At 46.1% G+C, this 70,699-nt stretch overlaps 6 protein-coding genes across 7 annotated transcripts; 4 read left to right on the forward strand and 2 right to left on the reverse strand.

Moving 5' to 3' along the window:
• The first annotated feature begins 3,245 nt into the window (after window positions 1-3,245).
• LOC101764211 (hornerin) lies at window positions 3,246-8,589 on the forward strand. Its single transcript, XM_004951218.4, has 3 exons — window positions 3,246-3,400; window positions 4,852-4,920; window positions 6,074-8,589. The coding sequence occupies exon 3, from the start codon at window positions 6,343-6,345 to the stop codon at window positions 8,251-8,253; it is 1,911 nt and encodes a 636-aa protein (XP_004951275.1). The 5' UTR covers window positions 3,246-3,400; window positions 4,852-4,920; window positions 6,074-6,342; the 3' UTR covers window positions 8,254-8,589.
• An 847-nt stretch (window positions 8,590-9,436) lies between these two features.
• Window positions 9,437-10,053, reverse strand: LOC101764619. The gene has a single exon (XM_004951219.2). It carries the CDS (start codon window positions 9,977-9,979, stop codon window positions 9,686-9,688), a length of 294 nt encoding a protein of 97 aa, XP_004951276.1. The 5' UTR covers window positions 9,980-10,053; the 3' UTR covers window positions 9,437-9,685.
• A 5,864-nt stretch (window positions 10,054-15,917) lies between these two features.
• On the forward strand, window positions 15,918-20,395 carry LOC101765038 (espin). 2 transcript variants are annotated; one of them, XM_004951220.2, is made up of 4 exons: window positions 15,918-16,103; window positions 16,671-17,409; window positions 18,354-19,604; window positions 19,939-20,395. In XM_004951220.2, exons 2-3 carry the CDS (start codon window positions 16,699-16,701, stop codon window positions 19,509-19,511), a joined length of 1,869 nt encoding a protein of 622 aa, XP_004951277.1. In that variant the 5' UTR covers window positions 15,918-16,103; window positions 16,671-16,698; the 3' UTR covers window positions 19,512-19,604; window positions 19,939-20,395. The 2 variants fall into 2 exon arrangements, with proteins under 2 accessions (XP_004951277.1, XP_022682789.1); XM_022827054.1 differs by lacking the exon at window positions 15,918-16,103 and adding an exon at window positions 16,110-16,567.
• Window positions 20,396-34,241: 13,846 nt separating this feature from the next.
• Window positions 34,242-39,643, forward strand: LOC101765434. The gene is made up of 5 exons (XM_004951221.3): window positions 34,242-35,078; window positions 36,462-38,520; window positions 38,644-38,704; window positions 38,792-39,015; window positions 39,340-39,643. Exons 1-5 carry the CDS (start codon window positions 34,898-34,900, stop codon window positions 39,392-39,394), a joined length of 2,580 nt encoding a protein of 859 aa, XP_004951278.1. The 5' UTR covers window positions 34,242-34,897; the 3' UTR covers window positions 39,395-39,643.
• A 503-nt stretch (window positions 39,644-40,146) lies between these two features.
• On the forward strand, window positions 40,147-42,575 carry LOC101765841 (high mobility group B protein 6). The gene is made up of 7 exons (XM_004951222.2): window positions 40,147-40,647; window positions 40,743-40,889; window positions 40,987-41,382; window positions 41,456-41,587; window positions 41,680-41,784; window positions 41,904-41,992; window positions 42,075-42,575. The coding sequence occupies exons 1-7, from the start codon at window positions 40,246-40,248 to the stop codon at window positions 42,268-42,270; spliced, it is 1,467 nt and encodes a 488-aa protein (XP_004951279.1). The 5' UTR covers window positions 40,147-40,245; the 3' UTR covers window positions 42,271-42,575.
• Window positions 42,576-46,126: 3,551 nt separating this feature from the next.
• Window positions 46,127-47,521, reverse strand: LOC101766257. Its single transcript, XM_004951223.4, has 2 exons — window positions 47,396-47,521; window positions 46,127-47,310 (listed from the first exon to the last, which is right to left on the reverse strand). Exon 2 carries the CDS (start codon window positions 47,241-47,243, stop codon window positions 46,785-46,787), a length of 459 nt encoding a protein of 152 aa, XP_004951280.1. The 5' UTR covers window positions 47,244-47,310; window positions 47,396-47,521; the 3' UTR covers window positions 46,127-46,784.
• Window positions 47,522-70,699: the final 23,178 nt, after the last annotated feature.

A 70,699-nucleotide genomic window follows, 5' to 3' on the forward strand; every position in this document is an offset into this window, starting at 1 on the left:
TGGTCCAAGAAGAAAACATCCTCTGTGCTTGCTCCGACGACTCAGGCGGCCTCACCGAAAAGCTCCAAAACCATCGCACATCACATTCACAGAACTAAACAATGCTAATGCGATGTGACATGGATCGGGAGATCCGCAACTAAGATCTATTTGGTTGCTGGACTAAAGTGGTTGTTTGGTTCCATGACCTAAAATGGACTAAAGTCCATAAATGTTGTTGAACAAAAATCCTCTTACCCCTAAGGAGGTACCCGTGAACAAACAACCACACCTACTCCCCGCGCTCTCCATCCTTCCTACCTTCTTCTCTCCCCGAAGCACCAGAGCACGGGCTCGCCCGCCCCGAGCTCGCCGGCGCCGCCCACCTCCTCGCGTGCTAGATCAATTTCGGCCGCCCAGATCCACTCGAGGCTCTAGTTGCGGGGCGGGATGGGGCTCCAGGAGGTGGCGGGGGAGCCTGCTCGCGGCGGGCACGGGCGGCGGGCGGGACAACAGCGGGGTCAGGTGGGAGGGCGGCAGTGGCGACGGAGGGAGCTAGGTAGGAGGGTGGCGGCGGACACGGGTGGTGGGCGTGACGGCGGCGGCGGGGGCTGGGCGAGAGGGAGGCCGACGGCGGGTGGAAGGGCGGGGGGGGGAGGAGAGCCGAGTGTGGGAGAGAGGGCAATAAAGGAGCAGCAAGGGAGTTCCCGACACCTTTTAGTCCATTTTAGGTGGGTTTTGTGGACTAGAGAACTAAAGTGTTTTTAGTCCACTTTTAGTCCATGTGTTTGGAACTCTAGTTCATCTAAAATGCTGATTTTAATCCAGATTTTAATTCAAGGCGGGAACCAAACACCACTAAGCTGAAGTGCTGATTTTAATCCAGATTTTAATTCAAGGTGGGAACAAACACGCCTAAGCTGGATTGGAGCTTAACCTGGAGCCAAAAATTAAACGGGGGGTCGTCCCCGCCGCTAATTTACAACGATAACCTGCGCATCGTAGCCTTGTCATCATCATCATCATCTCTCATGGGAAAAGCTCGGTGCGTGAGCGAACGGTTCGACCGAACCTGGATAGAAAAGACGCAGCGAGAGTGGGCGTCGAAACCTGCAAGGACAGCATCATTTGTCCTTTGATGGCAAAAATAGTACACGTGGCCATGACATGGGTTTAAATAATTTGGATTTTTTTTTTGTAAAGTACAAGGACAAATTGTGGGCAAAAACGATGATGATAGGTGCGATGCTGATCTCATCACTTTCCGTTAATTGGGTGATTTCTTTACTTGGTTTTGCCGAGTCGAGACCAAGGGAAACTTCGCTTCTCCGCGATTATTTTAGGATTCCTAGCACACACCATAATGTTCATCTTCGGAATTTCACTGTCGATGTTTAAAAATAAGCAAAAATTCGTGAGGCGCCTCCTCCGGAAAAAAGAGAGAGAGAGAGAGAGACCTAGCGATCCTACCGGAAGCGTGATGCGACGCATAGCGTGCCGCAGGAGGCCACGGAGCAAGAGATCAGCGTGGGGTGGAGGCGGACACGTCATCCGGGCCCCACCCCTCCCCTGGCGGGACGAAACAAAACCGGGAAAGCGACCCGGGCGCGGCCGCCGCGACCATCCATCGCTCGCCTCGGCGGGCGGGGCCTACCTTCCACACTCCCAGGGGCGCGCGGGTGCGGGTCGCGTCACCCGTGACAGAGCCGCGCGTCCCCGTCGTCTCGTCCGCGTGGGGTGGACGCCCCCTGACGCGCGGGGCACGGCGGTTGGGGACCCACGCATCGGTGGATGGGTGCGAGGAGGTGGCGGTGCGGGAGAGAGGCGGGCGAGGACGTGAGGTGCGCCGCCGAGCGCAGGTAGCAGCATGCGCACGGCACAGGCGGCCAGGGATTTGTTTCCTTTAAAATAGGTGGAACGGGCACGGTTTCTTCCGGGCGGCTTCGTTTGTTTTATGATTCGATTTTGCAGCAAGACCCCTACCTGATGAGCGATTTACAGATTGACCATAACATATTTTCTTGTCTTTTATTTTCCAAAAAGCAAGGGTTATAGTTCACGTTTCATTGTATTTTAAATTTCAGCCTCATTTCTTGTTTATATCAGCATTGCCCAATCAAAAGATGTCGTATGGACACTTCCCAACGCTAAGTTATTGCATTCATAGTTAACAAAGTAGCGTACATTAACTTCCGTTGAGATCGTGGTAGCCAGTCCATGGAAATTGTCTACGTTCTTTTTATTACTTGTGTCTTTTTTGGCACCCAGAAAAATTATTGTTACTTTTATTACTATCAACACTACATGGTTTATGGATAAGAGGATCCGTACATGTGTCGTGGCTCTGCAGAACCTAAAGAAGAGCGAGACACTGAAGGGAAGGGAAGTGGCTAGTTCCATATGAGCGTGCGCTGGGAATTTCGGGCCGATGAGCCAAGTTGCCGGGCTAAAAGCCCATGGGGTAGGGATGCTATATAAATCCCTATTGTACTCCTGAATGGACATCGATGAGGATAACAGAAATCTGTTCATGTCCCTTCCCCCTGTTCGTCTGTTTCCCGTCCATGTTCTTCTTCTTCCTCCTCGGATTGTCCCCTGCATTGCGGTCGAGATCCTAGGGAGACGGTAACAACATGCCCTTAAAAAAAAGAGGATCCGTACATGCATTGTTTTTCTCAAAGGTCGACCTCAAATGGAAGCACAATCTGTTGCTACGACACCCTTCTCTTGATGTGTTGACACTATCGTGATTTCCTTTTGGTTGCACGGAGCAAGATTGTAAGGTGCGAAAAATGGTCCAAATAACTTGGTAGAAGTGTGACTTGAAGGACATAATCAATTGTGGATTTTGCTATGATGCATGCATGTTGAATTTGCCCAAGAGAGGACTCGGAAAAAAGAGGATATACACAGAGTTTGACTTTAGCATGATTCATAGCAACAGTTCTTTTTTACAATTAGATTACCTTCCCTTTTATTTTCTTATCCTTCGATGTTTGATGTCTAGAAACAGATTATTCACAAGAGAGTGCCATCGAAATTCAAAACTACAACGAGACCATGTGCAATCGAAATTCAAAACTCCAACGAGGCCATGTGCAATCGAAATTAAAAACTACCACGAGGTGTTTTCTGCTAAACCCCGAAGTAACTTGGCATCACGCGCCCCAACCAAGGGTGACGAAACGAAAAGTGACTTTTCCTTTGCAGCCCCCGCACGAATCCCGTAATTGCCCCTCCCCTCCCCTCCCCCGACCGCCAGGACCTCAGCATCTCTCGCCGCTCTGCTCCATTTCTCCCCGTCCCCTGCTGCATCGCATCGCATCACTGCCTCTCGCTTTCCTCTCTCTCGCCCTCCCTCCCTCCTGCGTCCCCGAGGCGCGCGGGCGACGGCGACGACGCGAACCCCGCCGCCGCCTAGGTATCTCCTTCCCGTCCCTCCCCTCCCCTCTCCCTCCCTCGGGGCGCGCGCCGCCTCTCGGCCGGCGTCGTCGTATTTTACCAACGATTTCGTTTTCGTTTTCGTTTTCGTTCCTCCCTGCGAAATTTGCGTCGAAATCTCTCGTTGTTGTCCCGGCGATTTCTTCCGTGCTTGCTTTACGATATTTAATCGCAATCCCTTGTCGCGGGGTGTCCGATGCTCGGTATTTAAGTCCCTGGTGGGCAGCAAGTTAATCCTTCCCAGCTCCGGCGCAGTGTTCCGGAGAGGTGCGTGGTGGAAGGTGGGTATGGCGTTCTAGCCTTGTTGTCTTCGTAGTGAGCGCGCCCTTCGTTTGTCGTTCGGTGATTGCAGTTGCTGAATTCGTATGCCTCCGGAGAACTTTGCGAGATGCGTTCAGTTTGTAGCCGCCCAACCCGTGTCTGATGAGGTGCGCTCTTGAAATTGGACGGGTTTTAGTGGAGATGCGTGGAGCTCCGCGTCGCCTCGACGCTATTCTTATATCTGGGGACCGTTCTAGGTTAGATCGTCGGTGGTGTCTGGGCCTACTTGAGACCATGAGAGGAGAGCTGGGGAGCCTGAATCGAGCTGGAGCTTGTGTCCGATTTTGTGGCTTCATATAAGCACTGAAGAGATATGATCATTTGATCAATCTGTTATCTTAGTGAAATCATATTCTGTCATTACCTTGAAGTGGAGTCTGCCTCTGAATTGTGATATCATCTATTGTTTAAAAATTTGTATGGAGAAGGTATAGAATAGATATCTTTTACAATGTTTGTCTTGATAAAAATGATATTAATGAGTAACAGCTGTGAATAATATCTTGCAAGAAGAAGGTATGGTTGGTTTCATTTTGGGCCCTAGTTGGATCACTCATAGTCTAGGTATACGGTATCGCTTATACATTTTCTACAATCTCAATCGTAAATAAAATTTCATGGATTGGTCTAGTTCTTTTTCTTGTTTTTTTTCTTTGGCTTTTCCAAGGGCTGTTTTTTCAGTTTTTTTTACTAGTTTAATGGCGTAAAAGGCTGATTCCTTTGGGTGTTCCTTTCCCGTGAACCTTCTGACTCCTTCCTCGTAGTTTACAATTTTTAGAATATTCTTTCATTTGCTTTTGCTCCTGAAAGGTGTAACGATGGTATCATTTTGACACTATTTAAGATTTATCTTGATACTTTTATCTGGTTAATTGGAACCAAGTTCCATTTTGCTAGTTGGGATTGAGAGAAATCTAGAATATTCTTGCCCTACATTTGTATGGTCCCTGTCTAGCAAAAAAATAACACAGTCATATAGACCTGTTGCAGATGTATGCTGGTTCTTTCTTTTTGTGGTGATCAAGACATTCTAATATTCTTGTTCCTGATATAAAGTTGCACACTGTGGCATGTATGATGAGATTTTGGATTCTGCATTCGTTTTTGCAGGCATAGTTGCTGAGCATTTGGGTAGTCAGCTACAACTATATCTGGCCTACTGCTGTTTGATTCTTGTTGGTAAGGCTCATAAGCTTCAAATTCTGCCACCGAATATTTTTATAGCAGAAACTTGGTCCAGTCCTGAGTATATGCTGTGCAATTGGTGTACAGTACCTGAAGGTTCTGTTTCATTCTGTAATCCTTTGAAAGTAAACTAGCATTGACTCAGCTCCTAGCAATATGGCGTCATATGGAACAATTTAGGATACAGTTAGAATTTGGTTATTTAACTTTGTGGCTTTCTTTATCGTTATATTGCATCTTGAGTTTTTTATTTTCAATTGTTAAACTGTTTCAGACACACTGGGTTGACACTTACTAAATGCTCTCAACTACTTAGGACATTTGGGATTTTAGTTACTAAATAGCACTGCAAATTTACCTTAGTTAAATCGTAGATACTGTTTTGAAAGAGTCTGGACAAAAGCAAGGGAACAGAGATTGGGAGACTTTTAATTTGTAATCCATCCTCACTAGATGATAAAGACATCAAATCCCTACCTCATGTAGAGGTACTAGGTGGAAAACCCCAAAAGATATTGCAATGCTAGATTGGAACACGGCAGATTGAAATAACTAGAAATGGGACTAATCATCCCAAACCCTTCTTCTATGTCAGTAGACACTGCTTCTGGTGCTGTGTAATTGCTGCTGCCTAACACTGTTGGACACTCCTGCAGTTGAGAAATACTTAGGTGAAGAGTTTTTTTTTAAGCCTTGGAGGAGATATTAATTTACATATCAGGGCACTTCTGGATGATTTTTAAAAAAATGGTCCTGCTATGATGCCTCAATGCCTTATTGTAGACAGAGAGCTACACAACTCGAACTAAGTTAACATGTTACTACCAAGAATGAGCTAGCCTGTTTCACTTTCTGTATGTTTCTGTTCCGCTATTTGTTATTAAGCCACTGTTGTGCCATTCACTTATGCGTTATGTTAGATGTTACCACACACTGGTGTCTTTCTCCTTTCTGCGCATGATTAAAATTCCTCAATCTTGTTAATGTTGGCTATGTAGTATGACTTCCATCCTGGCTATAAAGAGGCAATAAAAAAACTATGATTGTGTAGTGTATTTTTTACAGTATTTAAATATTATTTTTCTGTCTTCATAATTATTTAACTCATGAGCACTTATCTCACCTGTGTTCTTTTCACTGATTGCAGAACTTTGGTCACTTAGTCGGATAAAAGTGTTTGTTGGATATTCACGGGTCTAAATTGTCATCGCCTTGTGATTAAGTAGCATCATTTCACATACAACACTGGGAAATGGATCGTAGAGATACTTCAGGGTTTGTTAGTGGAGGATGCTAAGATGTTGAAGCTTGCTAATTACCCTAGATTTTCTAACATCGTAGCTTTTTTGACAATTATTTAACCCGGAAGTGAGGGCAGCTGGTACTTCCTCATAAGTTTGGTCGACTCTAGGAGCAATGGAACCCAGACATGGGCATTCAGCATTCACCATAAGTTTCCCAAATCCAAATGGCTTTGTGAATCAGTGTGCTGCTGTCATTCCAGCAGCCAGTCATCCTGCAGCTGGTTCTAGCCAACCTGATGTGCTAGCTCCTAGAGGCTACAAGAGAAAGTCGACTGAATTGGCTCTAGGTCTGGGTGACTCATCAAGCTCAGATAGCAGCAGGCAGAGCATGGGTACTGGTTGCACTGTTTCTTCTGCCAGGGGAAGTGATGATGGCTCGTGTATGGACTATGATATATTTAAGTTATCTCTTGGCAATGAAGGTACTTCCAAGCTGCATAAACAGGCTTGTGATTCCAGGAGGCCTTTTGAGAAGCCTGGGTTGGATCTTAAGTTATCATTGGCGCCATCTCAATCTGGTGTCACTGATGTAGACCTAATTAGAACCACTGCACTTCAGGAGACTTTTGTGCAGCCACATATTATGGCTTTAGTGCCAACAGTTGATGAAGGATCTACATCTGCTCGACGTCCACATGGAGGCATGGTGCTTTCTTTCCTTAACCAGGCTGACCGATTCTCAGGGGTTTCTTTGAGCCAAGCATTTCCAGTGAGCTCTAATCAGGTTCAAGCTCCAGCTCCTCCAACACCAACAGTGCTCCAACTGCCGAAAAGTCCAGCAGCCTGCTCTTCCGGGTTTGTCCATTCACAGCAGCGCAGCAGTAGCACAAAAGTTTGTTCATACTCAGGATGTGTAAAAGGGGCCAGAGGTTCCTCAGGGCGATGCATCGCTCACGGTGGGGGTAGAAGGTGCCAAAAGGATGGCTGCAACAAAGGAGCGGAGGGCAAGACCATCTTCTGTAAAGCCCATGGAGGGGGGAGGCGCTGTGACTACCTTGGATGCACCAAGAGTGCTGAAGGCCGTACTGATTACTGCATAGCCCATGGCGGTGGTCGGCGTTGCAGTCAAGAAGGATGCAAAAGAGCAGCACGAGGGAAATCTGGCCGCTGTATCAAGCATGGTGGCGGTAAGAGGTGCCAAAAGCTAAACTGTACAAAGAGCGCAGAAGGGCGGTCAGGCATGTGCATTGCTCACGGAGGTGGGCGCCGATGTCAGCATACTGATTGTGGCAAGGGAGCTCAGGGCAGCACTAATTTCTGCAAAGCTCACGGTGGTGGCAAGAGATGCACACACCCTGATTGTTCCAAGGGAGCGGAAGGAAGTACACCATTCTGCAAGAACCATGGAGGTGGCAAACGCTGTTCAGCTGAAGGTTGCACCAAGAGCGTGCATGGTGGGACCCAATTCTGTGTTGCGCATGGAGGTGGGAAGCGCTGCATTGTAGAAGGATGCAGGAAGAGTGCAAGAGGCCGCACCGACCGCTGTGTTGGTCACGGTGGGGGCAAGCGATGCCAGTCCACCGGCTGTGGGAAGAGTGCGCAGGGAAGCACTGACTTCTGTAAAGCGCACGGTGGAGGCAGACGCTGCTTGTGGGGGCAACCAGGTTCAGACCTGGGATCTGGTGGCGCTCCTTGTGACCGCCTTGCAAGAGGCAAAAGGTGCCTGTGTGACCAGCACAACGCCCTGGTGGACGACAACAGCGTCCACGGGGGTGCCTCATTTGGTGTTTTCAGTATGGTAAGCGACGCCCTTTCTCACGGAGCTAGTCCTCCAAGCGCTGGAACAAGCATGCACAGCTTCTTCATGCACCCCGTGGAGGCTCCTCGGCGGGCACCAGCCTCAGCCCATGAGGGCCGGGTGCATGGTGGTAACTTCATGCCCATGCTTGATGGCGGCGTGAGCCTAGGAAAGAAGCCCACCAACAATGTTGATGCTGGTTCTAGTACCTCCGCAGCTCGCAGCTGGAAATCATCAGGTGACATTGAAAAGCCTAGCAGCTCAGCACGGCGCAGCTGGCTGTAATGCCAGAGTTCCTTCTCCGCCAGCCCTCCATCTTGGTTTGCTCCATTTCGTCTTGAAAGTATCTCCCATGTCCTCTGGTGTGAAATATATGAATGGTGTATTGTCTGGTTTGCTCAGCACGACTATTGTGTGAAATTGTCTGTATGGTGATTGGTCAGGAGTCAGGGCTTCCTTGTTTGTCGTATGTGCGTTGTAACAGTGGTATGGTCGTGTGTGCTCTATAATAGTCGTGTTGTCCATTTCAAAAAAAAATAATAGTCGTGTTGTATGATATAAATAAAGGATGAAGGTTGAATAAATATAAGCTAATTGTGAATTACAGGTAGTCTTTTTTGAGGGGTGCTGCGCTTTCTATTATTCCTTTTATTTATGAATGGGAATACACTGGCATTCTTGTGGGTGGTGGCCCCTGTGGATTCATGTTCGGCAAGTAGTGTATGAACTGGAGTATTTATGAGAACTCTTATTCTCTGTCTGAACCAAGAAACTTGCGACATGTGACAAGAAGATGAACCAAGAAACCTATGATATATGGCAGTTTATTTTTATTTTTGCATCTTCTTTGTGCATTACGGTTTTGCATGCTTGTTCTTGTAAGACATGTTTGGAATTTCGTGCATATCCTGTGTTTTGTTGGAGGCAGCATGTTTCTGAAACCTGGAGTTGAGGCTACAGGAAGATGATCCAAGAATTGAAACAAATTTCAGAATCAAGCCTCTGCTCGCACGCATAGATCTGTCTGAGTCCATCAATCCAGATGGGCATACCGGCTCAATGCAATTGCAGAAACCTGAGTGAATCACTCTATCTGAAAACAGGGATTGGAAGGGTGATCAGCGCGTGTTTCAGTTGGCTTGCTCTGCTCCGACCAAAAAATGAATAATCGACCTGGCAATCATGCGCTGCTGCTCAACATATCTGGATCCTTGTGGTAGGAAACCAAACATGCAAGCACGCTTCTTCATTTGATTCGTGAACGCGACCGCACTGACATGCCATCTGCAGCCGCCACGGCTGCACTCAACAGCTTGAATGCAGAATGCTTGATTGCTGCAAGAACATTCTGGATGTTCTCTTGGAAAAAGGAGAGGCTCCTGTTGCAGCTTCATACGGAGTATTTCGTAGCAACCAACAGAACGTCATTTGTGAACACGTAATCTCAATGCCACTATGCCAGAACAGGGGAACGAACGAACAATCTCTCTTTCCACACATATGTCGCTGTACACGCGAAGTGCATTACCCCATCTGGGAGATCAGACAAGCAGGAAACAGACACTCCCTGGGGATCAGCCAGGGAGGGCGAAAATTATTTCACGATGATGATGATTCCGCAGGAGATTCGATTGGATCACGGGACGAATCGTGGAGAATGAATCTCCATCCGTGCTTCAGTGATGTGAGGGACGGCGTACGCCAACGGCAGCGATCATCAGTACTGGTCGGGCCAGAGGAAGGCGCCCATGGCGAAGCGGCGCTTGCTGTCGAGGTCGCCGTCGGCGGGGAGGCCGTACTCGCGGAGCAGGCAGTCGACGTGCCACTCCGGCATCGCCTCGTAGTCCGCCTTCTTGTACCGCGGGTAGTGCAGCGGCATCCGGAACCCACCGCCGCCGCCGCCGCCCTGCTGCTGATCGTGGTGGCCGCCGCCGGCGGCCGTCGCTGCGGTGAGCTTGCCGGCTTGGGGCTGCTGCCGCAGGGTCACCACGCTAGGTCCCAGGGAGCCCATGCTTCGCAGCAGAGCTCCTGGCCTGCAGGGTTGGCTCGGCTGCTACGATTGCTAGGGGTTGTTTCCTCCGAATTGGCAGGTGGTTTGTTGCAACGGGTCGTGCGTCAGTGCCGGGGTATTTATAGAGGGTAGGGTTCCGGTGGAAAAGGCGGATCCTACGGTAGGTCTGCCACGATATTTTGTTCTCTCCCTTCCCTTCAAAAAATTATGGCTGCCGCCGATCTCTATTTTTTTTAATTTTATAGATATTGTTACGTATCTAAGTGCATAACAAAAACTATGCACTTAAAATGTCAAAACGACCTGTAAAGGAGTAATTAACAAATAACAAGTAATATTTCATGTTGCATATATAGTCAGACAATCTAAATATTTTGGTTGCGAAACACGAAGTAAAACTCGGATGACTTAGCTTTTGTGTGTAATAATCTTTATATTGTCATGAATCGAACCTTTTTACATTTGATCGGTAATCACGTAGGATAACACCGTAAGGCTCTGGAGCATATCTTTGAGGTAGATTGTGTACATGTCGTGCACGATAAAGCAAGTTAACCCCAATAATAGGCCTATTACTTGAAGAACACAAACGGTTTGTGTGAAATCAATGCGCGGCACCTCAGATGAGCATATAAACAACATACATGGGGTCCTCACTCTTCCTCAAGAGGGGCCCTGCAAGATTGATTGCTGAATTGTGGTACTTGCGTTGAGGACGCTTTCTATGCGGCATCTCCTGCTGCTCTCCCTGCCTGCCCGGATTCAGCCTGCTGCTCCGTTCCAATCATTCATCAAGCCCCCATGATTATTAACTGCCTGAAAATCATGCGAACGCAATCGATCAGCGGCGCTAAACAAGCTCACGATCACCAAGAGGCAGCGTGCAAATCACTCGATCGATGCAGAAATTAGAACGCATGTTTGTGTCTCCGACCGGTGGCCTCGGTTGCTTGATTGGTGGTCGCTGGCGTGCAGCCTGATTTTCGTAGCCGGTCACTGGCACTTTGCTTCGGCAAACAAGGAAGATTCATTTGACTATAGATGATTGCGAGCCTTCTAGGCGCTGAAAGAATTCTTGTTCTCTATTCAGGAGCCCACACACAAGACCTGCATCCTCGGTTTAAAGCTGACGAGCCCACACAAGAAAATGTCACCAACTAACATTTGTGCAAACTGGAGGCCCAAAGCTGAATGGGCTCCTACTGAAATTTGTTGGCCAGGGATTTCTGGTCTCAAGATTCATTTTCTGTTTGCGCCCCAGAATCGAACAGCAATTCACGGTCACTTGACCTGAAGGTTCCAGGTGCATTGGACAATCCTTGTTTACAATTTCTTCACTCCTATATAGCCATATAGGATTGTGCAGTCACCATGCAGCAACATTTCAGAGCAATCAAAGCCTAGTAGAGGTAGAGCCCGACGGAAGAGGGCCAGCACTTATCCTACCAAATCATATTTGGGCATGCATGTGACAAAGGGAAAAATGAATGAAATGCCCAACATTTACAAATCTTTGTTTCCATTCATCCAATCTTGGTTTTTTTGTTTGGTTGCTTAGCTTTATTAATATATAACCAGTAGGGGAAATACCCCTCCTGTTTTTGAAAAAGAACATTGGCATTGACCACTCGAAGGTGGTTGATTATGCAGTGAATAATATTGCACAGTTTAAACTGAGAACGATCACCATGACAGCTATGAAGACTGATGACAGCTTATTGATTTTGCCTCAACTATGAAGACTGATGCCTGCACATCAACGCTCCTTAACGCTTCAAACGCTTAAGGTGCCCACTCTTGGAACATCATCCCTAGAGTACGCTCTCAGTTCTGCAGATAGATACACATCAGGAAAGTAACATCAATTGTTTAAGTAATCGATTTGGTGAAACCAAAAATATGTTTCAAATAAACTACAACGAGCAATCAATTACTGCTAATGATTATTAACCAAAAAGTAAACATAATCAACTTATTGTTCACAGATGATCCAGCCCATGTATCTGAAATGGGCTTAAAACTCCAGACGAACCTCACTCTTTTTTTCAGTATAGATATCATCAACTATTTTTCTATGTGTTGCTAAGTGATATTGACACATCATAAGCATCATTCATAGCAGGAATGTACAGGGTTTCAGGTAGACAACAGGTTGATATTTGAACTGTAGAAGCTCATCATGATATAAACCATATCAGATTAATAGGTGTAATTGCACATCAAATTAACAGTTGTAATTGAATCCATACGTATCGGATTGACAGGTGTAATTGCATATGAGGTTGACAGTTATAATTGCATATCAAGTTGACAGGTGTAATTGCATATCAGGTTGACAGGTATATTTGTATCAAAACAGATCACGTCAGAGGCTCCAATAGTTTTCCAAGAACATTTTTGGGTTGGAGTAAAACAGATATTTATAAAAAATGGATGTTGCATTTTCTTCATAACTCACTGTTGTTAAGAACGGCCGCACAAATCAGCAAAGCTATAATAGGATAAAGATTGTCATGGCATCTAAAACTAGTACCTGGAGTGCAAAAGTTAATGTAGGGAACCGCGTAGCCAATACTGCCACCCTCAGCTATATTATATATCGATGCGCTACTACTACAGGTTCTTCTTCCCTTCGCATGGAAGACCAATAAAGATGTCCGCTCCAAGGACGACCTTACATTATGCCATTGAGGCCATCATAGTAGCTCATCATCAGTGTTTTGATGCAATGAGCCCACTGGCTTGATGCAGCAGAAGCCCACCGTACCGTTTCTCATGGGGACGGACGCCTTTTACACAGGTTGCCGGCCGCTGTGCTCTCCACACCGGTGCTTCTGAGGGTTCCCTATCCGTCACACTGCATCAAAACACATGAAAATGTTCATCATACAACATCCAATTTTCTCCCTACCTCAAGCCTCTCGCTAGCCCAGAATCACCCAGCATGAGGTAAGACTTGACCCTACTGCTATCTTGGTCCATCACATTCAGTTTGCAACGCAGAATGTGCACGCGCGTCACTCGTCAGACGCAGCTCTGACTGAGATTATCCTCCTTGGTGTTCACACGCGCGCAGCTGGGAGCGTGACGAAACCCCAATGTTGGATGTGCATCCTCTCGCGTCTCTGCCTCAAACTTTCCACCGCCAGCATGTGAACCAGAACGCCTCAAGATACAAAATCTTTTGCTGTATCTATATGTAAAGTAACTCAAGCTTCAACCTGCACGCGTGTTCTAGGATTGTGAACCGAAGAAACTGAGGCCAAGGACAAAAGTCAGAGGGTAGATAGTTTGAGGCAACAAAGTACAGTAGGTAAGCCCAAATCCGTGCATGCTCCCTTGTTTCCTTTCTGATTGTGCACCCTCTAAACTGTTGCTTCCGCTGCAAAACTTGCCTGCGTTCCTGGTTCTTGCCATGATTTAGTTATCTTTTGTTCAAGGTTCCCTCATCTTTTTTTTTTCAAGGGAATGAAAAGTTGAAACACTGAATGACCTGGACACCTGGTCCTGGTTCCAAAATGCCGCATACTTTTGTCTGATTATCTCTCAAAGCTGCTGTACCAAAACAGAGCAATGGAAGACAGAGGAATAATATGAAAATGGCTGTGTGGAACATGGGAATACAAACACAGCAAGCATAGTGTGTAGAGTGAAGAAAAAAACTAAAGTTAAAATGATCGAATTTTGTTCTCAATGATGAGTGGGCCAACAAAACAAGCCCACCACTCAATACATCACCCATCGAACTCATGTACTAAATTATTGCTTATCGCTTCTTTCCCCACCACCTGCTTACAGATAAGCCCAACAGAGCATGCAATGAACACTGATCGATCTAAAATATTGAGATAAAAGAGCCTTAAGAAGCACAGAAACCCTAAAGGAAAGCAGATTGAAACCAGCAGCACCAACAATTCTAGTGATGCTAAAGAGCTTGTCCAAACATAAACCACACGGTGTTCATTACTGTGGCCGCACAATTTTGCCTCAACCATGCATGACGACCGCTGCTTGCACATTAATGCCTTTTAACATTTCAAGCTCTGGAGGTGTGCACTCTTGGACCATCATCCGTAGAGGACGCTCGCAATGCTGCAGCTTACATTGGGAAAATATGTTTCAAATAAACTACAAGAAGTAAATTACTGCTAATGATTATTAACCAAAACGGTAAACAGAGCCAACTTATTGTTCACAGACAATCCAGCACATCTAACAGCCGCACTTGATCAATAAGAGACGATGGGCTTAAACTCCAGACAAACCTCACTCTTTTTCAGTATAGATATCAATATCATCAACCACTTTTCTATGTTGCTAAATGACACATATCGTAAGCATTATTCATAGCAGGAATGCACATGGTTTCAGGTAGGCGACAGGTTGACATTTGAACTACAAAAGCTCATGTTGGCTTTCCCACTCAATGAAATAGAAACCATATCAGATTAATAGGTGTGATGCATATCAGATTAACAGATGTAATCGAATCCATACTATACATATCACATTGGCAGGTTTAATTGCATATCAGGTTGACAGCTGCAATTGCATCTAGATCTAGACTTATCAGATTAGCGCGCAGGTGTAATTTGCAGAGCACAACTGCACAAATAAGCAGAGCTATAACAGGATAAAGATTGTCACATAGACCAGTACCTGGAGTGCTGAAGTTAACGTAGGGAACAGCACAGCAGATGCAGCAGCCCTCATGTACCTTCCTCATCAGTCCAGACTTCATATCAACAGTAAAAAGCCCTTTTTTCACTGCTACGAAAGCTACACAAACACCTTCCGCAAAGCCAACCAGGCAATTATCGAGGGTTGTGGAATTAACGAGAGGGAATAACTTCTTGAGATCAATGATTTTGCATAGTGTCCATCCTGTAACTTCATTGTCCTCATCTCTTGCAACTTCAATGCCCTCCTCCCTCGACCACAGGCATAGTTCATTTGATTCCTCGACTCTTGCGAATCCCAGCCGGCCATCCTCCATAGCTGGTGAGCTCAATTGACGCAAAATTCCTAAATAACATCTTGGTACGCACATAAGGTAGTTCTATCATAGACATTTTCGGCGTGCCCAAATCATACTCAAGGATTTTGTCATATTTCTCTAGCACGAAGTAGAGTGTGTTTCCCACGAGGGCGCTGCGCCCCCAACCCACGCTGTCGTCGGGGGGCTCGGCATAGGTCGGCTTGCTCCATGCACTTGAGAGCTTATTACTAGTTTTTTTTTAAATAAGTACTACATTTCAACAGTTGGGAAAACCTTTTAATCAAGCAATGTGGTGATCAGAGATGAGCATGGTGTTTTTGTGGCGGCTGAAGCACGTTTTTACGAGAATCTTTAGGATGTTCTGATGCCAAGCTGTGGCAGCGAGGGATGGTCTTCGTACGTCAATCGTCATGGGTTTCAACAAGATCATAGTGGAATCAGATAGCATCAGTCTTATAATAAGTTTGCTAAATTCTTGTGATGGTGAACGGTCGATGCTTGCAACTTGCAGGTATCTGGCATGATGTCTAGGATTTAGATAATGTTTATCTGTTAAGTTTACTTATGCTTGTCAGTTGTCAAGATGCTAATAGAGTAGCACGCATGAATGTGCTAGTGTCCCAGACTTTCTTTTAGAGGCACTCGCGCCAATGACTGTAACCATGTTTCCAGTGAATAAAGCTCCTGACATTGCCCAAAGAAAAGACTGTAACTCTGCATGCCACCTAGCTGGACCTGACACACAATATGTGAATTATACTATCATTTTTTTTTGAAACTGCATGTGCCTATATTTCGTGTCCACGCCACCAGCGGCAACGCGTACACCCGGCCGGGACAAAAGAAAATGACACACCGACGACGTATGACGCGGCCGACGGCCCATTAGCGTGTTATATCCTTGGGCCCTTCCCATCCTCTCGTGTCGGCCTCAAACTTTCCACTACCGGCATGTGTGTGAACCACAACGCCTGCAGATGCAAAACCTCTTGCGGCATCCGTATGCAGCTCGACTACTCAAAGCTTCCACGCAACCGTGCGTGCTCCATGATTGTGAACAGAAGAAACTGAGGCCAAGGGCAAAACGCCAGAGGGTAGAAGGTTTCACGCAACTAGGAACAGTAGGTAAGTCCAAATCCGTGCCTGCTCTCTTGTTTCCTTGCTGATTTTCTATCATCTAAACTGTTGCTTCCGCTGCAAAACTTGCGCCTGCATTCCTGGTTCTTGCCATGGGGTAGATTCTCTGTTTTTTTTCTTTTATTACAAGGTTCCCTCATCTTTTTCTGAGAGAATAGAGTGGGATAGAATGACTTCGTCCTGGCTGGAGCTGGACTTCGTCCTCCTTCCAAACTGCGGTGGGTGGAAGGGTCTTGGGCTCACATGGCGCATGCCTTGTCATTGTCTCTCCTCCCCCCTTTCACTTTAACCGGCTTCTTGTGGGGTTCTTGGTTCTTTCCACCCGATCCCAAGCCATGGCCGGCGCCTTGGTAACGCCGCACCACGTCGGGGCCGTCCCAGGCGTAGGACGCGTACCTTGCTGCTATCTTGGCTGAGCACCGGAGGCTGCGGATCGAGGCGTTACCATAGCGGTAGCCACCTCGGAACTGCGTCGATTCTGTTCTTGGCGTGGCTCTGGTCCTCATCCATGGCAAGGAGCAATTTTTGGTATTGACGGTGCAATCCCCTCCCCAGTTTGTAGACGATAGCTGGGCGGGTGCTCATGGATATGGAGACGCGGCCGGCGGCAGAGGGGTCGGCGGAGCCGTTCCTGCCGCTGCGGTGGGAGAGCACGGGGGACCAGTGGTGGTACGCGACGCCCATCGACTGGGCGGCGGCCGGCGGCCACTACGACCTCGTCCGCGAGCTCCTCCGCCTCGACGCCAACCTCCTCGTCAAGCTCACCTCCCTCCGCCGCATCCGCCGCCTCGAGTCCGTCTGGGACGACGACGCGCGCCTCGCGGACGCCGCAAGGAACCGCGCCGCCGTCGCCCGCCGCCTCCTCCTCGACTGCGACCCCAGCGGCGAGGGCGGCCCCAACAACCGCCTCGTCCGGGCCGGGTACGGCGGCTGGCTCCTCTACACGGCCGCCGCGGCCGGGGACGCCGGGTTCGTCCGGGAGCTGCTCGCGGCGCAGCCGCTGCTCGTGTTCGGCGAGGGGGAGTACGGCGTCACCGACATCCTCTACGCCGCGGCGAGGAGCGGGCGCCCCGAGGTGTTCCGGCTCCTGCTCGACGCGGTCCTGTCACCGGCGTCGTGCCCTGGTGAGGAATTCAGGCGCGAGATGATGAACCGCGCCGTGCACGCTGCGGCGAGGGGAGGCAACCTGGAGGTGCTCAGGGAGCTCCTGCGCGGGTGCTCCGACGCCGCGGCATACCGAGACGCGCAGGGATCGACAATCTTGCACGCCGCCGCTGCAAGGGGACAAGTTGAGGTATGTTTTGCAATTTCTCTTCTCAACTTCATTCTTCAGAATTGATGTATGTTGTTATCTACATATATGTCCCATTGAACTCCAGTTTCATAGAACATGCAATCTGCTGAACATTGTCACCGGATTCTTCAAACTCGTGCAGCTCAGATCGATATAGCTTTGCTTTTACTATTACATCTATATAAAAGGCTAATTTGGTTACCTAGTAAGTAGTAATTACAGTAACTGTTGTCGTTCACTTGAACCTTCTAGTTGATTGATCTCGCGAACACTTTAGCCAGGTTGTCATCTGTCCCCATCGCAGATATCCTTGTTGTTAGCTATGTATAATTGTATATTCCATGGTTTAGTTCCAGAGAGGAAGAAGCATGTTGGTCATTGTCTCCAATTGATTTAGACTTAATACTGCTTCTCCGATCTGTAATCTAAGAATTATTTAATTCTTGTTGTGTTTGACTTTATTCCCCCATTAACTGATCCGGTACACATGCTAGCCAGGATGTTAATCAATCATACAATTTTTTTATTAAACTTGTGGTATGCCTTGATTAGACTAATTATTGTACTTGTTGGCATTGACATTATTTTTTTTTGACACTGGAATGGGATTTCATAAAGATTGCTTGTTGTTTAAGTCCCATGACAAAACACTTGTTAAAGTTTTATTGGCAGCAACTTTAGATTTTATTCATTGCTGATGTGTGATTGAAATTCTTGTTCACATGCCCATTTAGTACACCCTATTGCTTGTATGGAACCTTTTTAAGTGGTTATGTTCATTAATTGAAAGATGATCATTTGATCTGATTCTTAATAATCATGAGAAGAGTTCACGCCATTCCTTCCTTCTTTTGGTCCACGCTTATACCTTGGAATGCATCCTAGATCATTTTTAACAAACAGTTTACAAAGTACTAACCTGAATTTATGACAAAACACTGCAGGTTGTCAACGATCTCATTGCATCTTTTGATATAGCCAACTCTGTAGATGACCAAGGGAATACATCATTGCATATAGCAGCCTTTAGAGGCCATCTGCCAGTGGTCGAGGCTCTCATTACTGCATCGCCATCTCTTATATCAGCAACGAATGAAGCTGGTGACACGTTCCTTCACATGGCACTGACTGGCTTTGGGACTCCTGGATTCCGAAGGCTTGATCGTCAGATGGAGCTTGTAAGGCAATTAGTTGGTGGAGCATTCGTGGATGTCAGCAGCATTATAAATGTGCAAAATGACGATGGAAAGACAGTTCTTCACTTGGCTGTGGTTGGCAATCTGCATTCGAACCTTGTTGAACTCTTGATGAGCATGCCTTCTATTGACCTCAACATCCATGACAATGATGGCATGACTCCTCTGGATTTACTCAGGAAACAGCCTCGAACGGCATCATCAGAAATACTGATCAAACAACTGATTTTAGCAGGTGGAATCACAAATTCAAGGGACCATGAGACCAGGTCAGCTATCGCATCTCAGCTGAAGATGCACTGCATTGTAGGAAGCCCAGGGACATCTTTCAAGATATCAGATGCTGAGATTTTCCTTCACGCTGGAATTGATGTGTCAGGCATCAGTGAAAGGACAACATCATTTTCCTCTAGTGTTGGTAGGGTTGATGCTGAAATCCCAGGACCCAAACTGAAGAGGCTGAATTCTTTCCAAGATGCAGCGAAACATATTAAGGTCCTTCTCAAATGGCCTCGCCGCAAGGGGAAGAAACCAGGTGGAGGCCAAAAGGATCTGGATGATGATGCCTCGTCAGTGGACTCTGTTAAGAGCTGGAGCCATGGAGAGACTCCGACACCTCTGAGGCAAAGGTACTCCAGGATCAGCTCCCTGTTCAACAACAAGCGGACCTATGCAGGCACGAGTTCACCTAGTGAAGCAATGAAGAAGAGTGGAGTGTTACAGCCTGAATCTGTTCCAGCTTCTGCCTCTTGGTCATCATCATCGTTGGTTGACAAGATTGAAGCTGTCCATCTGGACAATGACCAGCCATCTCCTTATTTCAGTAGGCTGATCAGGCATACACCTAAGAAATATGCATCTCTGAACAGTAGACTTATGAACCAGCCCTTGCGCCTCGGGGCATAAGGACTAACTGACGATATATGTATATATGTATTACTCACAGCTGATCATCCTACTGAGTTGCATGATGCTGGAGCTAACCAAGCCATCAATCAGGTACTAGTGATTGCATACATTCTTAAATACAAATTCCTTGAGGACAGTTACTATTCTGGATGAGTTTGGCATGTTACTCTAGAATGAATTATACCTTCTCTTATGTGTGCATAAAGATTGGTTATGCTGTTCTCTTAACAATATTATCATGTGGAAGAGATCTATTATACCAATACCACCCCCACATGATAAAACACCTACATAAATTTGGACTTGTTTTATTTCTCGTTGAACCCATTGTGTTGCCATGCAAACTCATTTGCCAAGTTCTATCCTTTGTCTTCAGCGAATCTTGTGGACAGCACATCTCAACAATTTTCATTTTCATTTTCAGGTCAATCATTTTGGTACCTTTGATGGGCTTCCACGCCGTCATGATCCTTCACATGTTGTCACTCACAGGATACAAGCTAGTATGGAATTTGCTGCTAATTTGTGCCGGTGTAATTTTCAAAGGAAGGTAAGCAGATGGGCAGATATTTCGGTGGTTGTCAATTCAGTGGTATGAGCTGTAGCACGGTAGCAATCTAATAAAAAATGATTACAATTTTCAACTTCTCTGATACCAGACAGATGATCGTCAATTTCTAGCTGCCTTGCCACAGCAGGCAGGGGTTAGTGCCTGTGTCGTTTGAGTGTTTTGAGTAATTGAGTTTAGTTGTGTTTGTGTGTAACTATTGCTGAGCTATACTAATGTGAGACGCTCGCAACGTATAGTATGTGCAGTTTTTTTGTCGGACATGAGTTTAATTAACTTGAAGCGTAATAAGAAGTGATTTGGTTTTGTCATACACCGATCAATTTCGAGAGATGGTGCCATGTTCTTCAGTGCTTCATTTATCTGGCACATGAAGCATATGATTTTAGCTCAAACTCAAAACCCTGAAACGCCATGATCCTGAGAAGGGGCTTTTTTTTTTCCCCGGTGCACTTGTTCCTAGGGCATGTTGCACGATGGGATCAAATCGACAAATCCCCTTTATCAAAAAAAAAATCGACAAATCCCCATGGGGAAGAAAATGAAAACGCAGCTGTCCCAATCATTTGCTCACATGGTAGCTGCTGCTCTTTCTTGTTACACGCTCCTGTCTTGAAAATGCAGCTTCGCACATCATCCGGACACATGTAGCAACCTTGGTGGAATTGGAATACGCACTGGCTCCTTAATTTCAACTCCCCCGCGCATTCTTTATCTGCATTCTTGGAACAAGCAGTCCCTAGGAATGAAGTCCCTGAGTTTCAGGTGCTAGCGCCTCCATGTTCAGGCGTCATGGCATTGTTCCGGTGACAAGCAATGGAGAAGGAGAACTGAAGAGATTAACAAATCCCCGATGCGGCGGCCATGGCGATTGGAACCACAGCGCAGCGAGAGAAAAGCACAGGTCCCGGTGACTGTTGCCTCTGGTTCTCGAAATCGAGTGAATTTCCTCCTCACCTGATTTTTCCTCACCAAACACTACTACATACGTGGCATGAGTTTGTTGGAAATTCGATTGATGCAGGACCAGAAAACACTCAGATTGTATCTAGCCACTCCCGATTCACTGGATTGTATCTTGTGGAAGATAAGTAGAAGTTAAAACTTCAGCCCATCTCAACTTTATCTTTTTCTTCCTCAACTTCTTTCCCAATCCTCCCATTTGACGATGGTTCACTAAAAAAATATTAGATAAAAAATGTTGCCTAATATTTTTTAAAAAAAAGTTGGACCAACATTTTTTTCAAAAAGTTGAGCCAACGTTTCTTCGGAAAAAAAAGTTGAACCAACATTTCTTCGAAAAAGTTGAGCCAACATTTATTTGAAAAAAGTTGAGTCAACATTTCTTTAGAAAAAGTTGAGCCAATATTTTTTTAGAAAAAGTTGAATCCAACATTTTTCGAAAAAAAGTTACAACAATATTTTTCAAAAAAAAGTAGAATTCAATTTTCTTCTCCGACTCTAACAGCCGACGAGGGTGGCGCGCCAACCGACCGCCGCGGCGGTGGGGCCCGTACAGGGGGCGGTAGTGGAGGGAGGAGGGGCGGCGGCACAGGTAGGGGAGGGAGGAAAGTGAACTAGGATTTAGATGTAGCTCTGATAAACCTCGTTACTCGCACGAATATTCAGTGCCTTCCTACTCCGGAAGATAGATAGGTTTTTCGGACTCACAGTTGTTACGAAGTTGGTGGCCCAAACCACAATGGGCTCCACTTACCTGTTCAGGCCTCCTTGCTGCTAATGAGATGCACATGTAAATGCAACGAAGGGGCCCAAATTCTTGCGGATGGATTCAGACACAAACCAGGGGCCCAACTATTACAATCTGACTGAAGAACTGCCACCGTTTGGAGTTTGGACACTGAAACATAGAGATGCATTTTTTGAAGGAAAAAACATAATTTTTCTGTTGTGTGGAACAATGGTGGCTCAAAGATTGCACAAGGAAGAAACTAGTGGTGCATCACATATATCACATTACTATTCCGTCCTCGGTATATTCTATCTTCCTGATCCGATGTTTGCCATTGTCTTCCTACCCAAGTTGTCGCCATGATGCTTGCACTGAATATGAACCGCTCAAATTTGTCGGCAGGGGCTCCCGGATCTCAAGATTCGCTTTCTGTTTCTGTTTGAGCGCAAGCATTACAGTCACTTGCTCCGGTCCTCCCGGGCCCGCACGTGTCTTCCTGCCAGGTGCAGTGAACAAACATTGTTGACAATTTCACTCCTAGTACGTGCTATCAACATAGGATTCGGCGATCCTCTTGCGTATTCGCTCTGCATTGTCCTCAGAATGTTTTAGAATTTTGTTCGAATTTGCGCTTAAACAGTAGGGACTGGAATCCCAATCACTCTTTCGAAACAACATTTTTCTTGCGCTGATGAATGATGCAGTTATCTTAAATATTGTTACTGACATGCCTGTTTCTTGGGGAACAGAGTAGAGACCTGAGAGAGAGAACAGAGTAGGAGGGTTCAGGAGGCCATGCTACATTTGCAACCAGACAAACTTATCCTGCTAAATCATGCTTCTGTTTGTTTGGACACGCATGTCACGAAGGGACACACCACACCTGACTGAAATGCCCAACAAGCAAGCACTATCCCTTTGTTCGCTCTCATCCAAAATTCCAAATCCCAACAAGCAAGCATTTGCCCATGAAACCACACAGGCGGCGAGGCTGTGAAGACCCCAACAAGGAGCACTTGTTCGTTGAATCGCTGTGTCCCCATTTGCATTGTTCCAAACATTGGTTCACTGACGCTACTGTACATTCTCGAAGACAGGAGAAAAGGAGGTATGAATCTGATGATCCACATTACTGCTGTGGCATAGTGCCATGATCAGCTCCTTTAGGTGCCCGCATGTATGGACTGTTGCGTGTTGTCTCTGTACAGGTACTCTATTCGTCGTAGCTGCCATAGTTGCTTGATATTTTATTTTGAGTGGAGAAGAGGTTAATAGCTGCTACTGATGCACAGTAACATCAAGTTGTCTCATCTAACTGGTTATTTGCAGCGCAAGTCGATGCACATCAATCAATCAAACGGCACCGAGAAGAGGGGGAAATCAAAGCAGATGCTCTACCACTGATTCAGCGAAAGTGAAAGGCACAACAGAAACCATCTTTGCGAGGCATCAAAAGCAAGGCCGTGTTTAGTTGGGGAATTTGGGAGGTGCCAAATTACTGTTACAGCACTGTAGCACACTGTAGCGTTTCGTTTGTATTTGTGAATTATTGTCCAAATATTGACTAATTAGGCTCAAAAGATTCGTCTCGCAAAGTACAACAAAACTGTGCAATTAGTTTTTAATTTCATCTACATTTAGTACTCCATGCATGTACCGCAAGTTTGATGTGATGGGGAATCTTCTTTTTGCATAGTGTCAAAGTTGGGAGTTGGGAGTAACTAAACATGGCCCAAAAAGGATGGTTTTGATGCAAAAGCTTTAAGGCTTAAGAGTTAAGACTCCAAGGCAACCAACCCTACTTGATGCTAGTTCCAGACTTCCAGTAGCATGTTGACAGATTTTGTGTCACCTCACTTCAGTACCAGACGAGATCTGAATTGAATTGCCACTGTCGATCCTGTTCTTGAACCAGCAAGTTTACGGCAGCCGCTGTTCATCTGCAGGCAGCAGCGTCTGCATTGCATTGCCACACATTTATAATTACACGGTGTACTACTCAAAAAGCATCTCACAGGAGAAGGCTTTCTTACTACTACAATAGAAGATGAACAGCAATACCAGTAGCAGTAAATCCCTCAACTTCTAGAGCTGCCACGTTCTCCAGTACCCCTAGCTACCATCCATTGATCCAGGTAGGCTGGGCTGGAGTAGTCTGAAACTTCATCAGCCATCACACATTCACACTGAACAAAGTGTAACGAGAGACACACATGATGGCTGATGCCTGATAGGCACTCATGCATCCATGCACGGAGACCAATGCATGGCACTGTTCAGGGAGAGATTAAGAACTGTTAAGCAACAACATTTTCCACTACACTGTCCTTCAGCTTTGGGCTTTGATAGCTTTTCGTGCATGCAAATGCAAGGGCTTTTGGACTTTAGCTTTACCTCACGTCTGGCCCGCTTTAAAGGCGTTGTTTAGACTGTTTTGGATTCTAAAGCTGACAGGGGCCTTGTTTAGTTGGCCAATTTGGGAGGTGCCAAATTACTGTTACAGCACTGTAGCACACTGTAGCGTTTCGTTTGTATTTGTGAATTATTGTCCAAATATTAACTAATTAGGCTCAAAAGATTCGTCTCGTAAAGTACAACAAAACTGTACAATTACTTTTTAATTTCATCTACATTTAGTACTCCATACATGTACCGCAAGTTTGATGTGATGGGGAATCTTCTTTTTGCATAGTGTCAAAGTTGGAAGTTGGGAGTAACTAAACATGGCCAGGGAGATATAGCCATACACTACTGTGCTCTGCAGTGGCAAGGGGCCTGACTGCTGCTGTGTCTCAGGCTCAGCTGCAGGCTGCAGCCACAGCATGCAACAGTGACCGGGAGCTCCAACCTTTTAGACACTAGCACAAACTAGCAAAAGATTGCAAGAAACCTCTGCCCAGTGGCCATACCTCAATACTCGTACAATACAATATTATTGGCAATAGGTGTAGGGCAATACAAGGGGATCTTGGGTTTTTTAGATCTCCTAAAATTTCTGTCACATCGAATATTTAAATACTAATTAGAAGTATTAAATATAGACTAATTATAAAACCAATTGCACATATGGAGACTAATTTGCGAGACGAATCTATTAAGTCTAATTAGTTCATGATTTGACAATATGGTACTACAATAAACATGTGCTAATGATGGATTAATTACTCTTAATAGATTCGTCTCGTGAATTAGCCTCCATCCGTGTAATTAGTTTTATAATTAGCTCATATTTAATCCTTCTAATTAACATCCGAATATTCGATGTGATATGAATTTTAATCCGGACTAAAGAACCAAACACCAAGTAGTGTTCAGGTTGCAATTGGAACAGTAGAAACTAGAAATGGTGCGTGTGTAGTGTAGCTTGTGTGGCTGTGTCACCATGTGTGTGTCTTGATTTGCTGGTGTCTCTCGTGGTGGATGGGGGGACACAGGGACAAGGGCATGCAAGGCAAGGTTTGGTTTTGTTTGGATGCATATGCAGGCAAGAGGGATGATGCACTTGCTTTGAGCTAGGCGTTTTCAATCATTTGCCCCCCTCTCTGTCACCTGTCCTAACCAACACAACATTATTGCTGGTAGCAGGGTGAGTTTGTCTGGCCTCCTTGTCTCCATGGAGATGTTTGCTTATGAATAAGCAAAGCATAGTAGAGGCTAGTAGGCTGGTTAGCTGCATTAGCAGCATGAACATTGTCAAAAAAAAAAACAGCATGAACATTGGATTATATATGTGACGTGATTTCTTAATGAGGGGTTCTTGACCGCATCCAGCATGAACTGTGATGCTTGTGCTCGAACAGGGGAAGAATCTTGACACCAATAACCTCTAGCCGACAATGGTGGTCGGTTCAGATTCGTTCCAAAGCCCAGAACATCATGGCAAGGACTTGGGTTCGAGAAAAAAAAATTGGCAGACTTGAAATCAGGCAGAGAGAACAATCCAGGACTGACAGAGAACATTATGATGTTGATACCGCACAGTGTGCGCTGGTACTAGCAACTGCTAATCCTGCTTATGCTCTTAAGAAATGCTAATTATGTATATACAAATACACCCATGTAAAGAAGCAGATACTGCTGCTAGTAGTACTGGTATCATTAGAGACCTTTTTCTCTTGTGATCTACGAGAATGTGCAGTGTCAGAGTGAGCCCATTATCCTGCTAGGCTGCTGCGGCACACAAGTACGCAGACGGGCAACACGCGTAAAAGATGGATGCGCATCACCATCAAAGGCTTCGTCCCCCACTTGTGCTCCACCACCCGATCGCTTTGTTGGCTTACCCTCCTTTTCAGGCGGATTGGGCTGTCGACCCGCGCCAGCTTTGGCTGGGCAGGAGCTGCTCCTCCTCCTCCGTACACCATGGTTGGGCTACGAGAGGGATTAGAGCGTAAGTTGAATTGAGCAGAAGTGAAGCCATACTTTTTGCGCTTAGTCTTTTAAAAGAACACGATCTTAAGATTTCAGTCGTTAATGCATTCAATGCTGAACACAAGAGAGCAGCAAGGGTGGGGTGTAGACAATCTGGTGTTGACAAGTTCAATGCTGTATTTGTTGACAAAGTTCAAGGGTGGGGTTTAGACAATCTTGAAGAAACCGACACATTCAATGACAAAGTTCCCTCTCACACATAAAGTAAAATTAAAAGTATCTATGCTCTAACCATTAGACTAAAGGCCATTTCACATATAATTAAAAGTATCTATGCTGTATTTCAAACTTTTGAATTAGTCCGTGGTTCAAAATACACACCATTTAGAACATCATCGATTCATTGACGCAGCCTACAAGTCAAAGCTTTGGCCATTAATTTCTCCAAAAAAAATGGCATTTCAAATACATGTAATTAAATATTCCATTTTATGGTGAACCTAGTGAATAAAATGTATCTTAAATTGCCAGCCTGTACAATCTTTCACGCATTGATATATGGTCAAAGCAAAACAAACCTGACCGACAAAAATCCTAAACCAACATGTATTTTGAACAGGAGCAAAAAGCCATTCTGAAGGTGCCGTTGTGTGGAGTTGCGGTGGACCAATCTAGCAAGCACACTACAAGGGGAGCTCGCTACAGCCGTCCAATCCGATCCCAGGGAGGGATCGGAGGACCATGATGTAAGGCAAGGCGCTTTTTGCATGCATGCAAACCGGCCCCCCTCCTACGCATGCAGCATGTCTCAAAGGAAGCTAGGGTGGCGAATCCATCCAGAAACCCTTGGATAGATGCATGGTTGGTTTGATGTGAGCTGACTTCGATGGATGGATACAACGGCATATACGCCGTGACTGTACTGCTGGGTGCTGGCGCAGGTCCCCCGGCTTTGGCCTGGCCTGCCCCTGATCGAAGGCCTGAAACCTTCATGATTCACCCATCCCACCCACCATGCCCTGTCTCCCGGGGGGCACACCCTCGCAAAGCCAAGAACAGAGGGGGGCCATCACCCATTAGCAATCAGACTCTTATCTCGTAGTGTTCCATCCCACTGTAACGGCCAAGAACAGAGGGGAATGCTGGTTTCCTTTCCTACACGAGAATAATGGTTTGGCAAGAAATTCCGAGATGGATAGCATGTGTATATAAAATGTATGATGTAGGATGGGACGAAGCCTATAATGGTGTCAAAAGAATCGTGCACGGCTACGGAGGTTCTTTCAATCATCAGAGCCGGAGCTCTTTTGCTTTTTTGTGCTGGAATGATGGGATCTCATCGATCAACTCATGTATGTCTCCATCTCTGTCTCGCGGATGATGAGATTTCTCGTCTTTTGCTTTTTGTGGTTGTTCGAATGATGCACACATTGCATGGTAAGATGATATTTGCGAAAAACAAAGGTGATCGACAGCGTAAATGTACAGGCTACTATTGCTAGTACGTAGTTTAATAGAAGTAATCAGTAAATCCTGGTAGTACACCGTGACTGAACACAGGGTTGCTTTTTATATTTGCACGCGAAACGGTGGAAGAAAAGGGATGGGGAAGAAGGGTTTCGGACTGACGGCACGAAGCGAGCACATCGTCGTGCGGGCAGGGGCAGGGCAGGGCAGCCTCTGCTGCGATCTTCCCCGGGCGAGAAGCTGATTTTTGGGTCCGCCCGTCCGTCTCCGTCCTTGGCGTGCGCACCCGGTACAAGCGAAAGTCTGCCATGAGCCATGCATGGGCGACTGATTGATGATCCATCGGCGTCAACCTTCTTCACGTTACGCTACGCACCGCAACAGGATACAGCTACTACGAGGATGTAGCAGGCTGCAGCCAGGCTACCTTGGCTAGAGCTCACGCACGGGCACGGCATGCACTGTGGAGCGCTTGTCTGCACGCGCGCGCAGGCATCTCTGCCTCCTCCCCTGTGCTCTGCTCTGCTCTGCGGGCTAGCGAGCCAGCGGCGGCAGAGTAGCTTGCTCAGCTCCGCGCCCCAACGTGGCACGGTGTTACGTGCCAGTTTGGATCCAACTTGTACCATCGAGTTTAGGATCCAAACCACTCCTGGGCTACTGCTATCAACTGGCTTTTACAATGCCGGTGGCTTGAAAATGTAAAATCTTACGGCCCTATCTTACAATGCGTTTGTTCATGCTGCTGCTCCTCTGTGCGTGCACTGCTCAGATAGTCAGATGAGCCCTGCCCACACGGAACCTCAACACCGCAGAACGCACACGCGCGCACAATTTCGCGATGAAGGGGGCTGGTGGGTTACTTTTGCTTATTTTTAGCACATATCACGTCGAATGTTTAGATACTAATTAGAAGTATTAAACGTAGACTATTTACAAAATTCATTATATAAGTGGAGGTTAAACGGCGAGACGAATCTATTAAGCCTAATGAGTTCATGATTTGTAATGTGTTGCTACAGTAAACATTTGCTAATGATAGATTAATTAGGCTTAATAGATTCGTCTCGCCGTTTAGCTTCCATCTGTGTAATGGATTTTGTAGATAATCTCCTAATTAGTATATAAACACTCGATGTGATACGTGCTAAAAATAAACAAAGGAACAAACGTACCGGAACGCTCCCCGTCTGAACCTGACGCCATCATCATGTTTGGATTAGGCTTTACCATCGATGTTTGGAATAGCGAAATCTTTCTGCAAATAGCAAAAGTTGGTACACAAAATTTAACTCTCATTACCCGATTTTTTACACAAAAGTTGGTAAAATTACTTTGCAAGTATCTAGCCTCGACGCAAAACTAGATGTTTTTGTTTTTTTTAAAAAAAAAATCTTGTGGATGTGTTTGTTTGACTCGGGGACAATTGACCTAGCTGACCTAGAGCGCGAAGAGGCGGGGTGGGGAGGAGGGGCCAGCCATTTGCCAAGGCCCAAGGTTGGCATGCCCGGCCCTGGCAAGCTTTTCCCCCTGGCAGACTGCGAGCAGAGGCAGCGCAGAGCGGGCACAGTGCCCTGCGGCTGCTACTACAGTCTACAGCAGCGTCGTCGTCATCCTACTCCCTTCCTTCCGGGAGGAATGCACTCTAAACATTCTTCGGACAAAAGAATAAATAAGTAAAATGATACGTGTACCTCTATTCCAACAATATTTTTATTTTAAATGGAAGGTAGCACCAACCACTCTAAGAAATTAAATTAAATTAAATTTTTATAAGTATTTAGCTGGCACTAACTCACAGCCTAAATTGCTACGTGCATCTACGTTACTATTTGTATTCTTTTTTGAAGAACTTTTTAAATTACTTTTTTTTTTCCTGGACGCAGGGAGTACTAAGTAGTCGTAGGTAGGGTAGGGTAGCAACAGCTGCTCATTAAACTCCCGTGTCCCGTCCCCCGCAGATCCATGTGCCGCCCTTGCCTTGCCTGCCGTGGTGTGGTGTCCACACCAACCCAAGCAGAGGCGATCAGGCGAGGAGAGCAGAGGAAAGAAAGCGAGGGATTCATCATCGTGAGGCTGCTGCTCCTGAGCTCCTCAGCTCCTGGCCGCATGGCGATGGACGAGATCTGCATAGGATTCGTGCTGTGACGTGATGACGGACAAGGGGAAGAAAAGTGATGGCGGTAGGCGTAGCCGACTAGCCGTATCGATCTACCGGATTCGGACGCGGGCTGTCCTCCGGTGTACGGAGTGCCTCAGTACCTGTACGAAGATGGAGCTGCTGGCGCTGGCTCTCTCTCTTTTTTTTCCTTTTGGAAAAGACCTATCTACTAGTATGAGGCATTGAGGCGGTAGTCCGGCGACCTGTGGGTCTTCTTCCCAGTCCCCCGCCGGTCATCGCCTTCTTTTCGGCTTTGGTTGGATGCCCACTCATCAAAGGCAAAGCCCGAAAGACGTCAAAGGCAAGAACGAGCCTCCAATTCCATTTTATCCCTTTTGTTTCTCCTTTTCTTTCTCTCTCTTTCTTTGACGGTTTGACCTCCCTCTTTTGTTTCTTCTATCCCTCTTTCCAGCAATTTGCTGGGAGACGGCTGCATGTTGCTGCAGAATCCAATCCCCCAACGTTCGGGCCACAACACTCGCTGTCCCGCTCGCATATCCAGTCCAAGAACAGTGCAGTGCGGTGCGTCCATGATGGCAAAACTGGTGGCACCATTTTTGCTGGATCGGCCATGCGTGTTGAGTTCGATCGTGTTCTCCAGCCGGCAGAGAGCAGAGCACCGACGGTCGACCCCGACGCCCAGCTCGCCCGTGCAACTTGGAACGTGGGGTGCCGTCTCATCTGTGACTGACTGTGCTGCATGGGGGGCGGATAGCTAGAGTGGATGGACCTCACGTCCTCACCTCACACACTCGGGTTGGAGAGCTATCTGATTCTCCGAATCAAAATTTGTCAAGTGAGTACGAAAATCGTGGTCCAATATGGTTGTTAATTGGTTCTCCATCGTATCCGACCTGCCAAACTTCCACTTACACTTGCTAAACTTGGCAAGCTAACTTGCCTTGCCAAAATGTGGGTCCCACGCGCAGTAAATTGCCAGAATGGAGAGTGCAAAATAGAGAGGCCGTTGTAGTACAAATAGAGATGCTGTTGGAGTGGATGAAGAGTGCGGATTTTTAAGGTGTGATTGGATGCCTACAGCCCCTCCATCCAGGTCCCTAGGATGCAAGGTCTGCACGTTTAGATGCCTGCATCAGGGTTGGGTCAGGCCCCCGAGGTGCAAAAGCGGCCTCCTAGCCAAGCTCCCGCCATGCAGAGAGATTGGGCGTTTCTCCAGAGCTTGGCTCATGCGATGCGCGCAGAAGCACATGGTCTGCATGTCATAGATGTGGGAGATGCAGATAACCAATCATTTGCTCTTTGTAACCTGCACGTGTGGATTCATACAACCAAACAAAGAGCTCTTGCATGCCCTCAGCCTGGCCACCGAGAGCTTGGTTCCTAGGAACGGGCTGGCTAGGAGCTGTAGGCATCCAATCACACCTTTAGAGATGACACTGGCTATTGGGATTTGTAGAATAAGAAATAGATAATCTGTTAGAATCAACAACTTAATATAGAGAGAAATTATTTTGCCAACCTGGATAGAGACTCAAATAAAGAGTCGTCCGTTGGAGATGCTATTCACCCGGGACCCGACCGTACGTCGTCGTCCGTGCATATGAGATCATGCTGCAAGCCTGCAAGGCACTGCTGGCCGAGGACAATTCGCTACAAATCTTGTATCGTGATCTGGATCCAAGGAGAGGACCAGATCGGAGGGGCAGGCTGCAGACACACACCGTGGTGCATGTCGTCCCAGGCGGAGGGGATCGGATCATCATGGTGTACTCGCGTTCGCGACTGCCATCTTTGCCCCCAAGGCCCCAAGTACTCCCGGCATCATTCAACGACATGCAGATTGCAGCGCGCCCGTAGCACGTACCTCTGCATCATCGCCTCCGCTAGTGCTTTTAAGTTTGGTGTTCCTGGTCTAATTCACGGATAAGTGGCAGCTTTAGTATTTTGGGATCACCTTTTCAAGTTAACCATCTTTAAACTCTGGTTGCAAAATACCTTTTTTCTCTCTGGTATTTTAAAATGGTCCGAACGGAATTATCAAGAAATACTACTTTTGACATGTTATATAAAATGCTTTGTAACAAAAACACTAGTCAAAATTGTGTTCTAAAACCACAGAACGTTAGTTATTGCTGACCAGAGGAATATAAGGAATCAAACATGCTTTGTTATCTAGTAGGTGCCTGTCTTTTATATAATTAACAACGATGGAGCAACTCTTTTCTTTTTCCAACTTAGATTACTATTCCATCCTTTCTCTTTTTATGAAGTGTGGTTTGACCCGATTCGGTATTCAAAATCACTTCTTTTTTTACCGTTAATATTCCACCGGTTATCGTACAACTGCAGCACGGCAAGACCACACAACTAGGCCGACGGTAAATGGCAGTGGGCGGCATTGAGAGAGCCGACGGTAAATTGGCGCTGCATCTTTGCACAAAGCTGATGATTGTTCGTCGGATTAGAATGGAGTGTTGATGGATTATTCCGTCCAGGCGCATGTGCTGCCGTGGAGCCACAATCTCAGGCGCCATTCTTGTGCACGTTCCCGCCCGGCCGGGCGCGGCGCCTCCGTCTCTCGTAACTCCAAAGCCATCCAAGTTGGGGGCACGATCACGCCCATAATTACTACCAACAGGTCGTTGCGGTTGCACGTACAGTGTACGTACTCCTGCAAGAAAGCCATTGTAATGTTGCTTTCGCCCCTCTTGTTATGTTTATATACTAAAGTAGTGCTATGGCGCATCCTAAACATGTACTACTCCATTCCTTAATATTCGCTCCATTCGTTTCAACAAAAAATATAATTATTCTAGAAATTTAAGATAGATTAATAAGGAAGTCAAATGATCCTGCATTCGTGCTTGCCCCTATGCACATACCAATTTGGGTAGAATAATTCATTTTTAGGAGAAGTATTTGCGTTTAGGATGGAGAGAGCGTACATTTTTCTAAAGGGAAATTCCATTTCACAAGACAGTTGGCTCCCGTTTGTTGTTCCATGAATTCGTCATTGTAAAATTTTGCAGTTCCTTATTTGCCATTCCAAGAGGTCGTAAATTTGAAAATATATATATGAAGTGAATTATGTAAAATAGGAGGAGGGAATTGTGATTATCCCCCGATTGATTCTTGTCGAGGCTTCGTAAATTTTGCCCGCCAAAACAGGGGATTAGCTGGAGCCGGCGCTGCCATCCGTGCTGCGACGCCAAGACTTTTTTCTCGTGTGTGTACCGGCGCGGCGTGCAGCTCCTCGTCAATAAATGCACGTCTTAATTCTGCCGAACCACCAGCGCAACCAACCTCGGCACATGGGTGGGTAGGGATACCTGTGGTCAGACGACGAGACGATGAAGCCAAAATTTTGCTTCACGTTCCCTGCAGAAGATCTAGCCCATGGATGCAAATGTTTCTCTCACTAGAAATGACGACCGCCTTTTTCTTAACCAAATCCGTCCTTCTTCTGATTTAAAGTTTTCTTGTACGTCTTTTTTTCCTACTAAAATTTAAAGTCAAATTTTAAATTTTAGTAGGAAAAAATTTAAAGTTTAACTAAAGACGTGTAAATCATTTCCATGATGAGATACGGCGAGCCCAGTTTTTAGCAAGGTTTAGCAGCACAACTTCATTGGTAACATTAATGATATTCTGGATCTCAGTGTTATGCCAACCCTGCTGCTTGGGTACAAACGAGAACTTTCCGTCTAAGAGAAATGTCACGGGAAAACCAGGATTACCAAGCTAAGTGTATAATATTTCTAACCGGCAGCTATGACGATATAAATTAGTCGCATATTTAGTTAATTCATTTAATGAAAGTGCCGTTCGATTTATCATTACAAGTTCTATGTAGTTACATGATACCACGGACGTATGGTTATTGTTCATGTATTTACATTTCTGTTATACAAGATGCATATGGTAGTCTTTGAAAATAGAATGTGTTTTTTTTTTGCGAGTGAGAGTAGCATGTTTTGCTCCAACAGTAATAGTCATACAACAGAAATCGCTGCTAATTCAAAAAAAATTAAATATCTGGATTTTCTGACAAATTTATTTTTCTAATTCTTTTGACCATCACCATTTTTACTTTTTAGTAGATTTATTCATTATCAAAACTGTTTTTAAAGACATCATAGACTTATGTATTTATTTGCTTTCTTTGCACACGTGAAGAATCACGATCAAACTTTATAAACAGTAAAAAAAAAAACCCAAAGAACAATAAACGGCCGAGTCCAAGATCCCACTTTGCTGTGCAGGTTGGGTGACGCCGTGACGCCGGGAGGTAAGGTTTGTTTCCAGCAGCAAGATGCTGGTATCGTCAACAATCTACGCCAGCAGGTACTGTACAGTGTCTGAGCAAAGCGACAGGTGAGGTACCGTGCGGTTGAGCAGAGCTCCACTGCACTTTCCTTAAAACAAACATTTCACCGTACCCCCGCTCTTTAACCCCCAACCCCCTCTCCCTCCTCTGCGGCTCTCACCTCACCTCACCTCAGCGCGCAGCAACCACACAACAGGTAGAAAAGAGAGAGACGAAAGGCGGCAGCGAAAGTATGAGAGACCCGAGGCGCCGAGCCAAAGGAAAGGAGGGAGCTTTGGCCTTTGCTGGGCTGGCTGACCGGTGACCGCCTGAGCCGGGCATTTGGCCGGACAAGCTGCTACTACTGCTAAAGCCGGCCGACCCACCCCGTCCCCGCGCGGGAGAGAGAAGGAAAGGAGAAAAAGCGGCGCCTCGTCACGGTCGCCACCCTCCTCCTCGTCCTCGGCCTCTTCTTTTCTTCCCCCGCCGTCCCTCCCCTTCCTCTGCATTCCCCCTGCGCGCGCACCTGGCCGTCCCGTCCTCGGTGTCCCTGTTCCGCGCGGCACCGATTTCCCTCACCTCTCGGGTTTCCTTTTTTCCTTCCCGGCCTTGACGGGCGTTCTTGCCGCATCGCTCCTCTGCTCCCTCCGAGCTCCTGCTCCTTCGCGGCTGGTCCGCGCTCGCTCTCCCGGGTCCCGGTGGTTGGTTTCCGTTGCCGTTGCCCGGCGTGGCGTGCCACCCTTCCCTTTAATGAGGCGCTGGTGGTTGCGGCCGTGACCGACTCACCTCCCGGGAAGGCGGAAGCAGCCGAGGAGGGGCGCCGCGCCGTGCTGCGCAGGAGCCGGCGGCGGCATTGCGCATGGACGGCGGGGAGGAGCAGAGCTCCGCCTCGGCGGCGGAGCACCGGCCGCCGCCGCCACCGCAGCAGCAGCAGCAGCAGCAGATACGGGTGGTGCGCTGCCCCAAGTGCGACAAGCTCCTGCCGGAGCTGCCCAACTACTCTGTCTACGTCTGCGGCGGCTGCGGCGCGACGCTCCAAGGTACTACTACTACTCCCCACCATCTCCTCCTACCTTTGAGTTCTTTTACCCCTGCAATGCAATAATCACTCTGTTCACTTCGCATTGGGTTGGGCATCGCTGTGCTCTTTTTTCCCCCATGTTCTTTACCCATTCCTTCCGAGTTCATTCGCTTACAAACGGGTCCGCATCTTTCCCGACCAATCGTTAAATCATCAACCGCAACGAGGGCATTCTTCTCCCGTCGATTTTCGGACAAACACGTTCATGATTAGTTTTCGAAATGGGTTCGTGGGGACTGCTGCTGCGGCTGCTGCGGGTTGGACGGCTTCCTGGGACGCGGATACGACCAGCTCATTTCGTCCGCTTCTGAGTTCCAAAAGATTCCATTTTCTTTTTCTTGTTTTCTTTAGCTTCCAGGCAGTTCTGCTATCCCTTTTATTTTGCTTCCCGTCTTTTTGTGAAATGCTCTTCCTTCAGGCTTCCTTGTTGTATTCGCAACTTCCTGCAGAATCTTTTTTTGTTTTTGAAAAAAAAAACTTCCTGCATATTTTTGTGAACAAAAACTTCCTACAGATTTGACATGATCAAATGTACACGGAATGAGGTTCTGTTCTTTGTATTTCATTTTCCAGTAATTTTGCGATAGGCCTTATTTGTCACATCCTGCCGTAAGAGTTTCAGTGCACAAATCCGTGGAACTCGTGGGCAATTTCTTGTTTCTGCTCAGATTACATGGGTTTATCTTGTGGGACATTCCCCTTGATTCAAGTTGCTGTTGGTTAATTTTTGGTGAGTTGAACAAGAAGGGTAGTTTGTTTTTGAATTCAGTGCATGTTAAATGAAAGGAATCTTTCTTGACCTTACGTAACATGTTGGTTGTATGTTTCCACCCAAAACATACTAGCCTTTTGTGGTTCCCAAATCGGGAAGGCTGCAGCCTGATGAATTTCAGTCTTCACTATGATTGTCTTCATATTTCTTGCAACACAGAAAATGGCTGGCTTGCACCAGTGCTGCTGGAAGGTCAAATTCTTGTTTGAAGTAATGAAGTATCTCGATGCATTTTAAAATATGAAAAATAATTGGACCCAACTATTTAAGCTAGCTCACTTGCAGTTCTGTGTTGTCTATTTGATTACCCTCTGTACCATTTGCCTTTAGTTTAGTGATGCTTACTTGTTAGCTGTAACACAAATTTGACCCTAGGATGCTGTGCTGTTGGACAAAATATAGTCACGACGAGTTGGCATAATTTGCGCATTTTCATGGATCTTAACTAGCTATTTTTTTTTTAAAAAAAACTTTATTAATCTTCTGTTATCATCATGGTTAGCTAATATTCTTTTCTTATGTTTTTTAGCCGCATTAAAAATCACATTTGTCCCCTGAACCATTTTGCAGCAAAGAACTCAGCATCTGATACTTCTTCAGAGAAGTCTGATGGTGAACATGTGAAGTATCTCGAAGTGCTCGAAAGTTTACCAGAAAAGAACAGAGATGCTACATCTGAAGCTAGTTGTGCTGTCCGAGAAGCAGACGCCAATAAAGTTGAAGCTAGGCCAGAGAGATTTGTACCCAACAGAATGGCAGCTGTACACAGCCAATCTGGATTCAGTTTCAATGATAGCCAAGCTACTTGCGCACCCAGCAGCGCCCTGAAGCTTGAATCTGCGCTTAGAGATGTAAGTAGGGAAGTTCGGGAGGCAAAATACCGGCGCATTCGTCATGAGGAGAAAGGAGAAGCAAAGCAGCCAGCAAGGGCAAGAGACAACTCTCCAAGGTCTGTGGTTAACAGCATTCCTCCTCCTAATGCTTACCCCGGAGAAGGTCCATCCGAGTATCCTATGAAACCTGGATTTAGGCATGCCAATGGTGAGCTTGCTGACAGTAGGAATTCAGATGGTGCTAGCAGAGTTAGTGGCCTTGAGAAAGACCGTTCTGAGCTTTTGCGGATTCTTGATGAGCTGAGGGACCAGGTACAGAGATCATGTGAGATTGCTGACAAACCCAATGGGAGTGCTTCGACAAGTAGAGTGGTGGATCCTGCAAGCTCTTACAATCCTAATGAGCGTCTGAGTCGACTGCGGTATGGTTCACCTCAGTTGCAACGGAATGGCTCGCAGCGCTCACCATCCTTGAATGGGCACACACCTGGTGTACCTCCTGCTTATCCTTCAATGACTGCACAGCAAGATCTTCATGGATACGGGGAACCTGTCGCACACATAGGGGCTCCTAGCTACCCTGTTGGTCCATATCCATGGAGAAACTTTGATAATTATTTCCATGGACAGTATGATCCTGACCCTCTGATCTCTTATCACCATGACGGCTTCTACCATCAGCCTGCTTGCTCTTGCTTACATTGTTACCACCGTGAATTCCTACCTGTTCATGGGGCTCCACTTGGTTTCAACCATTGCAGGGCACCATACCTTATGAACAATCCTAGCTTGTACCCTGTAGAAGGTCCAGTGATGTTTGGTGCACAGAACTACAATTCAAGAGGTATGAATGGTCTGATGCGACGCAATCACATGAGGGCCACCCTGAGTAAAAAGCCCGCACAGACTTGTGAACCAATTGTCAATGGTGCCCCTTTTACCATATGCTACAATTGCTACGAAGTGTTGCAGCTTCCCAAGAAGTCTCTCTCGCTGGGAAAAGATGAGTATAAGTTGCGTTGTGGATCATGCTCACATGCAATTGTGGTCAGACTTGATGGAAGCAGGCTGGATGTTTCAGCACCTACACCAGTTTCACACTTATCGCCTGGGAGTAAAAATTGCCCCAACAATGGCCAAGGAAGTAATGGACACACTGCCGATGAGAGACTGCTTCCGTCTTATAGTTTTTCTGTAGGCAGCCATTGCTCTCAGGAAAAAGATCTACCCTCAAATTCAAGTGAAGCAGATAAAATGCGAAGCATATCATCTTCTGCCAGCATTTCTGAAGATGATGAAAGCCCAGCAAGATCAAATTCACAGAAGAACTCTGGTTCTAGGGACATTCCTCCTGATGCTGAAGTGGCTACCCGTGTTCCAAGTTTACCTCTTCGCGATCATTTTGTATATTCTCCATCAGAGAGAGTGGTTGACGGGTCAGGCAAAGGAAGCAGAAGTACCCGATCTGAACACGAAAAGGGTGTGTTAACTGAAAGTTTCAAGCCAAGCACAGTGAAAGACGTACCTGTAGCAAGCGTGCTAGACCTGTCAGATGATGAGTACGATGATCCCGAGTACAGTCAAGATCCAGGTGATGGGGGTCAATATGTTGACCACCCGAGGGCCACAAAATCGGGTGATTCTTTTTTCTCCAGCCTGATAAAGAAGAGCTTTAAAATTAATGGTGGCATGGGCAATGGCAGAGCAAAGGTTTTCATTAATGGCTATCCCATCTCTGATCGTGCTGTCAGGAAGGCTGAGAAGATAGCTGGGCCAATTTATCCTGGCGAATACTGGTATGATTGCACCTTCTATATGGCAATTGACTTCTAGATTTCTTTACTGACATTTTAGTTATTTTCAAGAATAATATAAAGTTTTGCAGCAATGGTACTTAAAATCATTCTGATACCCTACAGGTATGACTACCGTGCTGGATTCTGGGGTGTTATGGGACAGTCCTGCCTTGGCATGATACCTGTAAGAAAGTTTATACTTGAGTTGGCGCATTTTTGTTACCCCAGTCATAGCTTGACCAAAGCTTTTAACTGGATCTCTTTGTTGCAGCCATATATTCCGGAATTTAACTATCCTATGCCCAAGAATTGTGCTGGAGGAAATACAGATGTGTTCATCAACGGCCGAGAACTTCACCAGAAGGACTTGGATTTACTCGTGGGTCGTGGGCTCCCAGATTCTCCTGACAGATCCTACAGAGTTGAGATTTCTGGCAAAGTATCTGACGAAGTATCTGGTGAAGAGCTGTATTGCCTTGGCAAACTCGCACCAACGTAAGTACAACAGCTCAAAATCTTCCAGTTCTCCTATTCAGGAGTTTTCCTTCTCACGAGCAATGTTCTTTTACAAAAGCATCTGCCGTTACCATACCCAATTTGGTTCTTTGAGAAAGGCACTTCTTTCTTAGATCATCTAGGATACAAAAAGCAAGTGTAGCTTAATAAAAACTAGTGTTTGAATTCTTGGATACTGCTACCTGTTTTAACTAAATTTCATAGACATGATAGTATGATACTCAGCGAGGTTTGAGTACTTGGTTCCAGATTTTGTCAAACACAACCTGAACATTTTAACCTAACATTCGTTCTGGAAAACAGGGTCGAGAAGATGAAGCGCGGGTTCGGGATGCGAGTCCCCAGGGTCATTCAGTGAGGCTGAAGAGGGGCTTAAAATCCGGAGGATCTGCTTTTGTGCGCCGCGGCGGCGTCTTGCGCTATAGTAGATTGTTATGTCCCACCTTCTAACCCTGCACTGAATCGTTACATCTGTAGAAGGCCTTTTGATCGAGTGTGTCATGGTGTGATGATGTAATTTTGCTGGCTCGAGCTAGTTGTTGCCTGTGGATTGTTCAAGCTTTACAAATGCAAGTTTCAGTCAGGATTGTGCAGCTATCTGTATCTATCAATCTGCTTGCTGCTCCTTTAAGCTCTCTGTGTGTGGACTCTCTGCGCAGGAACTTTTGACGTTCCTCGCTGCAGTCTGACTTCCGTCCCTCGTTTGCAAAACCGGCAGCTGAGGGATCATAGTTAGGGGATGTCAAAAGGACCTTTTTCCAATGCTGAATGATCACGGGACCAAGCCCAGTTAGTCGTCCAGGCCGCGGCCGATGAGGCCCATGTGTGCAATCAAGCCCAATGTACTTATTTCTACGGCCCATTCACACATGTCGCAAGCTCGCAACGTCGGAAATTCAAACATGGAATGGAAAGCAATCACAGATCCACAGCCGACGCGCCTTCCTGGCAGCTTCCCTCCGCTCCCGGGCCCCACCCGTCAGCGACTCTCCGGGTTAGCCGTTGCATGCGCCCCCACGCGATGACGTCACCTCCCGTTCAAATTTCAAAATTTCCGACCGTTACCCCCTTCCCCCGTCTCCCTCCTATAAAGTCAAGTCAAACCAATGGAGTCAGAATATCAGATCACCGACAAGGCCATCTGCACCACCGTCTCCTCCGGCTCTCCTTCCCCCTTCGCCCTCTCCTCCGGCTCGAGATCCCCCACCCATGGCGACCGCCGCGGCAGGGAGCAAGAGGGGCGGCGGCCGGGGCCGCAAGGCGCTCGTGGCCGTGCTCGACAACGACGCCAACATCTCCGCCGGGAAGGCCGCCAAGGCCGGGGACCTCTCGGCCTCCTCCGCGCCGAAGGCGAAGCGGGCGCCCGCCAGGAGCGGCAAGGCCGCCAAGGCCGCGGCGGCTGCGGCCTCCGTAGTGGACGACGTGGCGGAGCTCCAGGGGATGCTGGAGCGGCTGCGGCTGGAGAAGGAGAAAGCGGAGGAGATGGTGAGGGAGCGGGACGAGGTCATCCGGAAGAAGGAGGAGGAGATCGAGACCAAGGAGAAGGAGCAGGAGCGCCTCCAGGCCGAGCTCAGGAAGGTGCAGCGCGCCAAGGAGTTCAAGCCCACCGTGGTACGTTCTCAGATCCCACTGCTTCGATTCAGATCTCTTCGTGGCGTCTTTTGATTCAGATTTGTCTAACTCATCTGATTTGATTTGTCATACAGAGCTTTCCTCTCGTCAAGTCGCTGCTTGAGAAGGAGCAGGACGCAGGCGACAAGGGCAAGAGGAAGAAGGGGAAGGGCAAGGCCGTCCCGGAGAGGAAGAAGCCCTGCACGGCGTACGTGCTCTGGTTGAAGGACCAGTGGACCGAGGTGAGGATTAACTGCCGCAAATCCGCCCGATTCTTCCCCTGTTTTTTTGCTTGCCCGCCAGGTGTTTGACGAATTGCCTTGCCCATCGCGTTTCCAGATCAAGAAGGAGAACCCTGAGGCCGACTTCAAGGAGGTGACCAACACGCTGGGCGCCAAGTGGAAGGCGCTGGGCGCCGAGGAGAAGCAGCCCTACGAGGAGCGGTACCGGCAGGAGAAGGAGGCCTACCTCCAGGTGGTCGGCCAGGAGAAGCGCGAGGCTGAGGCCATGAAGCTGCTCGAGGAGCAGCAGATGCAGTGGACCGCCAAGGAGCTGCTGGAGCAGTACCTCAAGTTCAGGCAGGAGGCCGAGGAGGGCGACGGCAAGAAGGGGAAGAGGAAGAACAGCAAGAAGGTCAAGGACCCCGCCAAGCCCAAGCAGCCCATGTCGGCCTACTTCGTGTACACGCAGGAGAGGCGCGCCGCACTGGTCGCTGAGAAGAAGAACGTTCCTGAGGTGATTGATTGTTTCAGACTTTCTAGTCGATTGAGTGTTTTGGTTGTTCTGATGTGAAATTCTTGTCGCGCAGATTGGCAAGATCACTGGGGAGGAGTGGAAGAACATGACAGAAGCCCAGAAGGCTCCCTACGAGGAAGTTGCGAAGAAGCAGAAGGAGGAGTACCACAAGCAGATGGGGGTTTACAAGAAGAAGAAGATTGAGGTGTGCAAACTGTAAACAGCCTGTAGTTCAAATATGTTTTCTTCTTGTGCTGAACGAGAGGTATCTAATGTGGAGCTTGTGGACTGTATCAGGAAGCTGCGAGCCTGGAGAAAGAAGAGGAGGAGCAGAAGAAAATCATGAAGCAAGAGGCTCTCCAGCTGCTTAAGAAAAAGGAGAAGGCAGACAACATCATCAAGGTACATTGAAGCTCCATTGCCTCTGGATGCATGTCACAGAAGAATATTTGGGACAATATTTTGATTTATGGAACAATGACATGTTTATTCCGATCTAATAACCGCTGGATTTTGAACAGAAAACCAAAGAAAAGCGCCAGAAGAAGAAGCAGGAGAATGTTGATCCCAGCAGGCCCAAGAAGCCTGCCTCTTCCTTCCTCCTCTTCAGGTTGAACACATAGCCGCATTGCACTACATGATTAGATGCTGTAAAATGATTTCGCGGTGTGCTGAATTTCTGTAATTTTCAGCAAGGAAGCGAGGAAGCAGCTACTCGAGGAGCGCCCGGGCATCAACAACTCGACCCTGAATGCACTTATCTCGGTGAAGTGGAAGGAGCTGAGCGGTGAGGAGCGGCAGGCGTGGAATGATAAGGCCGCACCTGCCATGGCGGCATACAAGAAGGAGATGGAGGAGTACACCAAGGCTCACAGCTCGTCCGCTTGACAGGATAACAGATTCATGTGCACGTTGTGGTGCAGTTCAACTGTTGGATTGGGTTGAACATTTTCAAATAAGGATTCTCATCTCTGAATCCTGGTGTGATAGATGACTTGGTGTGAATTGTTAACTTCGGATCAGTTTAGTTGGCGTAGTTGTATTAGATGTAGCTTGCTTCATTCTTGAACAAATTGGTTTGGTTAAATTTTGTGGCAGTTTTCCACAAGTTAAGAAGTTTCAGTGAGTTTCACAAGAGTCGATTACTCGATTCGGAGTTCTGATTCTTGGAATTTACCGAGTTGAATTTGATACCCCTGTCTGCTCGTACATCTCGGAATTTCATTTCTAACATCAACAATATTTTTAGCAACTCTATCTGTTCGAAAAACACTCTGTTTGGCATGAAATTTTTAATTACAAAGTCATCACGGCCAAGTAACGAAGATTACAGTTTACTTGCATGACTGAAAAGCTTGAAAGGGTGTTTGTGATCAATGTTTGGCGGTAGATTATCTTTTTATGTGAAAGCTGAGAATTGCAATAAAAATACAATGATTTTGGTCCAAAATTCAGCAATTTCTGTTGTTCATGAAAGCTCTCTTCATCTCCCCCGTTGAATCTGAACAAAAGGCCTGTGTATTTTGGTCGTTTTGGCCCTTCTGTTTTGTAATAATGGTTAGTATATATGGTAAAACAGAGCAGTGTATCAACCAGAGTTCCCCAGTATTGTTTAGCTAAACAATGCATATGCAGTTAAGTCCCTATTTTCCACCATGTTCAAGATCATGAAGTCGTGAATCAAAAAATGGTGTTGTTACATGCCAAAAGGCAATCGGTACAAAACTGAAATCATCGTCTAATTGAGAAATTATGTCCTTTCTAGGCTGTACCATGATGGCTGATACGCAAAGAAACAAATTCAGGGGCAATGGACGATCCAAAGAAGCGGCAATGGACCATCCAAAGAAGCAAATAACGGAACCAGGATCAGACATACATAATAAACATACCTATTTGAACCAAGATTTCAGGATCTCTAATCAAATGTGTTTTTAAGGCCAATTAGAGTAATGGAGGAAATACATGGCTCATCCTTTATTCCTGTGTAGCTAAATTCTACGTGCTTATCAAAATTCAGAATACAGTAAAAGTTTCAGATTGTGACAAAGAGTTAAAACTAAAACCTTTGTAATTCTCGATATGAAGAACTCTGATTTCTAAATCATACATTTTGCAAGTGTGGCAGAACCTATCAAACATATTAATAAGGTCTTTTTTCTCTTTTTTGTATAATAGCAGGAACTGTGATGAGTGGAGTGGTCAACTGTGATGACTGATGAGTCTGAAACTGGACATGAAACCGGCCTTGTGAATAGAAAGAAAGTAGGGATTTCTTTCCTCGTTTTATCTTGGTACACATGGAGGCTTTTTGTCAGTAGGTCGCAGCCAACACTGATGTCTACAGTAGAAGTGTAGAACACTGTCGGCATGTTATAAATAGCAGAGGAGGTATTTGTTAATATGCCTAAATTAGAAACAACTAGGGTCCAAGGAAGTGCTACTTTGCTGACAATGTCCATAAGTGGAGAAGCAGTAATCAGATTTACAATATTTGGAACCATTGGCAACTCTGCATTGGGTTTGATAAAGATGCTAGCTTAGCTTGGCTGTCCGTTTCAGGAAATCAGGTTATCTTGCTGTCTGTTTCACCAAATCTGGTTATTTATTTTTCTGTTAAATGTAGAGATATCACTAACATTCATATTTCATTCTTCTTGTTACAGTTTATGTCATAAGGAAGCACAATCAACAGATGTAAATTGCCTTCTTTTTTGAAGATCTATATTGTCTTTTGTCACGAATTTGTTTTATGGAAAGGAAAATTGAAATAGCTCTGAGAAACATTCGATCAAAAAGGTTGTTTATGTGCAAGTTATCACCTGTCATAAACAAAGTACATTTGCTTGAGAAATGATAATTACTGATATGTAACTTTTGTAGAGAAGGATAGTTTCAGCTATTTTTCATTGGCCCACTCCTGAGAAGGAGGACACTGAATTCAAATGAATAAATAGATATAAATACAAAAATAAAACCCATCCTTTGGAATCTAAATAAAACACAGAAATCTACATACGAATTTAAGTATGCTTTATGAACTGAAAACTACCAACTATCTCAATATCCCAATGTTTTCTAAATAACTTGGGAGCTCAGGATCTGCATAGTGTTATCAACAAATCAAGGTGGTGTCATTTTTTGTCTTCCATTTTGAATTGATAAAAGATCCATTCCATCTCAAGAAAAAGATAAACCAATTACGTAGTTATTCATTGTGGTGAATAATCTGCATTTTTTTTTGTAAACTGTTGCCCTAACATACTGCTCTAAACATATACCTGACGGATGCTATGCCAAACGGTAGCATATATCAAAGCCTACAAACCAATATTTTGTCCTATTTCAAATTTCCAAATTTTAAATGATCTCAACGTAATGCAATCCTCATAGAAGCATTTCCTAAGAGGCATTTCAACAAACAGTTGGAGGTTAGCGTACAATGAAGAAAGCCAATGTAAGTATGTAACCAAGACACATGCCTGATGCCTCTTTCTATTGCTTCAGCAGAGATTTCCATCCATCAGACGACTACTTGTCAATCTAATTCTTGCAAAACTTTTAGGCGGATATACCGGCAAATAAAAACTTTTAGGCAAATAAATTTAAGATGCACTTACATCTTGCGATGTCTTGTAGCTTTGCAGGTGAAATCTTTTTTTGTTACATTCCATAAGCAAACACCGCAGCCAGAGGAAATCGTAGCTGCATCGAACAGATTGACGGTAGCGCGTGCTGAATCCCGTCCCGTGAGCGCAGCCGCTCAGACCCAGACGCCGGAACGTTGCGCCACGGCCGTGGAGAGCTCGTCGAGCCGCGCCTCGAGCACCAGTAGGGGCTGAATTCTATTCCCGATGACGAGCGCCACGCGCGCGCCCCATCCCTCCTGGCCGCGCATGCCGCCAGGCGCCTCGCGAGTCGCGACCCTGGCTGCCGCCCTACCGTTCCTCACCGCGCACTGGCCCTTGGCTGTGTACACTCTCACCGAGGCACCATCGACAATTCGAGCCGCGCGAAGCCGAGTAGGCAATAATACGAGGCTGAGCGTTGCCTGTTCGGGGCCGAGGCCATCATCGGCAGGGCTTGCGTGAGCCACAGGCCACCATAAGCTGCTCTGGCTCGACGCAGCCTCCTCGCGCCGCACCACAACGTGAGCCGCGGCCTTGCGTGAGTCGGATTCGCGCGGCACGCGGTTGAAGAAGCTCCTGCGCTGCGGCCGGCCGCCTTGCACAGAGCCTCCTTCGCGCGCCGCCGCGCCTTAAGCTCCTCCTCTGAGACTCCCGCTTCTGCCAGCGGCCGACGAACGTCGGTACGAACGAAGTCCCACGCAGGCTGACGGAGCAGCGCGTAGAGCGGCGTGGAGGAGTCGAGTCCCTCACCGCACGCTGCTGGGAGTCAATGAGCGCAAGGAGGAGGCACGCCGAGCGTCGCATCACGCGGAGCCAGGGGAGAGAGCGCGCCGTCCAGAACACTCCAGACCACCCGATGCTGGCCCTGGCCCTTGTAAATCTAACGGTAGAGAAACCACAGGAGAACAAGCCATGCCACGTGGATGTATCTGTATCCATGTAATTTGGACGGCCGCGCTATACATCTTGTGAAACGAAATTATTACGAACGCTTTACACCCAGTTGAACAAGATCACTGTGATAAACTTTGAACTTTAACTGTTGAGCAATTGAACAGGAAAGTCAATGAAAAGTTTCCGTGACAACTTGCACACATGAAGGCCTGCTTTGCCAGTAAAAGCAAATTCAGAGGTGGATCAATTGGTTTCTGCCCTCAACCACACGCAAAGAAAAAAACCGAAAGGGTACAATAACAGTGGCCACTAGTGTTGTCAAACTAGGAGACAGCAACTTGTACTGCCCAGAAATGAATGCGGGATAAACATTAAACACACACATCGGTAGTGATGTCAAATTACAAGACAGCAACTTCTACTGCCCAAAAATGGCAACCTTGAATCTATGATGGCAAGTAATCTTTCTCTCTGCTTTAATTTTTTGGTCGATAGGTGTTCCTGCGGCCTCGCAACCCAAACTTTCTTATGGTTATGAAAATTCATGTTTCCAGTGTACAACAAATTTCGACAAGCGGCGGAAAAACAAGACCGACTTGAGATTCGCAATATACACAACGAACTATAGATTTGGGTCCTCTTTGTCACTGTACATTAGCCATTAGGCGCCGAGATACTATCTGCGCCTTTGATTTGGAGCCGTCCGATAAGCTTTGAGATGGTTGGGGACGTTAAGGCCGGTAGTTCTGAGTGTGTCTCGCCGACGGCAAGCGCTCTTGGCCCCTCTAAAGCCCATCGTTGGATCATGATCGAACGGCCGGGGGGCCCTGATAGGGGCGCCCTTTACCCCGACACGAGGAGGACCTGTGCGCGTGGGCGCTAGAGGAGGACCTCGACGTGGACGACGGTGGCGGCGTCGGGCGGGCCGACGACGAAGCGCTCGGACTGGGCCTTGCGGAGCACGGCGGGGCCGGGGGCGACGTCGGGTGTGCCCTCCTCGGAGCTGTCGTCCTCCTCCGGGATGGAGGACAACACGCCGGCCCACGACGACCCCGCGCCGCCGTAGCTGTAGTAGTAGCAGTACTCCTCGCCGCTGCCGCCGCCGCCCATCCGGTATCCGTAGAACTCCTCCGCCGCCGACGACGGCCTGAGCCGGAGCACCTTGATGAAGAGCTTGTGCAGCAGCTTCGGGAGCCCCGCGCGCTGCTTCTTGATCCGGCCACCGTCGGCCGCCGCCAGCGCCGGTGGCACCGCCGGGAACCACGGCATCCTGCCGGCGGCGGGACTTGGCGTGGTTGCTTGGCGGATCTGGTGGAGCGTAGCAGGATTTGTGATCATCGATCGAGCTCGTGAATCTTTTGGCTTTCACTTGGCGCTCTTCTGTTTAGGCCGTGTTTTTATACTCCTGTATGTGTTAGCTGCAATAATCAGGATAAGGCAGAGCAGCTGCAGGGGGGATGAAGCTTTACAGAGTGGAGGGCTTGCTCGACCTCGCCGTGTGTGGTGGAGAGGCCGGCGACGACGACAGGTTAGTGAGGACGGCCGGGTACTGCCACGCTTGTCACGGACTCCGCAGCGGGAGGCGTCTGATGGCCGCGGGGTTAGCTTAATCGCATGGCGCCCAAGGCCGGAGCCAGATGATCTGATCGAGCCGTAGCTTTAGACTTGCAGAGCATCGGCTGGGCCGACTGCCGCCATGGATTACATATGCAGTGACATAATCGGAAATTATGAGGCCCTTCGTTTTCGTTGCTCGTGGACGCCATGCATGACGGATCATAACTTCATAAGTACTTCGATAGCGATTCTAGTTCTCCCCTTCTCTCGGTTTGCTCGTGCATGCTCTCTGTGCCTTTTGCTGTCCGCGGCAACATCCGTGTTCGTTGTTCAAGCCAGGCTTGTTGCTCATTTGCTCGGTGAACTCTGTTTTCTTTTAAGGTGCTGTTTGTTTCGCGGAATTGAATCTCATTCTAGGAATTTGGATTCAATAGGAATTAAATTATATAGAATCAGATTTATTTTAATTTTCTTGTTTGGGTGTACAAAGAAACTAATTCTTAGAATTAGATTCCAAATATTGTTTGATTGATTAGAAATTCAAATGGAACAACATGCTACCAACATAACTCTCTCTCTAACACATGGAGTTGTTTCAGTAGCCACCTCTTCCTCATCTTCTCCGGAAGCGCCAACAAAAACTTATACTTGCGTGTATCAAATAGGTCCAATAAAAAGTGTCTTCATCCAATCCTTCTACCTCATTCAGTGTGTTTAGAATTTCTTTTGATGTTGGGCCTTTAGGGGCTTCCTCCTTGAGTGCTTCAGCGAACTTGTCCATTTTTTCAGTTATCATAGAGGTAAAAGAGTCACCTGACCGTTGTCTCTTTAAACTTCCTGAAGTTGCCGATGATGTAGGCTCTTTGTTACTAAGATCTTCCTTACTCATGTCTTTTGAGCTCTCAGCTGCAGTCTTTGTCGCTTCACCGGTAGCATGGTCTTTACCAAACACCAAGCTAATTGAGTCTCAGTACAAGACAGTCTTGTGCCTATACACAGTAGCTTCTTTATTTTTCTATAGAAAACAAATGTTGTACTTGGTTAGAAAACAAGTGTAGAGTAATTTCTTTAGAAAACAAGTGTAGAGCAATTTCTTTTACATGTAGAAAACGCTGGCACTATGTATGCAGCTGTTACATGCATACGATTATTCTTCCTAGTTCCTACCATTATTCTTTGTGTTAGTTAGGTACTTTGTTCCTACGTGGTTAACATATGTATATCCATCCTGCAGATGTGCTATTAGTATCAATAAGCTACTTTCAGTCGACATAACCAGCTAGTTATCTAGGCATCAGGAGGGTAACTAGTACGTGATCAAGAATAAGGTGTAAATGCAATACTTGAACAATAAATAAACTTGATTGTCATGATTTAACCAGATAACAAGCCACTGCACTTAGCTGAATCCATAAAAGTGCAATTCTATGCAATGTAAGCAAATAACAAAATTGCATGAGAGAATAGTGGTATGAGAGAACACAACTTACAACTGCATATAACAATAATAAATACGATTGATACTTACCGCCACATATTCTTCCCATACAGAATCACTGTCAACAGATATTTTATTTTTGTTCCAATCTCAACCAAATCCACTTGATTCCAGCATACCATTGATGATAGTGTAGTGTTTGTCAAAGGTCTTGTTCCTCACCATGATGTTGTCTTTTGTGATATCCACATTACACTTTTCTCGGATATTCTTGATAGCAGCTATATAGGCACGAGACTTCCACCAATTTTGGCATCTGTCACCCTTGTTATAGTACTCCATAAATGTGTCAAAGAGGAGCCTTGTCCATGTCGTCATTCCAAGAAATGTAACCCCTGCCCGAGCCTGACTTCTTGCCCTTCTCCATATCCTACAGGAAAAAAGTTCACAAAGATTATTAGTAAAATATTAAGGAGCAACACAAAATATCATAAATTTGAGCATGCATTGATGATAGAATTTATCAGACATTGACCACATCTCGCTTGGTAATCAGCAAACATTTGGTTAGCTTTGGTATCCCTAAAATTGCTCCATTCATTTGATGATTGAACATTGGTAATCATACCCACTTCACTTTGAACTTCATGAGGTTCAACAGATATTACTTGATCAACTTGGTGTATAAGTAAGTCATCCATACCTCTCTGTCTATCAATTACAAAGTTGTGCAATATGCAGCAAGCATTAATGATCCTAATCTGCATGAATTTAGTAGAAATGAGTTACATGCTAGGGTCATTCAGAGGTGAATTTCAAGCTAGGTTACTAACTACGGAATACCTAATTTTGTAAGTCAAAATATGAGTTGCTTCTTAGTATAGCCCACCTCATCTTCAATAGCCCAAATGTTCTCTCTATCACATTTCTAGCAGTTGAATGACGTAAATTGAATAGTTCTTTGGCAGTGGATGGGTTATGCCCTTGAGTAGCCCACTCATTCAAGTGGTAGCGAGTGGATCGATATGGAGCAAGAAAGCTTGGTCCATTGGTGTATCCAACATCTACTAGATAGTATTTTCCACTTGGAATAACAAATGCATCGTCCCGAGACATTGCATCACATAGCACACGTGAATCTGAAGCCGATCCTTCCCATCCCGCTAAGACATAAACAAATTTCATGTGATGATCACAAACCCCAAAAATATTGGTGGTAATCTGTTGCTTCCTATTCCTATACCTCCCTTGATCAGCCAAAGGCACAAAAACATCAATGTGTGTACCATCTAATGCTCTAAGGCAATCTTCAAACCACTTCCACTTGGAATCCTCAGGTTGTACAACTGATGGATCAGGAAGCTTGATAAATTCATGGCATAATGATAGAATACCTCTTAGAACCTCATTGAAGTGACGGCAGATTGGCTCAAGTGACCATCCATATGAGCTACGAATCATCCTCATCTTAGTGCCATGACCCACTACAAGAAAAAAGATTGCTACCTTTTCTTCTACCGACACATTCTTGTTATCACACATACCACATCTCTCATGTAAGATGGCACATAGGTCATAAAATGATCTCTTAGTTAGGCGCAAACTATCATAGCAATAGACATTTGATCCTTGGTACATATTTCTTAGCATTTGTTTGCATGTAGCTACATCTCTCTCAGCCACTTCATCCGGATCAACGATATGTCTAGGTCTCTTACGCTGATACCAGTACAAAATCATGCGCATGACAGTAGAAACAAATAAAATAGCCACTCCTTTTCTCTTCTTCGTACGCTTCTCTCTCATTTGCTCCATGCTTGTATTAACCAAGTCTATGTTGTTATCAAGCATCTAAAGCACATATGCAAAAAGGAATGTTTTAATTTATCATAAAAAAGGTTCATAATTAAAGCACATATGCAAGTGATCAGAATAACAGAAAATATTATTTTATCGCATAGGATTATACAATGGAGTTGGAAGTAGAAGTTCAGAAAAACCTATAGAGGTAGTTCAGAAATTGGTAGTTTCACGCTTTCAGCATGTCCATTTTTCTGGCACCTATAGAGGTTTGTCAGTGTATAAACAGGCTTGACATCCTGAATCACTTCGTGTAGTTATAGACTTATGACACTGCATTGATGGGTTACACTAAAAAATGGTGATGCAATCACATAGTATGCCACATGAAAAACCTCAAATGGTTCTAAAAATGGTGCCCTCAATATTGTCATAACAAGAACGATTATGTTGTCTCTTCCAAAAATTAGTTCAACATTCAAATTCATAGGCTGCAAAATTAGTGCTGCATTCAAATTCATAGACAAAGTTCCTCTATTTCTAGTACATAGAAGCTGGTACTGTTTTTTGAATTTTCTGACTGCTTGTAGAGTTGCAGAATGTGAAGAAGCCAAGGTGTAATCATCACGCAAGTTATTATTGATCATCACACATTCACACAGTAGCACATCATACCTTATAATGAATATGTTATTGAACAAGCGTAACCTATTAAACATGATTTTCTAACTTTGATCAGATGTTAACAAGCAACAGTAGATTGCTTCGAGAAGACTAACTACAGCTACCTATTATACATAATCTACCTACTGAAAGCATAAGATTGCAATGAATACTCATCGCCAATTGGAGCTACAAATAATGGAGCAAGTGATTACAACAAATTACGCTAAGAACCAGATCCACAACAAATTACCAGATCAAGAACCCTAAGAACGAAGTGCAACAACCAGATCAAGACACAAATAGTAGGAATGAAGTGCAATCAGGGAGGAGAAAAGATGTTGCACGAACCCTAGAGGTCAGCGAGGTAGATGGGGGCGCCGGAGGAGGACGGGGCGGCGGAGGAGGTAGATGTCGCCTTCTTCGTGGAGGAGGGGGCGGCGAAGGAGAAAGAGGGGACGATGGAGGAGGGGGCGGTGGAGGAGGGGATGTGTCGTCGTGATGGAGGCAAGTCAGGAGAGGAGGCAGCACGACGTCGGGGAGGGGAGGCGAGTCGGGAGGGGAGATAGCTGCGGATGGAATCGATTTCTTATTTTTAGCTCCAGAATGTGTCGCAGGCAAGGAAATTGGCCCGTGGAAATCACTGGAGGGACGATTTCCAATTCCATGTGCAGCCAAACACGTCGGCCCAGGAAAAGAATTCCAATTCAGCCCATTTCCATGCAGCCAAACAGGTCCTAAGGAAAAACATGGGAGAAGGACTCATAATGACCGGGTACCACAACAATTTGTACTTGGGGAACAAATGTATGACACTATGACGAAAAGAAAACTACACATGTATGACACTATGAAGATAAAACCGCCACTTGGGGAATTGACAATCAGCACAATACAGATCGCAGAGAAGTATTTAGTGCTTTGCACGTTCCATAGTTTTGCCTATACTTCCATATATGGATGGAATCCTGATTGGCAAACTTGTTCACTTTACAAATTTCATAGATGTAGTATATGTTGTAAAACATCCTGGTATCAAAATCTGTACAATGTTCGCATCATTGGAATCACATCATCATAACTTCCCCATTTTTTTTTGCAAAATAAATGCTCTGACATGTTAAGCACCTATGAATTACCTGAGATTTTCTTGAAGTTCACAATCATGCAGACTCAAAAACAACTAGAAAACAAAGAAGATGCAAAATAAGTTAAAATAAAAAGATGTGAGAAAATAAGGGGAAAAAGAGCAAACCTGGGGTCCCTATCTATATTCCGGAAGGTGTATAAGAGCTATAACTATAAAGCCCAATTAAGCCCATTAGCTACAACTATTGTCTGACGCTAACTAGCTAATTATTCCATTCTGTTGGACCCTTAGGTAAACCAGCGTGGGGATGAAAGAAAATGTTGGATGAGAATTGTTGAATCAACATTTTTCTGGAAAAGATGAACCAACATTTTTCCGACAAAAGTTGAACCAACATTTTTGAAAGAAAGTCGAACCAACATTTTTTTCCCAAAAAGTTCACCCAACATTTTTGGAAGCTTTCTTCTCCGGCGCCGGGGCCGGGCTGCACGGTAGCGCTGGGGCGACGGCGCATGGGGGAGGCGTGTTGGGGCACGCCAGTGTCAGGGCCGGGCTCTAGGGGGGACAGCACCGGCGGCGGGGCTAGGCTGCAAGGGGCGGCGCATGGGGCACGTGCGGCACCGGCCGTAGGGGGGTGGGGGCGACTGTCGGCAGCGAGGGTGGAGGAGGCAAGGGCAGCGGCGGGAGTGGAGGAGGCAGGGGGTAGGGTGATGTGTGTTAGGTGTCGGGGATAGATCCCCAGTACCCGCAAGGAAGGAAGAAGACGGACTCCTAGTAGGATTCCCCTTTAATCCTACTAGAATTCATACTATGTAATCCTACTAGGACTGCTCCTTGTAATCGACTAGTAATCCTTCCCTTGAGTATATAAAGGAGGGTAGGGGTAGCTAGTTCAAAAGCTCAGAACCATCATCATAGCCAACAATCAGGCTATACAACACCCAAGCACAAGGCACAATATACAACACCCCAAACAGGACGTAGGGTATTACGATACTCTGGCAGCCCGAACCTGTATAAATCCGTGTCTTGTGTCCTCGCTTTTACCTTCAAGTTCCAGGTCCGACGATCCCCCATTAACCAATCTACTACCTCGGGATACCCCTCGGTAGGTTGCAGGGTATAAAACACCTACATTAGAGTTGTGGGGATCAAACGGTGTGAGTTGTTTTGCATGAATCTCAAACACTGGAAGGTGAGGGAGAAAAAAATCTTCCGGAGGATGGTTTGGATTTCCAGCAAACTTGATAAAGAAAAACTAGATGATTGGGGGCCATTTTCCTTTTCGTATTTTTTATTTTTATTTTAGTATTTTGCAAAAATATATGTCCTAACAAAAAAATTACAAATCTACACTATACCACCATTTGAAACAGTGGAAGGTGCACTGTAGCAACCTATCGCCAGTTGAACCAGCAAAATACCTTCCCTGGGCAGCACATTTTCAAAACATCATAATTAATTCATATGAACTTGGATGTAGATAAATTTATATGAAAATTGTAGCTCTAGACGAGGTTTACAGCTTTGTAGTTTCACATTTTTCATTTGGATCCATCTTGGTGCTCAAATAATGATAAAAGTTTCAGATCTGATCTGAAACTTGTATTGATTATTTGAGCACAAAGATGGCACCAATTGAAAAAAGTTTGAACTACAAAATTGCAAACCTTATCGAAAGCTACAATTTTTATATAAAACTTATCTCGGATAAGTTCATATAAATTAGTTATGATTTTTGAATGTGTGTTGCCCAGTTTTAGATCTAAAATTTGAATTTTAGGTCCGAAACTTGTATCGTTTATTTGAGCACCAAGATAATACTAAATAATAAAGTTTGAACTATAAAGTTGTAGATCTCATCGAGATCTACAATTTTCATATAAAGTTTATCTCTATCCGAATTCATATGAATTAGTTATGATTTCAACCGGCGGTAAGTTTGCTATAGTGTACCTTCCGCCGTTTCATTTGGCTATAGCTGTTTCAAACGGCGGTATAGGTATATATTTGTAAATTTTTTTGTTAGAATATATATTTTTGCAAAAACTAAAGTAAAAATATAAAAATAAAAAAATTGTTCTTTTTCTGTGAATAGTAGGCTAATGGTCCGTGTTCGATTTTGGGCTTCTCCTATAATTTGGACCTACGCATGCATAATCGCAGGCAGGGAGGGAGGGGCTTCCTTTATATTTTTGGGCCTACAGCCTGAGATGTATTCAGCCATCTTATCAGAAGCTCCACACTCCACTCCCTCCATTCCAACGTGCTTTGCTCAAGTTGAGGAACTTTTGATGTACAACTTTTGATCTCACAACTACTATAACGATTTTTTTAATCTTCAGTCTTTATGCATATTTATAAAAAATACAATTAGTTAGGTAAATTAGGTGACGGTAAATTATAAAAAAATATGACTTGGCAAGAATGGTGAGAAGGTGAACATTATACATGAGAGACAACCCGTCTTTTTGGGCACATTTGGTTCTCTCGCTGGCTCGCCTTGCCTCGCCGTCACGGGCAATGAGAAGCTCGCCCACCCGAGTGAGCCGATTTGGCCCTCCCACGGGAGCGAGCCAAATCTCACCAGCACAGGCACCGAGGTAGCCGGGCAAGGGAACCAGATGTCGATAAGAACTGTGTCGGCCATGCATCTATGGGCCTACCGAGATGCCGATAAGAACTGTGTTAGCCATACATTTATGGACCCACCGGGAGGCTTTGACAGTCTACATACGGGGCTGTAAATCAAGATGTGTCAGACATGGAGACTATGGTGCAAGATGGTGTGGTGTACATGGTGGACAAGGACTAATCGAGGATTAGAAAAGTACTCGTAGCAATTAGAGTTGAACTCTCTGGTCGAATCTGACTAGTAATCTTGTACAACAACCGACCTATAATGTTGCCCCTGGCAATATAAGGTGAGGCAGGGACCCCTCCAAACAATCATCAATCAATACAATCCAACCAACACACAGGACGTAGGGTATTACGTGACATAAGCAACCCGAACCTGTCTAAATCGTGTGTTCGAGTTCACCTTTGAGTTCCTGGTCTTCGGCGAGCCCCACGCACAAAACACTACCTCGGGTACCCCTCGGTAGGTTGCCGGATCTAAACACCAACAACTGATGCTCCAGGTAGGGGATCTTGTTAAAGATCCACTGGCGAACTCGATGGCTCTAGTCATCATCAAGCCTATCGTCGCATTCGAAGAAGGTGCGATGTTCATCTTCGGCTCCTGGATCTGCATCACAGACGGTGCTGGAAACTTCCACCGCCACATCACATCGGTCCTGAGGAGAAGTACTATGACATCAACCTCCATCGCTAAGCTATGGAGGATTTCGTTGAAAAATTCAATGAAATTTTTGACCTCTTCCGAGGTCCCAGGGACGAGTCCAAGTACAACTCGACGTCTCCTACCAGTCGGACTAGCTCCCACGAGCTGGCGTCTGAGCCATCATGTGAATCGGTCTACGATACAACTCGATCCCCGTTCGGACTCTGAAACACGGGTGCTGTCTTCCAAACCACCCTGTCTAGATCCCTATCCAACTCGGATTCGATCGAGGACCTCGACTACTACTCGGATTTGGACGAGGAGATTCCTTTATCAGGTCCATAGCAGGGCCTGGTAATCACATCTACTCCACAAGGCAGATTCGTATACTTGCCCGGCATGAAACCATCTTCTCTCACCAAGGACGACGAGTCATGCCTTGTCACGTACCTCGACAACCTTTCGTACCAGGAGGGAACACCTCTGTTTCCTATCTATGAAGAAGATCGCCCTATAGAGATCATCACGTCAAGCTCGGATAGTTTTTCCCCAGAATGGGAACTACTCACCATAATCACTTCTCAAGGAGCCAACAACGGCGAAGAGCAACCAAAAAGAAATCCACAATGTGAGCACCATCCAGATGATGTGTCGGCGGATGAACTCTCTGCCAATGTCCAAGGAGAAGAGACGGAAAGTCAAAGGATACGCCGGCAAGCAAGAAACGCAAAGCGAGCATATCGACGCCGCCGCCTTGCAAACGACCTACCCATCATGAACTTGGATCACGCATTTGAAGCATTTTCAACACGTCAACATAACACTCCTCTCGCCACCATCGCGTTCATCGATCTACTCACCCGAGCGATGGCACAAGATAAGTACACCAGGCAACTGGCTCTACTGGCGGAGCATGCATACGATCTACTCGATCGGGAGAATCCGATCAGCTCGGTTCGACGCACCTCCTCCCACTGTGGCAGCAGCAGCAAACATCCAAGTCACCTCGAAGCTGCTAAAACTGAGGTTCTTAGAATTGTGCAACCTAGGGCAAGTCATCACAGGGCAGAAGGTAGTCGGACGGGACCCTCGGGAGGCCGCAGCCACCATGGGCCTTGCCAAGAGCCTGAGCAACATTGCGACCTTCGTGAGCAGCTCAACCAGAATCGCGACGTTCACATCATCATCGAAGGACGTTGCCGTGAACGCGATCAAGAAGTCGACTACTCGGTAGAAGACACTGACGGGTTCCCCGCTTTTTCAAGATGAGTACGCAAGACAGAACTATCTGACAAGTTTAAACTTCCAGGTATCAACAAGTATGATGGCAAGCAGGACCCAGTCCAATGGCTGAGGTGCTACTCGCTAGTGGGCCAAGCGGTGGGAGGAAGCGATGATACCAAATTCATTTGCTTCCCCATTTGCAGAGAGGCAGGGCCACTCACTTGGCTCAAGTCTCTAGAAAGGAACTCCATCGACATGTTGAGTCAACTGAAGGCGGCGTTCACAAACAACTTCGCGGAGGCGATGCAACATCTTGGCAATAGGATCGAATTGTCACAAATCAAACAACAACAAGGCGAAACCCTGCGTATTTATCTATGCTGTTTCTTCGACAAGAAGGTTACTGTCATGAACATCACGGAGAAGGATGCCATAGAGTGCTTCCAGAATAGTCTCTACGACTGCCAGATGTTCCAAGACTTTGGCAGAAGACGCCCGAAAGATATCAAGTTTCTTAAGACCATGATACAAGCCTGGGCAGACGAAGAAGACAAGGAGATCGAACGCTTTGAATCTAGTCGTAACATAGGCTAGAACAACAACAACAACCAAAGCAACGGCTAAAGTAACGGCAAGAATCACACAATCACTCCAATGACAACTGAGGCAACTACTCAGGTGGTCAAAACTGCAAGAGGAAGCCACACAATACTGTCGTGGCAATGTCCCAGTCCTCCAAGAAGAACAGTGGAAATCAAGAGAGGACTCCGTTCAAGGAGCTCCTGAAGAAGCAGTGCCCATGGCACCCAAACTCAAAACACTCTGCGATGGACTGCATAATCCTTCGTAGACTCATGAAAGACCTACCGAAATCTTCTGGAGCTAAAGACAAAGGAAAGATCAAAGAAGATGAAAATGAGGACAACAATGGAAAATTCCAGAACCCGTCCAACACCGTCAACGTCATATTCGACGGCACTCCGGGTACTGCTACCAAGCGGTTCTAGAAATTAACCCTCCGGGAAATCATGTCCATTGAGCCAGCGACTCTTACAATCCTTAAGTGGTCCGAGGTGCCAGTCACCTTTTCAAGAATGGATCAATGGATTAGTTTCTCCGACCTAGGACGCTACCCTCTCATCCTGGATCCAGTTGTCGCATGGTCTCGCCTCACAAAAGTACTCATCGACGGCGGTAGTGGCCTCAACGTGCTCTTCGCTAAGACTTTGAGGAAGATTGGTCTCGACGTAACAGATATGCTCACCCCGACGAACTCTCCATTCTACAGGATTGTCCTGGGTAATGCGACTATACCCCCTGGTTAGGTAGTTTTGCCAGGTACTTTTGCGATCAAGGATCATTAGTGGACCAAGTACATCTGGTTCGAGGTGGCTGACTTCGAGACCTCGTATCACGCCATCCTTGGAAGACCAGCACTGGCCAAGTTCATGGCCATCCCGCATTACGTGTACCTAGTACTCAAAATGTTGGGACCTAAGGGAGTACTCTCCCTGTGTGGAGACTTAAAGAGATCATACGACTGCGACACAGAAGCTGTGGAACTGGCAGCGACTACTCAGGTGCCAAACTCCATAATGCAAGTCTTTACTGCCTTCAAGAAATTGTCCCCGATGGAACTCGAAATCCCAGAGAAGAAGTCGGGGGCAACCAAAGTCAAGCCGGCAGGAGAAGTCGATAGAAAACCTATCAACCTCGAGACCGGCGACAGCTCCAAGACAGCCTTGATTAGCTCAGGGCTGGATCCAAAATAGGAAGACGTGCTCATTAGCTTCCTCCGGGCCAACCGAGATATTTTTGCATGGAAGCCATCTGATATGCCGGGGGTGCCTAGGGATTTGATCGAGTACTCACTAAACGTGGATCCAAAAAAGCCATGCCCAACCCACTAGAAGAAACCTTCGCAAGCCTGCGAGGATACCGATGGAAGCTGAACCCAACAAAGTGCATGTTTGGTGTACCCTCTGAAAAACTACTCGGATTCATCATCAGCCATCGAGGAATCAAGACTAATCCCTGGAAGATCATTGCCATCACCAACTTGCATACCCTATTGTGCATCAAGGATGTCCAGAAGCTGACTGGATGCATGGCGACCCTCAATAGATTTATCTCAAGACTTGGAGGATGGGGACTACCCTTCTTCAAACTATTCAAGCGGTAGGACAAGTTCTAGTGCACCGAGGAGGCGGAACAAGCCCTTCAATAGTTGAAGGATTTCCTATCAAAGCCACCGGTCCTCACGGTGCCTACTCCCAATGAAGACTTGCTGCTCTACATTGCCGCAACTACTAATGTCGTCAGCACAGCGATCGTGGTCGAAAGATCAGAACCAGGCCATGTACACTAGGTACAGAGGCCCATCTACTTTGTCAGCGAGGTGCTGTCGAACTCCAAAACTAGGTACCTGCCCGTACAGAAGCTGCAATATGCAATACTACTCACCTCGTGGAAGCTACGACATTACTTCCAGGAACACAACATCTCCGTCATCACCGACTTCCCGTTGGGAAACATACTCCACAACAGAGATGCAATAGGAAGAATCTCCAATTGGGTAGTAGAACTCAGAGCTTTGTCCCTGGAATTCAAGTCAAGGACGGCCATTAAGTCATAAGCACTAGTCGACTTCATGGCAGAGTGGCGGGAAAATCAAATACCCACACCGGCAGAACGACCTGAGCATTGCGTCATGTACTTCAATGGATCACTCAAGTTCGAGGGCGCCTGTGCAGGAGTACTCTTAATCTCTCCCAAGGGTGAACAACTCAAGTACATCTTGCAGATCATCTAGGAGGTCTCCAACAACGAAGCAGAATACGAAGATCTACTTCATGGGCTCCGTCTGACAGTCTCGCTGGGAATCAAATGGTTGTTGGTCTATGGCGACTCACTAGTAGTCATCAACCAAGTCAACGACGAGTGGGATCACCACTTTGACAACATGGATGCGTATTGCCTTGAAGTGCGCAAGCTGGAGAATAAGTTCTCTAGTCTGGAGTTCCACCACGTGGCTTGAGACAACAACGTAGCCGCAGACGTCTTATCCAAGCTTGGATCTACTCCAGCTTCGTCCATGAACTACACAAGCCATCCATACAGAAGCCGGCACCATCTAAAACAACCGATCGCGGCAATGATGCGCCAGACTGGGAGGTTATGATGATCAACGTAGATTGGAGAACCCACTTCATCTACTACATCAAGGAGCACAAGTTGCCTCCTGACAACATAGAAGCAGAGCAAGTCTCATGGTGCGCCAAGAACTACGTTCTAGTTGGGGATAAGCTCTATAGACGAGGCACATCATCAAGAGTACTCTTGAAGTGCGTCTCATGCGAAGATGGCAAGGACATACTAGAGGAGATTCACAAAGGCATCTGCGGCAACCATGCATCATCTAGAACGATCATGAGAAAAGATTTCAGAGTAGGCTTCTATTGGCCTACATCTCTCAAGGACGTCGAAGAACTAGTCCACCGATGCCAAGGTTGTTAATTTTTCGCCAAGCAGCAACACGTCCCCACCTACAAGCTGATCACCATACCGTCCTCCTGGTCCTTCGCACGCTGGGGACTAGACATGATTGGTCCTCTACCTACGGGGCCTGGAGGCTTCAACCGAGTACTTATGGTGATTGACAAGTTTACCAAGTGGATCAAGGTGAAACCAATAACCTGTCCTAAGGCAGATAGAGTACTTGACTTCCTCGACGAGATCGTCCATCGCTACGGCTTCCCCAATTGCATCATCACAGACCTGGGCTCGAATTTCAACAATCACTAAATCTGAGAGTACTACGAGAATAGTAGGATTGACATTCGGTATGTCTCTGTTGCTCATCCGCGGGCCAACGGTCAGGTTGAGCGCGCCAACAGGATGGTACTGGAAGCTCTCAAGAAGCGACTACACGATGTTGGCAACACCAAAGGAGGCAAGTGGCTCAAGGAGCTACCAAATGTCCTCTCGGGGTTTGCACACAGCCGTGCAAGTCTACGGGGCACTCATCCTACTTCCTGGTCTATGGATCAGAAGTCGTCCTATCCGCCGACATCATGTTAAAATTTCTAGTAGTCAAGTAATATGAGGAAGGTGCGGCTAGTGTCTAGACTTAGTCAGCCTCAAAGAAGCTCGCTATGCAGTACTCGTCCAGTCAGCAAGATACCTTGAAGGAATCTGCTACTATCATGATCGCAACATCAAAGAGTGTTTGTTCAACACAGGCGACATGGTCCTCAAGCGTATTCAATACACCAAGGGGCTGCACAAGCTAAACTCGCCTTGAGAGGGTCCTTACATCATATCCAAGGTCACTGGACCTAGGTCGTATAGGCTCCAAACTCTCACTAGTGAAGAAGTCAACAACTCATGGAACATTGAACATTTGTGTCGATTCTACCCATAGTCTACATACTCGTGTAAACTGGCCATCGGCCACAGTTGTATAGTTACAATTTAATAAAGCAGAGTTATTTTTTTGCCACAAAAGACTAGTTCTTGCCTACTCAACTCATTAGATAGCAGCAACTTGCACAGAAGCAAGCCTGCACACACAAATCTCGAGCTAATCAGCTCCTTGGACAAATCTGTCCATCGACGGCCTTCGCAAAAAAGAAGTCGTCAAAACAACTTGGGAGTTATCTACACTACCCGAGTCCTTATCTAGATAAGTTTGTCTAGTCGCAGCTTGTAATAACAAGTTTGCAAGTTCCAGGTCTCCAGAGCACAACACCCAAACAATCCAGAGAGGTTGCCAAGGTAGGCTCCAGGTCATGAAGTCCTGAAGAGTCTCCTCGCCTGACGAGTTTGACTACGCAGATACACGAGTATTGGAGCTCCGCAAAAAGGAGTTACATCCTAAAGGTACTCTACATAGTGTATTTGAAGAGGCTCATAGGTGCAACCTTGTGCGTGGACACTCACGACTACCATACGAGTAAACATCAAGGTAGTCTGCGAGATGCACTAAACCAAAAGAATTCAAACAAGTCGACAAGCAAACAAAAATTGTGAGAAGACTCCAAATAATTTTCATTAACATAACTTGTTTATATTACAGACAACTTTTTTCAGATCACTCAAGGTCTATTTGACCGGCTACTTCTTGAGCAATAGGAGCCCTCTCCTCCAAATACTACTGGAACTGCTCATCACAGCAATCCTCGGCAATGCCTTCTGCCACAGGAGCCAAGTTGGCTTGTGAGTAGAATGACTTCACCATTGCCAGCAGCTACTTGGAGACGGACTTCACAGTCTTGTTCATGTAGCTGATGACCTTCTCTGGTACATCCCTGAATAACTGTGCCAAGGAACGGGGCTCCACGCCTTCCTCCAAAGGCTCCACCATGTTAGCAATGGGCTGAGCGGCTTCTGTTAGCTCTTTGAGAGCAAGATCCTTTGTCTCCAACTCAGCCTACTGCACTCAAAGTTTCTCCATTAGATCCACAAGCTGGACCACCTCGTCCTTACGCAGCTGCTTCTTCTTATCAAACTTGTGCTCCAAGGTTTCGTATTTCTTGGTCAACTTGTCGTACTCATCCATGACTTGGTAGTACACATACTGCCTATCCATGGCACGACCCTGGAGATCGTTATTCTCCTTGGTAAGCTCTGCAAGCACAAAGGTATAGAACAAGTCAATATTACCAAGGCCAAACAAGTACTTGAAGACAAAGGAGGATGATAGCTTACCTTCATTCCGGTTTCTCATCCCTTTGTTGAGCTTCTGTTGATGGTCCTTCTCCTCCGTGGCATCCTGCATGGTATTCCGGTGCCTAGTGGCTTGGCCGTCGTACTTCATCAACAGCCGGGAGGAGTATTGCCGCTCTTTGGCTAGTTTTTGCTCTAGTGCCTCGTCTCGTTGGATGGTGTCTCCAATTACTTCAAGAATTCTCAATTTCTCGCGGGAGCGCTGGATCAGTGTCTACATCACACAAGCAAAGTACTCGTGTAAGCATTGAGTACCAATTTCAAGATGAAGATCAAGAACAAAAGCAAAGCTTACCTGCGTATACTCGCCTACTTGGTGATACATGTCCATTAGCGTGGCCTTAAACTCCACGGTGATCAGGGGGTTAGCTATCAGTGCGATCTTCTCTGGGTTCACCACGGGAGGGACCAACGTGTCATCATGCTCCTCGACATCCAGCGCACTGAGAGGGACCATCGCCTGGCTAGTCGATGGACCAGTCTATGATGGCATGGAGGTAGTCGCCCCACGACTAGTTGATGGCCCTGCCTCGGACGGCGGGACAATGGCCAACACTTGTAGCACCCAGCAGCCTTGACATCAACTTCTGGCTCGGGGGCTACACGTGCAGCCTCGACTTCATCGGTGGCTACCACCTCTACCTCGGCCTCGGGCTCCACCTCGGCCTCTAGCTCCGGCTCAGCATCATGGCTGCCAACTCCGTCACCATCGCGGAAGTACTTTTCACAACGAGTTCGGCCTCTGGCAGCTCGGGGGCTGGCACTACAGATATGTCAAGTGACGACAACATGTCGTGCATAAGAGCTGCGACAAGAGATACCACACCTGGGGCAACCTCGGGCGCTGGTTGATCTTCCGGTGGCGGAACAACGGGATCCAAGGCGAGTTCGGGGATTGAGCTGCTACTGCCATCAACACCAGACTCTGGGATGACTTCATAGGCTGAGCGGCTACTGCCATCAGCACCAGACTTCGTACTCAGGCCCTCAGCTTCCATGCTAGAGATCTCCTACAACAAAGACAAGCGTTGCAACACATTACTCGGTGATACTACTCGACGGCATCAAGTTGATATTGGTACACGGATACTTACTGGGTGGACCTCCTTATCTTGATGGAGGGCTCAGTTCCCAAACACGGTGCCTTAACGGTAGGTGACGGCTTCTTTGGCACGGCCCGCTGGATCACAGTCGGATCCTCGCCAGCCTTAGCCGCCGTCTCCTCTCGTTGGGTACTTGGCGTCGGGATTTCCTCTATAGTCGGTAGCCTCCGCCACCGTAGGACTAGAGTAGTCAGTTCTTCCACCTCTGTCTCCTCCTCGACTACTTGCACATCAGCAATGTCAAAGTCAGATTCTGGTGCTAGAAGGAAAACAACGTATGGGTACTCAATCCTCAGGATCTTGTTACCTGAGGCAGGACTTCATCGGCTGATGATTTCTTCGCCACCCGTTTGGCAGTGGCAGTACGCGCCTTCTTCGGGTGTGGCACCACTTCAACTTCCGGAATGTCCTTTGCTGCGCGTTTGGACGTCCCAGACGATGACCCCGCCTTGTCAGAAAGACGGGGTTGCACAACAAATTTTTTAGCAGACTCTAAGTCAGAGCTACTGAAGGAGGACCAATCTGGTGAGTCCTCCCTCTCCTTCTCCTTTTCCTCCTCCTCCTCAAGTGCCTTCTGTATAGCCACAAGGGACTGCATACGAGGGGTGACATCAGCTCCAGGCGGAGGAGGGTTGAAGACATAAAAGTTTAGTTCATCCTGCAAAACAGAAGACTAGTCAGTAACATTGACAAACACCAACACTTGTACTCGTGTGTTGTGGGCAATGGGTACTTACAGGATTTGGTGGGTTCGTGGTGCAGTGCTTTCGTAGGATCACCGAGAAACCCTTGACACGCTTGAAGAAACGCTTCATACGTGCCATCACTTCGTTAGGGGACAGCTCCTCCGACGTCATCCTTGACGGGTCATCGGGACCCGAGTAGTCGTACCCTGCTGTGCAACGCAACTGCAGGGGCTGGACACGCTTCCTCATGAAGCTGAAGGCTACAATGACGCTGGTCAGGCCATCCTTCTTGAGCTAGGCGATCTTCTTAATCAAGTCCAGCAGCTAAAAGCCGTTGGAACTACTCAGCTCATCCAGCCTGTGGTTGTTCCACACTGGATAGTGGCCGGTGACCCTGGGAAGACGGGACTCGTGATTTTCACTGTAGAACCACTGTTGCTTCCATCCAGAATGGGAGTCTATAAGCTCGTACTCGATGTATTGGCTCTTGAACTGCTCCCGTAGCTAGATCCCTGTCCCTCTGACTACTAATGTGTGGTCCATCCAGGGCTGGGGCTTCACCCTGAAGAACTTCCTAAATAGTTGGAAGTAGGGCTGAATGCCCAGGAAGGCCTCGTAGACGTGCACGAAGATGGCAACATGCAAGATACAATTGGGGTTGAGGTGGACAAGCTTGAGATTGTAGTACCTCAGCAACCCTCGGAAGAACTCGGACGATGGCAGAGCCAACCCGTGCTCGATGAAGTGCGTGAAGATCACTGTCTCATCTAGGTTGCTCTCAAAAGGTCACGGATTTCCGGCTGCTTCCCTCCAATCCATGAACTCCTTCTCCTAGAGTAGATTCGCACGCACCAGGACCTGGATGTCCGCCTCCTTCAAGGTGGATGGCTTCCAGGCGCTAGTTTGATTCGACAACACCGTCTGGTTGGTCTTCCTGTACTTAGGCGGTGGCAGTAGGACGTCCTTCTCTTTCTTACAGGCCTTGCGTTTCTTCGACTCCGCTGCCTTGCTTGAGGATGCTTTCTTGGGCACCATTGGTCTGATGGTCTTCTGGCGCATCAGCTGGATGGATACACATTGGGAGGTGGCGGCGCTAGGGCAACAATGAGAATATGAATGGCTCGGGCGCACTAGCTCGGGTAAATGGAAGGGATAAGATTCCTTTGATATTTATAATTGCGTCATAGGTAACCGAGCGGTGAGAATTACGGGGAATATTCCATTTTTAAGCCATCATTTATCGCAGGAACGGTTACTAATTTTTTCAGAAGAGATAAGATTTCTGAAGGCGAACGGTCACATTGGACCAGTGGTTGACCCTTATACCCAAACTAATTGTGTTACGGCTCGGGGGCTGTGTGCCATGTGCCTGTTGGATAAAAAGTTTTTTCTCGGGTTTTCAGGGGAAACAGATGTGAGATTACAAGATTGACCCTGAGCCTGATTCTTCAATTCAACCTAAGGCTCGGGGACTACTCCATATGGAGTGCAATTTTCATCGTACTTTCATATAAAGATCAAGTTTGAAGATTCAAGATTCAAGTTAAATGAGGCTTGAGCACCTTCTAGCCGCATGGCAGTACTCGAGCACATACGAAGACTCAATCCGATCAAGCACTCACAAGGAGCACCACAAGGTAGTCGGCGGCGTCTACAGAAGTACTCAGGGCTGCTGCATTTGACTAAAAATTACTTGGGGGCTTGTCGGCCATACATCTATGGGCCCACCAGGAGGCTTGGACAGTTCTACATACGGGGTTGTACACCAAGACGTGTCAGACATGGAGACTACGATTCAGGACGGCGTGGTATACATGGCGGACAAGGACTAGTCGAGGATTAGGAAACTACTCGTAGCAATTATAGTAGGACTCTCTAATCAAATCTGAGTAGTACTCTTGTACCAGAACTGACCTGTAACCCTGCCCCCAACAATATAAGGCGAGATAGGGACTCCCTCCAAATGATCATCAATCAATACAATCTAACCAACATGTAGGATATAGGGTATTACGTTGTCTAAATTATTGTGTGTTCGAGTTCACCTTCGAGTTCCTAGTCTCTAACGAGCTCCACGTATAAAACACTACCTCGGGTACCTCCTTGATAGGTTACCGGGTCTAAACATCGACAAACTATGCTACCTCGCTCGGCAAGGCGACACAATAGCCGGCGAGAGAACCAAACGTGCCCTTTGTCTCTGACGAATACACCTCAAATTCTACACCGGCCCCTTGCTTGACTAGTTGACTACCAGCGTTGAAGGAGTAGAAGAGAATCAACGAACTCCTGTTCAGTAGTCTTGGTAACCTTGGACAGACTACGTATTAATATATTATTACTAGTTAATTAGAGGCTCCATTTGGAGCATCCACTTTAATTCTCACCATGCGAGCTAGAAAAATAGATAAATGATGGTAGAAATTCTCACAAAATTTAGAAACCCATCCATCGAAATGGTAACAACAACCATTGGATTAATAATATTTTCTAAAAAATTACACACCTCTATCTAAATTGACCGTCAAAACCTATATCTAGATTACCCACCTTTATCATTATAAAAAAGAGTAATCTGCTACTTCTTTACCTACTTATCCATCTATGCCCCTATGAAAAAAAATCTTGGAAGAATGCTCCTAATTAAATCCAAAAAAAATAAAATTCACGGTGAGGGTCAGCTCTGTAACCATGGACAGGAGAAGTTATGCATGTTCCAAAACCTCCATCATTTTTGTGCGCATTGCTATTGGAGACTAGTTCTTCTCACAACTACTCCCTCTGGTCTAAATTATAGGTCGTTTTGACTTTTCTAGGTGCATACCTTAATATAGTATATGTCTAGATGCATACAAATATCTATGAACCTATAAAAAAACCAAAACGACTTATAATTTGAAACGGAGGGAGTAGAAGTTTAGTAATCCCGTACTCACGAGAACGTTAGGTACTCATGAATAGATTTTGCACAAAAAGCAAAATTATAGTAACGATTATAGTGACCACTGATTTACTGAATTCATGAACAAGGAAAAGAAATGAGCAAAGAGATAAACTACTCGATGCATTCACAAATCAAACCAACGCTCTTTTATGCTCCGCTAGCTATCCCATAACCTAGTGGTCCGAAATTTGAAGACATAGAAGCGCGCATGGGATTGTGAGCCACAGTAACGGATCGATGGACAGGGCCAGAGACACGAAGCCATGCATGCTGTACGTGAAAAAAAAGAGGAAACCTGAAGATCTCTGAAAGCAACCAACCAACCATGCAGGCAGAGCTCGATCTCGCAGAACCCCAATTACTTCGCTGCATGCCCGGCCGGCCGGCGAATTGAATTGGAGTGGTGTCACTGCCGCCAGTGCCAGTCCCACGCGACGCCGGCCGGCCGGCCGACAGTGAAGGGCATGCACAATCTACATGCCTTTGAGCTGTGTACTGCTCTCGTACGAACTGAACCACAACTATTCGATTAGAATTAATGCACAAGTTCCCAACACGGCTATGGAGTAGCACGAACCCAAGTGCACTCGACCATCATTTCACCTCATTTAACCTAGGTACCTGCAGCACATAGAACTTTCAATTCTTCATAGATCTCTGCCTGCCTGCAATAACTGCCCCTGCACAATTCGCAAAAGAGAATCGTTGGAACACTGGCAAGGACGCAAGGTCACTCCCGATTAGGGGGGAAGAGTTTGATCAGGATGAAATTAGGTATACACTCTTTCCTAGAAAATGTCACATACCAACGTTGGGGAAAAAATTCCATTTCACCCGATGATTCCCTAATCCCCGTGCATCGCTCGCGGTAAATGCTATGGCCAGGATATGGAATAACAAAATGGAACAACTAAAACATTCTAATGATATGTAATACTCTTGGAAGCAACGGAATGGAACTCTTCTGTTGGGATTGGTTTTATGATAACCAAGGGCGGACCTACGTTAACGTGAGTGAGGGCACATTTGAGTTGTTCTCACTCAAATTTTTTTGACTCTAGGGTAATTTTAGTTGTTCTCAAGGAGTGCCCCCACTCAAAATTCTGCCTAGGTCCGGCCCTTGATAACTATTTCCCCCCACAATTTCAAATGTACATATTTACCTTTATTATTTCTTATTTTGATCTAATTCTATTTTTGAGATGGTTGAAAATCGTGTTTACTTGTTCCAGAATCCTTCATCTATGATTTGTGAAATCCTAGGGTTTATAAATTACTTCAGGAATTCCTATTCTTTTTTGGTTCAAAAGAGTAGCAACACTTTGTTTTTTTTCTTATTTTCTTTGATAAAGCATTCCACTCTTCTAAGGAAATCAAATATAAACTATTGATTCAGATAGACTTTAAATTAAAAAAGTTTTTCCAATCTTCCAAAGTTGGGATTTTTATTTATTTATTTTAGCCTTTTGATTTTTATGTTAAGGATACACTTACAATGTTGGTCTAATTTATTAGTTTTAACTGACCCTTGATTGTTTCATTGTTGGCCTCCTCTACTATTTCTTAAATGTTTTCATTCTAAGATTTCAATATAATTTTACTCCATTTATTAAAGCTTTGTCTTTTATTAAAATTTCATCCTTGGAAGTGCTATTCTATTGATACCTTCGAGTATTAGTCATCAATAATCAACACTCTCAATGATTGATCCCAACGGTTTTCCTTTGTAAGTGGCCAACAGGTTTATTTTATTTTTGATGACACATCTTAACACCATTAGAAATGAGCTTGTTGCCTTTTAAATGTTGTTGCTATTTGTCTATAAAAACCAGGAAAGATAGAACAAAATTCTAGGATTTATGCTAACCACTTAAGGAAAATGCGAAAGAGTACCAAAACTGTCGGCCATGAAAACATTCACAAAATACATCTAAACAAGTACAAAAATTGTGCAAAATCTAGCTATAGTGTTTTCAAAAGTTGAATCATCACAGTCAAATAATGAGAAAAATATATACTGATGCATGCATGGCTAATGTTTAAATTCATTTGTTGATTGAGAACAACCAAAAACAACAGAGGACTCTTTTGTGACCCCAGAAAGTAGGAGTAAATATTCCAGTGCAGCCGGGAGACTGTCATGCGCGTGCAGTGGCTGTCTCCGATCGATGGAGATCTCCTGAACCTCGCCTGGCTGGAGGACCCTCAAAAGTAAAGAGGTGATCTGGCTCTCTCCATGCATATATGCTTGCATGTCATACCTCTTCCGTGGTGCCATTCAATGCGTTCATGACCTCCGCCGTGATCGCCTGGCGCTTGCTTTCTCCCAGGCCATCCCTTAACTGGTTTCAGTGAAGCTTCGGCAGCTTGCAAGCTATCTACTAGAGCACAGTAGTAAGTGTGCATGTATTGTACGTACGTGCCTGTCTGTGGGGGAGGGAGCGTACGCAGCATAGTATATGTCCCATGCATTTATCAGGAGCGCACTCATCATTTTGTCTTTCTAGATCGAAACCAAAGCTGCAGGGCACGTACAACGGTCACTGCTGGGAATGCGCCATCGATACCGGTTGGGAACCCCCCTTTAGTTTTGCAACCGGTATTGGTAGTTCGGTACTAAAAGGAACCTTTAGTACCGGTTGGGGAGACCAACTGTTATTTAGTACTGGTTGGTCTCCCAACTGGTACTAATTTATTATTTTTTGTTTCTTTTCTATTTCTTTATTCTATATTCGTATTTCGTATTTGTATAAAGTTGTATTTATCTTTAATATTACATTTGAGAGACTATTATATATATATATATACATATTGTGCATATACATATATATAGTAGATCAATGGGTTTGCACAATTAGAACTAATTTATTGTTAAGAATTTTATATACGTACGTTAATTCGTGGTCGGTCATACGCTTCGGACCTACAAAGCCATGGATGAACTCACATACGTAGTATCCGTATAAATTATTCCCCGGCTCCTATCTCAAACACTATATATATATGGAAAAAAAGTTATGAAATATTTGTTGTGTTCAAGAAAGTGTCACGAGATATGAAAATTCAACACATACCAGGAATTCAGTCTTCCAATAAAGTTTCTCCTTGAATTCATCCACATGATTTCGATGGAATCGAGCCCATGCTTTGTTCAGAACGTCTATGAGGTCTTTGTATTGATCTTTTGGTTTCCTCAAAGAGTCCAAGACATATACGAAGCTCATATCAGGCACGACAACAAGGAGTATCCAGTGGAAGCTGCACAGTCAAAGCTAG

The sequence above is a fragment of the Setaria italica genome, chromosome I, assembly GCF_000263155.2.
Source record: "Setaria italica strain Yugu1 chromosome I, Setaria_italica_v2.0, whole genome shotgun sequence".
Classification (NCBI taxonomy): Eukaryota; Viridiplantae; Streptophyta; class Magnoliopsida; order Poales; family Poaceae; genus Setaria; species Setaria italica.

Coding starts and splice junctions, on each gene's coding strand:
- LOC101764211 (XM_004951218.4), top strand. CDS start 6,343: ATGGAACCCAGACATGGGCATTCAGCATTCACCATAAGTTTCCCAAAT.
- LOC101764619 (XM_004951219.2), bottom strand. CDS start 9,979: ATGGGCTCCCTGGGACCTAGCGTGGTGACCCTGCGGCAGCAGCCCCAA.
- LOC101765038 (XM_004951220.2), top strand. CDS start 16,699: ATGGATATGGAGACGCGGCCGGCGGCAGAGGGGTCGGCGGAGCCGTTC. Junction 17,410..18,353: donor CTGCAAGGGGACAAGTTGAG/GTATGTTTTGCA, acceptor AAAACACTGCAG/GTTGTCAACGATCTCATTGC.
- LOC101765434 (XM_004951221.3), top strand. CDS start 34,898: ATGGACGGCGGGGAGGAGCAGAGCTCCGCCTCGGCGGCGGAGCACCGG. Junction 38,521..38,643: donor ATTTATCCTGGCGAATACTG/GTATGATTGCAC, acceptor GATACCCTACAG/GTATGACTACCGTGCTGGAT. Junction 38,705..38,791: donor CCTGCCTTGGCATGATACCT/GTAAGAAAGTTT, acceptor TCTTTGTTGCAG/CCATATATTCCGGAATTTAA.
- LOC101765841 (XM_004951222.2), top strand. CDS start 40,246: ATGGCGACCGCCGCGGCAGGGAGCAAGAGGGGCGGCGGCCGGGGCCGC. Junction 40,890..40,986: donor TGAAGGACCAGTGGACCGAG/GTGAGGATTAAC, acceptor TCGCGTTTCCAG/ATCAAGAAGGAGAACCCTGA. Junction 41,785..41,903: donor AGGCAGACAACATCATCAAG/GTACATTGAAGC, acceptor GATTTTGAACAG/AAAACCAAAGAAAAGCGCCA.
- LOC101766257 (XM_004951223.4), bottom strand. CDS start 47,243: ATGATCACAAATCCTGCTACGCTCCACCAGATCCGCCAAGCAACCACG.